This window comes from Panthera uncia, chromosome X (genome assembly GCF_023721935.1).
Source record: "Panthera uncia isolate 11264 chromosome X, Puncia_PCG_1.0, whole genome shotgun sequence".
NCBI lineage: Eukaryota > Metazoa > Chordata > Mammalia > Carnivora > Felidae > Panthera > Panthera uncia.
Window position 1 is genome coordinate 34613285 of NC_064817.1, and position 71357 is coordinate 34684641.

The 71357-nt window shown below is 43.1% G+C and overlaps 1 protein-coding gene and 2 non-coding genes across 7 annotated transcripts; 2 read left to right on the forward strand and 1 right to left on the reverse strand.

Moving 5' to 3' along the window:
* The first annotated feature begins 22177 nt into the window (after positions 1-22177).
* DDX3X (DEAD-box helicase 3 X-linked) lies at positions 22178-38912 on the forward strand. 5 transcript variants are annotated; one of them, XM_049643716.1, is made up of 17 exons: positions 22178-23073; positions 26173-26230; positions 28146-28193; positions 29962-30094; positions 31033-31191; positions 31270-31369; positions 31776-31911; positions 33159-33244; positions 33558-33656; positions 33766-33926; positions 34335-34479; positions 34558-34702; positions 34899-35080; positions 35167-35284; positions 35512-35665; positions 35969-36126; positions 36330-38912. In XM_049643716.1, the coding sequence occupies exons 1-17, from the start codon at positions 23029-23031 to the stop codon at positions 36407-36409; spliced, it is 2007 nt and encodes a 668-aa protein (XP_049499673.1). In that variant the 5' UTR covers positions 22178-23028; the 3' UTR covers positions 36410-38912. The 5 variants fall into 5 exon arrangements, with proteins under 5 accessions (XP_049499673.1, XP_049499674.1, XP_049499675.1 ...); XM_049643717.1 differs by having other exon boundaries at positions 35987-36126; XM_049643718.1 differs by having other exon boundaries at positions 35990-36126.
* A 7757-nt stretch (positions 38913-46669) lies between these two features.
* Positions 46670-46742, reverse strand: TRNAK-CUU (transfer RNA lysine (anticodon CUU)). Its single transcript has one exon. It is a non-coding gene; the product is annotated as a tRNA-Lys (tRNA).
* A 14223-nt stretch (positions 46743-60965) lies between these two features.
* TRNAK-UUU (transfer RNA lysine (anticodon UUU)) lies at positions 60966-61038 on the forward strand. The gene has a single exon. It is a non-coding gene; the product is annotated as a tRNA-Lys (tRNA).
* The last annotated feature ends 10319 nt before the right edge of the window (positions 61039-71357 follow it).

Sequence of the window (71357 nt, forward strand, 5' to 3'; positions counted from 1 at the left end):
TGGGGTAGGGGTAGAGAGAGAGGAGACACAGAATCTGAAGCAGGCTCCAGGCTCTGAGCTGTTAGCACAGGGCCTGACTTGGGGCTTGAACTCATGAACCATGAGATCACGAGCTGAGCCGAAGTCGGATACCCGAATGACTAAGCCACCCAGGCAGCCCTTTTAAGTTTTTTTTTTTTTAAGTTTTTTGTTTATTTTTGAGAGAGAGAGAGAGAGTCAGAGCATGGGCGGGGAAGGAGCAGACAGAGGGAGACACAGAATCTGAGGCAGGCTCCATGCTGTTAGCACAGACCCCTTCACAGGGCTCGAACCCACCAATCATGAGATCATGACCTGAGCTCAAGTCACACGTTTAACCAACTGGGCCACCCAGGTGCCCCTCGAAGTGGAATTTTTTGTGTGTTAGTTCATTTGTTTGTTTCTTTAAGTAATCTCTACACCCAACATGGGGTCTGAACTCACAACCCTGAGATCAAGAGTCTCATGCTCTGCCGACTGAGCCAGCCTGGCACCCCTACAAGTGGGAATTTTTGAATTAGGTATCAACACTCTTATTTCAGGAGTTTGATATAGATAAATTATTCTCCATAAAGGTTGGCTGTGATTTTATTCTTCTATAGCATCTTCTTGTGATCAACACTCATTGGGTGTTATCTTTCGGGGAGACTGGGAGGGGGATATTTACGATTTGATAGATGGAATAATTGCATCTCAGGCTTTACCGAGTCTCATGTGGAGGCTGGTCTGTGCTCTACCTGTGGGTTGCACAGTTAACATTGCCTGAGAATTTTCTCCAGATTTTGGCAACCGTCTGACAGGCGCTATTCAACAGAAGATGGCTGCTCTTTGCCTATTTAGAAGACCTGACACACAGTGACGGCTTAATTTCCAGGCAGTGATGGGAGTCCATGCAATTGAATGGCAGCAGTATAAATATTTCGTGGCTCTTTCAAAAGATTCCCTCTCACGCCCCAGCTTAAGTCAAAATTTCAATGTCCTGTGACATTTAAGAATTGTAGCTCATTCCAAAGCCTTGCCCTCCCCCCACACGCAGCATGCCCCAATTTTTTGGATAATTTGAGGGGAAAAATGAGCATGTCTGAATAAAAAACATTCGTTTAACTGACTGAGCCACCCAGGCACCCCCAAAAACATTCATAACTAATAAAATCTGCATAAAGGCATTTCTGGTTTTACATAATGGACATGTGGGGGATTCTAGAAAGTTGTAACTGAAATCCTACTTCTAATTTCTCTGGGATTAACTCAAGGTGATTCTTTTTTTTTTTTTAATTGTTTTTAATGTTTACTTTTGGGAGAGAGACAGAGTGTGAGTGCAGGTGGGGCAGAGAGAGAGGGAAACAGAATCTGAAACAGACTCCTGGCTCCAAGCTGTGAGCACAGAGCCCAACGTGGGGCTCAAACCCCCGAACTGTGAGATCATGACCTGAGCCCAAGTCAGATGCTTAACTGACTGAGCCACCCAGGCACCCCTAACGCAAGGTGATTTTCTTTGTAAAGGAAATAATAGCATCTCCATTTTTGCAAATCTTCATTTTTGTCTAGCTGGAGCACCGAAAGTCAGTCAGTTAGCTTACTGTGTGAAGACTAGCCTCATGTGTGAAGAACATTGTACTGGGAGCTGTGGGAGGGACCAGTTTGGGTCTTGGGTCTCAGTCCTGTCTCTTGGGGCTTTATTGAGGAGTGTCGCAGAGTCCCCGACAGGCTGGGTCTACTACTGTTCCTCCTTCCTGCTGGGGGCTCCATTACTGTCACAACTGTTCCCACTATATCCTCAGCCTTTGGATACCAGCAGCTGGAAGAGTACAGCTGAGGGAAAGCAGATACATGTAGAAAATGACCCCAGAGGTCACCAGCCCATACAGTAGCGTCCCCGAACTGGCCAGCAATGTTAACTGACAGTTTCTGTTGAAATTGAAAACTGTTCCTACAGGGAAATTCCTGCCCTTCTCTGGTTTACAGGAAGGCTAAAAGTTTTGACGGATGGAGATAGCATGGCATGGAAACAAGCAACTTGGTCCTGAACCAACACAGAACATTCCTTAAATCCCCCATCAACTTTGCTTTTCAGTATCTTAATGTAATGCAACCAAACCCAAGTTCATGATGTAATTCCGCGGAAGAAAAAAGCAAATGAGCAGGGATCCGATACAAATGGGACATGTCCACAAAATGCCATTTTGAAGTTTGCGGTTTGGCGATTGGAATGTTTTTTCCCAGGGAAAAACAGAGCAGTGCTTACAGTGGTTGTTAGATTCCTAGGCTAGACCTCAAAATTCTATATAATTCATACTATGGCTGAAATACCCGTCTTTTGCAATTAAGCATTAGTAGGAAACAATGTGATTTTGCAATAATATTTTTAAGACACGATGAAAAACAATTTTGGAACAGAAAATAAAACAGGTTTTGTTCATCTGAAGCACTAGTGCTTTAAAAAACAAAAACAAAACAAAACAAAAAACAGACTTTCCGGGGCCCCTGAGTGGTTCAATTGGTTAAGCATCACTGTTGGTTTTGGCTCAGATCATGATCTCGAGGTTCATGAGATCAAGCCCATATCGGGCATCACAGAGCCTGCTTCAGATTCTCCCTCTCCCTCTCTCTGCCCCTCCCCGCTTGTGGGCTCACTCTCTCTCTCTCTCTCTCTCTCAAAATAAATACATAAACTTAAAAAAAAAAAACCCACAGACTTTACTAGAAAGTAGGGAGAAGCCATTCACTTTGGGGAAGATTTTAACAGGTACTTCTGGGAACTCTCAAAGGGTTTAGGACTTGAAGTCACAGGTTCTTTTTGCCTAATTTTACTTCACAATTGATGGCTTTCCTTTTTTATTGAATACAATCATAGCACTAAAGCCACTCAGATTGAACATCAGCCATGACGGGGTGGGCTCTGGGCTTGAAAGTGAAATTAAAAGGGGGAGAGACTTTTTTTAAGTTTATTTATTTATTTTTGAGAGAGAGCGTGAGCAAGACATGGACAGAGAGAGAGAGGGAGAGAGAGAATCCCAGGCAGGCTCTGCACCATCCGTGCAGAGCTCAATGTGGGACTCGAACTCACAAACCACAAGATCCTGATCTGAGCCGAAGTCAGGTGCTTAACCCAGGTGCCCCAAAAGGGGTAGAGACTTTACTGAAGTGACTGTGTATAAGATGGAGAGAGGCTCTTGGAGATAAAGGTACAAGGTAAAAGAGGACGTAATTGAGAAAAGGTTGTCTGAGGTGGAATTCCTTTGCCTGGTGAGGTGACAGATGGCAGTGAGAGTAAAGAATTGTGAGGGTAGAGAAGGCTGGGGTCCACCAGTGTCCTGGGCCAGCAGAATGGCTCTGTCAGCTTCTGAGAACTTGGGCGCTATATCTGGAGTTTTGGGTATAGATGGAAGGCACCATGTGTATCCGGCCATTCATTTATGATACCTGCTGTTTGAAACTAAAAGCAGGCGGGGCGCCTGGGTGGCTCAGTCGGTTGGGCATCCGACTTCGGCTCAGGTCATGATCTCGCGGTGCATGAGTTCGAGCCCCGCGTCAGGCTCTGTGCTGACAGCTCAGAGCCTGTAGCCTGTTTCAGATTCTGTGTCTCCCTCTCTCTCTGACCCTCCTCCGTTCATGCTGTCTCTCCCTGTCTCAAAAATAAATAAACGTTAAAAAAAAATTAAAAAAAAAAAAAAAGAAACTAAAAGCAGGGTTCCTGGGTGGCTCAGTCGGTTGAGCATCTGACTCTTGGTTTCGGCTCAGGTCATGATTGGATGGTTCATGAGTTCAAGCCCCACGTTGCATTCTGCGCTGACACTGTGGAGCCTCCTTGGGATTCTCTCTCCCTCCCTCTCTGCCCCTCCCCACCAGTAAAATAAATAAAAACTTAAAAAAAAAAAACAAACCTAAGAGCACACCAGACTCTTGGAGCCCATTGCCAAAGGTGGTCTCCCTGGTGCACTGGTATTCATGCTCTTGGATCCTGGCTGCCCCTGGGACTTGCTTTTTGGTTAATAGAATGTGGTGGAATGACCCCGTGTGACTTCCGAAGCTAGGTCCTAGTAAGTCTCGTAGCTACCACCTGGGTCTCCTGGAACATGTGCTCTAGGGGAAGGAAGCCAGACTCGATGCTGGCTTTGAGAAGCCCAAGTACTCAGAGGCTGCTTCGTTGTAAGGAAGCCCACAGTTGCTTCACAGCCACGCCAACCCAGGTACAGACATGTGAATGAAGAAGGTTCAGGTGAGTGTAGCCTTATCACCATCTGACTGCAACCAAACTCAGAACCTCAAGGAAGAATGGCACATCTGAATCTGTTATCCCCCAGCACGGTGAGAAATAATAAATACATGGTTGTTTTCAGTCACTAAGTTTTGGGGTGTCTTTTACATAGCAGTATGTAACTGGGACCTGAATTAAGCCCAAAAACATGCTTGTCTATAAAGCACACCCACATTTCAGTTCCAAACTACCAATCTACTCCCATGAGGATGTGTTGACCCATTCTTCAACATGCTTAGCACAAGGGAACATCCAGGATCTCCCAGCATGTCAGCTATACTTCAATAATAATAATAATAATAATAATTTTACAGCATGCTCAGCTTTTAGACCTCAATTAATTTCTCCCTAGGTCTCACTCGTGGGCTGTTTGCTAGGTTAGACATCTAGTGATTACAATTAAGGAAAAGAAATGAACCTCTTGAATAAATAAAGGTAACAAACATTAGCTTTTTAAAAAAAATTTTTTTAATGTTTATTTATTTTTGAGACAGAGAGAGACACAGCATGAGCAGGGAAGGGGCACAGAGAGAGGGAGACACAGAATGTGAAGCAGGCTCCAGGCTCTGAGCTGTCAGCACAGAGCCCGACGCGGTGCTCGAACTCACGAACTGTGAGATCATGACCTGAGCCGAAGTCGGACGCTTAACCGACTGAGCCACCCAGGCGCCCCAACATTAGCTTTTTGTAGCATTCTGGTGGGGCAGCCTGGGTGGAAATCCAGAAGTATCTCAGGACCAATGGTCCACAGCTTACTGGAAAAGCAGCTTCCTGTGTCTACAATTTCACTGCTGTAAGTTGAAATCTCTTACACGTTTCTCTATGATCTCTGAGAACTGGGTCCTTTTGGAGACACAGAACAGTGCAGGCATTTTTTCAGAGACTGGCTTAAGGAATTGAGTAAAGAAAGACCATCTGGGCCCCCTGCCTGAGATTCACCACACTGTTGAAATGACTTTAATAGAGCAGTCACTTTCTGGGTTGTTGTTTATGATGAGGCTGGTAGACTCATCGTTGAACAATTATACAAATTAAGGCAATTGACACCACAGTCATCGAGCTGGCTTTGAGATTCCGGTTTCTCCAATGTCTTCCTCTCAGAAGAACAAAGCCTGTGGTCATGTTAGAGGAGCTGATGGGACACAAAGAATTTGTCTGACAGACGAATGTCCCCAAGGTAGATAATCAACAGGAGTCACTTTCCTCCCTCTACCTGGAATGCTGTCATGAAACAGACGGCACTGGGGGCGCTTGGGTGGCTCAGTCGGTTAAGCCTCCGACTTCGGCTCAGGTCATGATCTTGAGGTTCGTGAATTTGGGCCCCCCCACCTCGTTGGGCTCTGTGCTGACAGCTCAGAGCCTGGAGCCTCCCTGCTTCACATTCTGTGTCTCCCTCTCTCTCTGCTCCTCCCCCGCTCACACTCTGTCTCTCTCTGTCTCTCTCTCAAAAATAAACATTAAAAAAAAAAAAAAGAAAGAAAGAAACAGATGGCACTCAAAAATGTCTGCCTAATGAATGAATCTATGAGTTAGAAGTCCTGAAACTGAGTAGCCTGGAGTCAGGTAACCCACAGGGATACTATAAATAGTGACTGAAAACAGTTCCATTCATGTTGTAATTGAGTTACACCCTACCTAACTATACAGGGTATTCGTCCAGGCTGGAAACAGGCAAAAATACAGAGTGTCATCAAGGACATCTTCAGAAAAAAAAACCAAAATACCCAAAACCCTATGTTTCCAGACTTTAGGGATACCGTGTATATTAACATCAAATATTTCTGATCTTTTTACCAGGTTCATCTAGGAGGATATAACAAACCTTTTTTGTTTTGGAAGGCTTTGATCAGAACCCTGTGTGGCATAAACCCTATTGGCAAGGGGCCTCACACAGAGGAGGGACTCAGAAGTGACAAAGGTGCTTGTGAACTGAGCTGTGACAGTTGGTTTCTCTTGGGCTCCTGAAGGGCATCAACAGGACATAAGCGGGCAGCCAGAGAAGCCAGGAGACAACAGCAGTGGTTTACCTCACTCCAGTCCTTCCCTGGCCGTGCTGGGTTAGAGGACCAATGGCCCGTCCCTTGGAAGCAATAATGGTGACAGTGATGGTGGGGAAGGAAGAAGCAAAACAAAAAGGGGCCTGATCTCACTTCCAGAGCCACCAACTCTCAGGTCTTTCTTGAGAAATACTTCCTCTAAGGGGACTTGCCTTTCTTTTCTCTCTGCTTCCCCATCCAACTGGTATTGGGTCCCCTCAAAGTGGAGGATGTAGGAGAAATGGATCTTACTGTGTATTGAAACCTTATCCCCTGTGTGATGACATTAGGAGGCAGGGCCTTTGGGAGGTGAATTGGTCATGAGGGTGGAGCCCCCATGATGGGATTAGTGCCCTTATAAGAGGCCAGGGGTGCCTGGGTGGCTCAGCTGGTTGAGCATCTGGCTCTTGGTTTCTACTCAGGTCATGATTTTGGGGTTTCATGGGCTTGAGCCCCACATTGGACTCTGTGCTGGCAGCTCAGAGCCTGCTTAGGATTCTCTCTCTGCCTCTCTCTCTGCTCCTCCCCCACTCACACTGTCTCTATCTCTCTTAAAATAAATGAATACACTTAAAAAAAAGAAAAAGAAAAGAGAGACCCCAGACAGCTCCCTAGCCCCTTCTTCCCTGTGAGGACACTGCAAGATGATCATCCAGAAACCAGGGAGTGGGACCTCACCAGAACACGGAATCTGCCAGAGCCTTGATCTTGCACTTCCAGCTTCCAGAACCGTGAGAAATAAATTCATGTTGTTCATAAGCCACCAGTCTGTGGTATTTTGTTAGAGTGGCCAGAATAGACTAAGACTGTTCTCCAGTTGTCCCTGTGATGAGGTCAAGATATGATACAAGGACATTGTGATGGTCAATTAACTACCAAGTAAGGAGCCCTGCCTGCTATTAAAGTTAGGTTCATTGAAAAGCATAATTGTCCAATAAACCTTTGGGGGAAAGGACAAAAGGAAAGTTCAGCATGTACATTGCTCACTAATTTACATCTCTGGACACTCTATTAGTTTTCCAGGATCCTCCGAAAATACATCAGTCAACATCTGTCCGAAGAATTTACCAAAGAGGAAGGCGATAATGATTCCAATAACCAGGAGGGAAGGAATTGGTATTGGGCCTTTAAAACAAATCTGTCAGGGGCACCTGGGTGGCTCAGTCGGCTAAATGTCTGACTCTTGGTTTCGACTCAGGTCATGATCTCATGGTTTGTGAGTTCGAGCCCTGAGCTGGGCCCTGCAGTGTCAGCACGGAGCCTGCTTAAGATTCTCTCTCTCCTTCTCTCTCTGCCCCTCCCCTGCTCATGTTCTTTCTTTCTCAAAATAAATAACTAAAAACTTTAAAAAAAGAAAGAAAGCTGCTCCTGCTGTTACCACCACAAAACAATAACAAAAGAATTGCAACTTTAAAGGCACATTTGAAGGCTGTACATATATTTTAATTGCCTCGAGTTCTCCCAAATCATGATATAAGAAGCAGTATTTAAAAGAGAGGGCTCACATAAAGAAAAAACAAAGTTGCAAGTCAGAAATGCTGACTGATTTCTTTTTTTTTTTCTTTTTTTTTTTTTAATTTTTTTTTTCAACGTTTTTTATTTATTTTTGGGACAGAGAGAGACAGACAGAGCATGAACGGGGGACGGGCAGAGAGAGAGGGAGACACAGAATCTGAAACAGGCTCCAGGCTCCGAGCCATCAGCCCAGAGCCTGACGCGGGGCTCGAACTCACAGACCGCGAGATCGTGACCTGGCTGAAGTCGGACGCTTAACCGACTGCGCCACCCAGGCGCCCCCTGATTTCTTTTTTTAAAAACTTCTAATTTTGAAATATTATAGATTCACAGGAGTTGCATAACTAAAGTACACAATGAAAGTGAGGGAATGCACAATCCACAGACATTATTCAGATTTTACCCAGTTTACATTCACTCATTTGTGTGTATGTGTATGTGTGGATGCATGTATGTATGTGTATATGTGTGTATGTGTGTGTGTAGCTCCATGCAATGCTATTACACATGTAACTTTGTGTAAACCACCATTGCTGAGACCCTAAGCTCTCCCATCTCCACAATGCCCTTTCCAATTATTCCCTTATAGCCATACACACACCCTTTCCCTCCCCCTGGCAATAGTAAGCTGCTCTCCACCTCCAGAATTATGTTATTTTGTGAATGGCATACAAATGAAACCATGTAGTATTATCCTTTTGAGACTGGCTTAAAAAAAAAAAGCATTTATTTATTTTTTAGTAATCTGTACACCCAGCGTGGGGCTCAAACTCACGACCCCAATATCAAGAGTTGTGTGCTCTACTGACTGAGCCAGCCAGGCACCCCTGGTGTCTCTTCTTATAAGGGCATCAATCCCATCATGAGGACCCCGCCCTCATAACCTCATCTAAACCTAGTGACCTCCCAAACGCCTCATCTCCAAATGCCATCACATTGGGGTTTAGGGCTTCAACACATGAACTTTGTTGGGGGGGGGGTCACAAATGTTCAGTGCATAACAATTGTTCGTTCCTTTTTATTGTTTTTTTTTTAGCTGTACTTTTTTTTTATTAAAAAAAATTTTTTTAAGTAATCTCTACACCCAACGTGGGGCTTGAACTCACAACCCTGAGATCAACAGTCACATGCTCTACTGATTGAGCCAGCCAGTATGCCCCTCATTTGTTTTTATTGTTGAGTCTTATTCTATGGTATGGATGTACCATAGCTTAGCTAGAACACTGAAGGACATTTTGGATAGCTTTCAGTCTTTGGGTATTACAAATAAAGCTGCTATGAACATTTGTGTAGAAGTTTACATGTGAAAATAAATTTTCATTTCTCTGGGATAAACGCCTGAGTGCAAGTGTTGGGTCATATGGTAAATTAATTTTTAGGTTTTTTTTTTTTTAACTTTATTTACGAGAGAGAGAGAGAGAGAGAGAGAGAGATAACACACGCAAAGGGGAGAGGGGTAGAGAGAGAGGGAGAGAGAGAATCTTAAGCAGGCTCTATGCTCAGTGCCAAGCCCTATGCGGGCCCTAATCCCATGACTACGAGATCACGACCTGAGCCAATATCAAGAGTTAGTCATGGGGCACCTGGGTGGCTTAGTCGCTTAAACGGCCGGCTTTGGATTCTGTGTCTCCCTCTCTCTCCTTACCTCCCTCCTCTGCTTGTGCTCTATCTCTCAAAAATAAGTAAACATTGGGGCGCCTGGGTGGTCAGTCGGTTGAGCATACGGCTTCGGCTCAGGTCATGATCTCCCAGTCTGTGAGTTCGAGCCCTGCGTCGGGCTCTGTGCTGACAGCTCAGAGCCTGGAGCCTGCTTCCGATTCTGTGTCCCCCCTCTCTCTGCCCCTTCCCCACTCATGCTCTGTCTCTCTCTGTCTCAGAAATAAATAAACATTAAAAAAATTAAAAAAAATAAGTAAACATTAAAAAAATGATTTTCTTAAAAAAAAAGAGAGTTAGTCACCTAACTGACTAAACCATGCAGGCACCCCTCATTGTGTGTGTGTGTGTGTTTTTAAAACAATTTGTTTAAAAAAATTTTTTTTAAAGTTTTGAGAGAGACAGCATGAGCTTTAGTTAGGGAGAGGTAGAGAAGGAGAGAGAAGGAATCCCACGCTGATAACGTGGAGCCTGATGTGGGGCTTGAACACATGAATCGTGAGATACTGACCTGAACTAAATCAAGAGTTGGACACTTAACTGACTGAGCCACCCAGGTGCCCCCCACCCCTGCATTGTGATTTTAATTTGTATCTCTCTAATGACTGATGATATTGACCATCTTTTCATGTATTTGTTGGCCATCCTCTTCAATGAACTATCTATTGATATCTTTTGCCCATTTTCTAATTGGATTGTTTCCATTGAGTTTTGAAAGTTCTTTATATATTCTAGACACAAGTCCTTTGTTAGATGTGTGATTTGCAAATATTTTATGTCAGTCTTTAACTTGCCTTTTCATCCTTTTAACAGGGTCTTTGGGAGTACAAAGTTTTAAATTTTGATGTGGTTTTAATTACTCATTTATTTTAAATGTTTAATTTTGAAAGACAGAGTGAGAGAGAGAGAGAGAGAGCACATGGGCATGCATAAGCAAAAGAGGGGGAGAGAGAGAGGGGGACAGAGGATCCAAAGCAGGCTCTGCGCTCACAGCAGAGAGCCCAATGTGGGGCTCGAATCCATGAACTGTGAGTTTGTGACCTGAGCTGAAGTTGGACGCTCAACCAACTGAGCCACCCAGGCATCCTGATGTGGTTTTATTTTTTACTTATATTTTTTATTTGAGAGAGAGAGAGAGAGAGAGAGAGAGAGAATGCAAGTGGGGGGACAGGGCAGAGGGGGAGAGAGACAGAGAGAGACAGAGAGAGACACACACAGAGAGAGAATCTCAAGCAGACTCCATGCACAGTGCAAAGTCTGACTCGGAGCTTGATCCCTTAACCCTGGGACCATGATCTGAGATGAAATCAAGAGTCGGACATGCAACTGGCTGAGCCACCCAGGCAGCCCTGGTGTGGTTTTATTTTAAAGTTAAAAAAAATAATAGTAGTGATCTCCTAGCCTGCCCTGTATTCCATGCCAAATAAGGGCAAATACATATTTCACCCATTCATCTGTCCATCCAATGTTTACTGAGCACCTACTATGTTCCAGGTTTAATACCAGGTACTAGTGATCTGAAAAGGAGTAAAATATGGTTGCCCCCAGGGGCTCACAGTTTTGTGGGGAGAGGGACATGGAGCACAGGCCTTCCATCAGAGTGTGGCAAGGGATGAAAAACAGGCCATGGGAGCACAAGACAGGGCACCAGCAAGGCTGCTCCTTGCTTGTCTCCTTCACGCAGCTTATGAGGAACTGTCAGTTATGGACCACTTGAAGTCCTAGCATTATTCTAGCTCTATACAGGTCATAGTGTATCATGTAAAAACATTTCCATCCATTCTTTTCATCAAAATGACCGCTGGTTCATTTTCTAGAATATTCTTTCCATATCCCCAAATAACCAGTACCAAAACTGAGGACCCTGTGAGATTAACAGACAATTCACCCCTGAATGTGATCATTTTTCAAAAATAAAGTAACAACTGTTAGTTCAACAAGTGGTCTTCAGTGTGAAGTACACGCATCAAGGAAAGGTGTAGCTGGGCCTGTTGCATAACAGTCCTTGGTCCTAATATAGCAACGTTCATCTGAGAAGCTTAAAAGACTTGACTCACATGACAAGCTGCCTCATTTTGCACTGACTCTTCGAAGAAGACAAGATGAGATTTATTACACAGTGGCCTATGTTCCAAATAGAGTATGATGTTCTCTACCCAGGTAAGTAGAAAAATATGTCCTTTGACACATTCAGGAGGAACCTAGAGATACTTTGGTGAGAAGAAAAGAATGAACCCTTGGTTTAGGCCACAGTTCTGCTCCAAGAATTTTTAAAAGTGTAAGGCCTGATCTTGCTTATATAGGACTGATCAAATCATTACTATCACAAATAATTGAGGCTCAAAACCTGAGTGGTTTTGTGTTCATGCCTAATCAATGTCAGTTCTCACTGGGTGATGTCCCCCCCCCCTTACATTCTCTTTCTATTTTTTTTTTTTTAGAATGAGAGACAGAGAGCGCGCGTGCATGCACTCAAGTGCACAAATTGGAGAGGGGTAGAGAGAGGGAGAGAGAGAATCCCAGGCAGACTCCGCACTGTCAGTGAGACACCCGACGTGGGGGTTGATGTATGAACCCACACGATCATGGCCCGAGCTGAAGTCAGATGCCTAACTGACTAAGCTACCCAGGCACCCTTCTCCTTCCTTCTTGTTTCTACTGCAGTTTGGTCCAGAGACACTTTGACATCCAGCTATCCAGTCTCAGTTTCTTTCTGCCCCAAATCATCCTGTACATAACTGTGATAGATTAAATGTATCCCCCCACCACCAAATTCATATATTGAAGCCCATCTCCCAAGTGATGGTATTTGGAGGAGGTGACTAGGTCCTAAGGGTGGCACTCTCATGAGTAGGATTAGTGCCCTTATAAAAGAGGCCCAGATAACAGTCTTGCCCCTTCCACCATGTGAGGACAGAGCAAGAAGGTGTCATCTAGGAACCAGAAAGTGGGCTCTCACTAGACACCAAATCTGCCAGCATCTTGTTCTTGGCTTTCCAGCCTCCCAACACTGTGAGAAATAAATGCCTGTTGTTTATAAGGTATCCGGTATTTTAATATAGTAGTCCAAGCTAAGACAGCAACAAGGACAGACTTCCATCAAAATCGTGGAGAGGCATTTCCTCTTGTCACTCCCCTGCTAAGAAATCTTTATGGGGCGCCTGGGTGGCTCAGTCGGTTGAGCATCCGACCTCGGCTCAGGTCATAATCTCACGGTCCGTGAGTTCGAGCCCCGCATCGGGCTCTGTGCTGACAGCTCAGAGCCTGGAGCCTGTTTCAGATTCTGTGTCTCCCTCTCTCTGACCCTCCCCCGTTCATGCTCTGTCTCTCTCTGTTTCAAAAATAAGTAAACATTAAAAAAAATTTTTTTAATAAAAAAAAAAAAGAAATCTTTAGTTGCTGCTCAATGCTTACAAATAAAGCCCAAATGCTTTATTCTCCATAATCTGTCCCAATCGACCTTTTCAACCTACCTTTTAATCTCCTGCTATTTTTCTAAACACACATTTAAACACCATGGTCAACAGATGGGCAGCCCCATGACATCCAGGACTGGTGCCTTGCTCATCCACCACTGTATCTCTGCATTGTGGGTTTTCCTGAGTGAATAAATGAACCAGCCTTTCCAGCCACCATTTCCCAAACTCACTGCTTCCAAAAGCTCCTTGGCCATTCCTACTCCCTAGGCCCCATATACCCACATACTAGGTGTCTTCTCCCTCATTCCCACCGCCAGAAACCACGTTTCCCTTCCTCTCTGATTATCTGAATCTTATCCGTGTCTCCAGGTTTGGCTCAAGTTCCAAATTTAAAGGCTTCCAGAACTTTCTAGCCCACCATATCTTCCTCCTTAGAAGAGCTACTGCACTTTTGGTACCACTCATGCATTTACTCCACATTTACTAAGATGGAACAGAACACGGGCCCTGCAGTAGAGGAGCTCACACTCTCATAGTCTAGATTTACTACATATTGCCTCATATTGGATTAATGATCCTTCTGTGTGTATGTCTTGTCTCCCAGTTCTGTGAGGGCAGAGGCCATTTTTTTTAAACTTTATTTATTTTTGAGAGAGAGAGAGACAGAATGAGCAGTGAAATGGCAGAGAGAGAGGAAGAGGGAGAATCCCAAACAGGCTCTGCGCTGTCAGCATGGAGCCTGATGTGGGGATCGATCTCACAAACCATGAGATCATGACCTGAGCCAAACACTTAACCAATGGAGCCACCTAGGTGCTCTGGCAGAGGCCATGTTTTAAACTGATTTGTCCCCCCCCCCCCCCCCATGCCTGGCCCTTAGCATGGTGTTGAATAAACATCTTTTTTTTTCTTTTTCCAATAAACATCTTCTGAATGACTAAACGAATGATTTGACTTGATATTTCCCCCCTCTGTGGTTTTCTTCCTCCACCCAGATAAAATAATGTCCTGTTACCCATTTGTGATACTTAGGGGATGGCTCTCATTACCCTTATTTTATCAATGAGGAGACTGAAACACAGAACGGTAAAGTAACTTCTTCTAGACTGCAAGTGAGTCATGGTTGCTTCATTCAAAATAGAGGCTGAACCGTTTTGGAACCAAAGACAGCTCTATTTCCATGGTGCCAGAATGTAGATCTCTCTTAGACACTGAGCGTCAGCTGTGCCCTATTACACACACATATAGACTTCCATCAAAATCACGGAGAGGAAGAGGTGTATGTTGGAAGTCATAGTTTGGTTTGTGCAGAATAATTAATATTATTCTATTCAAGATCAAGTTGTATGAAAGGTAATGTCTGATAGATTCCAACACATTCCAGAGAGGAAAGAGTGGGCGGCAGCTGGTGAGATGCAACATGTTTCTTTTCATAGAATAATTCTTGTGGAAGAAATGGCATTGCTGCCTTTTTCTATTTTCAGCACAAAGTAACACTTAACTAATCTAATTATTATTCAAGGGAAGGTGTGTAGCTGCAAACCTTCCTCTGCAAGTTTTGCAAAAGTAACATACAGTAGAGGATGGGAATGAGAAAGCGGCTGCAAAATTGAATTCACACAAAAGGTTTACAGTTTCAATTTGGAATATGGATAAAAGGATATTTACAATATATCTGTGGGGCACGAATACAGGAAAAGCAAACCCTCATGTACCCATCAACCTAGCTTAACAAACTAGAAGAGTACCAATGGTCCTGAAGCTTTCTAGCCACACTCAGTGGCTAGAAACAATAGGAATGAGCTGTCAGCAGTTAAAAAATCAGGACATTTCACGTAAAAACCTGGATATCCAGCTTCTTTTTTTTTTTTTTGTAAGTTTATTTATTTATTTTGAGAGAGACAGAGACAGTGCAAGTAGGGGAGGGACAGAGAGAGAGAGGGAGAGAGAGCATCCCGAGCAAGTTCTGTGCCATTAGCACAGAGCCCGATTGCAGGGTTCGAACTCACAAAGCTGTAAAATCATGACCTGAGCTGAAACCAAGAGTCAGACGCTTAATTGCCTGAACCACCCAGGCACCCCCATTCAGCTTCTCCTGAAAAACCTGCATTCCTGTAGGGACATAATGGATCGGGTCACTCCTCCAGTTCAGCACTTCCTTCATCCACATGACCCATCTGGCCCCAAGGCATCTGAGTTCATAATCCCTGGTATGTGTGTTTGCTTTCCGGGTTGGCTTTCTCTCCTTTGACACAATTCAAGACCTCCCTTTCCCTAGTTCTTCTGCCTCTGCTCCAGGGCATTTCTTTTCTGGGTAGGGCAGGACCTTTAAGCTGCGCTAGGCTCCTTGGAGATCCACAGATGAGAAGAGACTGTCTTAGCCTTTGCTGAATGCGAGCTGTGTACAATCGCATATTACGGAAGACAGACAACATTGGGAATGGGAAAAGGGTGTAAGAGCACAAAGCAGGCAGAAAGTATGTTGGTCAGGGTTCTCCAGAGAAATAGAACCACTAGATTTTAAGACATGGGCTCACATGACTGTGGGGCTGGCCAGTCTGAAATCTGCAGGGTAGATTTTGTGAGGAGGGAACACTGTGAACAAAGGATCAGAGGCAGGGTTAGTGCTGAGTATGTTCAAAGAATAATGAGCGGTGCAGTGGAGGAGCTAAAGCACGATAGTGCTGGGGGTGGTGACAGGGGGCAAGGTGGACGAGAGGGGTGGGGGAATGGTGGGGGACAGGAGAAAATGGGATCAGACCTTGAATGCAGTCAGCTGGGGGGAGGTGTCAAAGTGTTTTGAACAGGGAAGTGGCACAGTAGGACTGTTTTAAGAAAACCTTGGGCCGGGGCGCCAGGGTGGCTCTGTCGGTTAAGTGTCTGACTTGGGCTCAGGCCATCATCTCGCGAATTGTGAGTTTGAGCCCTGCGTCGGGCTCTCTGCTCTCAACACAGAGCCCGCTTCAGTTCCTCTGTCCTGCTCTCTCTTCCCCTCCCCCACTTGCGTGTGCTCTGTCTTTTTCTTCCCCTCCCCCACTTGCGTGTGCTCTGTCTTTTTCTTCCCCTCCCCCACTTGCGTGTGCTCTTTTTCTTTCAAAAATAAATAAACATTTAAAAACTTAAAAAAAAAAAAAAGAAGAAAATCTTGACCTGTATAAAGGGTTGGGCAGAGGGGAAAGAGTGAGGCAGGAAGGGCAGTGAGGAAGTTTCTGGGATAATCAAGAGCAGGCTTGAGCAAAGCTTGAACTATCAGGGAGAATTCTTATAAACGTGTATATTGTTTTTAAACTGACACGCGCGCGCGCGAGAAATTGCTCACTACTGATGTAAAAGTAAATAAAAGCCTGAACTAGGCAATGAGACAAGGAGACCAGTTTGAGAGGCATAAGGTGGGAAGGAGGAAGGGTCTGTTTATGGACAGCAGGTACGCTCAGAAGAGAAATGGAGTCCAAAATATCACTGGGGTTTTAAGTCTGCGTGGGAGAAATGATGATTCTACTATCTGAGATAAACACCAGAGGCACAAGTTGTTTGGGAGGTAATGGGGAATCCTGTTTAGACCTTGCGGAGTTTGAAGTGTAGGAGGGGCCTTGGCTTCATGGGCGTGGCTTGATCCCCAGCGGTGTCCACCCATTCCCCCCCCCCCGCCCCCCACCCCGCCTGTGAATGACAGCGTGTCCTTGGGCCCTCCGTCTGTATCCTGGGTTGGGGGCACGTACCTCCCTTCTAGGGCTGCTGTGAGGATTCGATGAGCTAACCACACATGTGAAGAATTTAGAACAATGCTTCTAAACAGGCACAGAAAAACAGACCGTTGAAAATGCAGCCCCATCTTCCCAGAAAAAGGAAAAGAGTTGCAAAGCACTTTCCCTGCTGGTCTCCACATTCCAGGAGGGCTCATCTGCCCTGTGTGGGTGGTGACACTCACAGACTGTAATTAAACTGAATTTCCATGACGAATCTTTCCTGCTTTTTGGTTCATAACCTTAGGATGGCCAACATGAAGGAAAACTTCGCAGAAAAGGGTCCGGGGTTCTGCCTAAGCACACAATTCTGCATTAATAGAGTACAGTGGGTTGGACAGTAGGATTCTGACTCCAATTACAATGTGTATTTTTTTTTTTTACACCATCAAAGAATCCCGTGACACAGCTGGGAGCCCTACATTCAGATCCTTTCTGACACTATCTACCTGGAAGACAGCGTCAGATCCCACAGTCCTACAAGATTGCCCCCTTCCCCCAGTTCGGATGCCATAAATCCAGATTATCACCTGTGCTTCTGACTAATCAGCTATAGATTGGAGGTTCCAACAACCCCCACCTTCGGTGTGATTAATTTGCTAGAGCGACTCACAGAACTCAGAGAAATATGTCACTTAATAGGTCACTGGTTTATTATCAAAGGATAACTCGGAACAGCCAGATGGAAGAAACACATAGGGCAAGGTAGGGGAGAAAGGGCAGGGAGCTCCATGCCCTTTCCAGGCCCTCCAATCCCCCCACATCTCCATATGCTCACAAACCGGGCTCTCCAAACCAGTCTTCTTGGGTGTTTATGCAGGCTTATGAAGTAGGCACGATTACATCACTGGCCATTGGGGATTGAATTTAACCTCCAGCTCCCCACCCCCTCTCACGTCAGTGGGGTGGGACTGAAACGTCCGAGCCGCCAACCAGCCCCCTTCCTTTGGCACTTTCCAGATGTCACCTCGTTAACATAACAAAAGCCCTTTATCGCTCACTCTCCTCACAGGAAATTCCAAGGGTTTTAGGAGCTCTGTGCCAGGAATGGGGGTCGAAGACCAAATATCTATTTTTTATTCTAAATCACAATATCGTTGACAGTCATAACCAGAGGTCTTTAAAGAAATAAAAATTCAAAAGTTGAAAAGGTCTAAAAACCTTTAAAAACGATTAAACCTAGTAGCAACCAAGGTCTGTAAGATAACGACAGCAATAATCGCCAAGTAGGAAGGTGTAGGGAAAAGAATTAATTCATGTTACGAAGCACAGAGTGTATAAGTCCAACACAGGACCGCTGTGAGATTATGGCCAAGTTCTGCATCACCCGCGCTCGAGAGAGAGAAACTGCTAAAAATGCCATCACCTGAGATGCAGTATGGAATCTTGAAGGCATGTGGCCCTTTTCGTTGTATTTCCCAGGGTCCCCCCCTTCTCTCTCAAGGCAAGGCAGTCTCACTGCCCTTGTTCCCTCTGGTTCAGAGCCTCTACCCACGACTTCCCTATTTATCCCTTGTATCGCCTAGTCGCTTTACATGAATGAAGGCAGAGGTACACTGGATTTTTCTGTTTGAAAATATTTTTAGCAATGTTAGTGGTAGAGAAGAATCCCTCCGATATAATTTTGTTTTTCATCTTAGCATCTTTGTGGGAGGAAAGCGGATTCCAGGCCAGATTTGCTATCTGGGGATAAATAATTGTCTGACACATGCCCAGTTTTGAATGTATCGGCTCTCACCCTTAGAGAATAAGGGTGTACAGCAATATCTCAAAGACTAAGACTCCTCTTTTCCCTTTAGAACTTTTATCAGCCTTCACAGTAACATTTTCCTAATCACAGTTGACCCCGACCAGTTGAAAATCCCTGTGTAACTCCGGACTCCCCCAAAACTTAACTACTAATAGCTTACTGTTGACCAGAAGCCTTTCTGATAGCATAAACAGTTGATTAACACATTTTATATGTTATATGTACGACATATTGTATTTTTACAATAAAGTAAGTTAGAGAAAAGAAAATGTTATTAAGAAAATCATAAGGAAGGGGCGTCTGGCTGGCTCAGTCGGTAGAGCATGCGACTCCTGATCTCGGGGTTGTGAGGTCAAGCCCCATGTTGGCCGTAGAGCTTACTTTAAAAAAAAATCACAAGGAAAAGAAAATACATTTACGGTATTGTAAAAAAAAAAAAAAAAAAGAATAAATAGACCGCGCAGTTCAATGGTTAACTGTACTGTAAACTACCTGGCTTTGGAAGCTGATCTGCTTTATTGGGAGCCCGAAACAAAAACTCAAAAAGGCTATTACACTTTAAAACATAAAAGGAGACTCAGTGGGCATTGCTTTTACCTCCACACCTGTAATTATCCTTCTGATTACAAGGGAGTTCCGCCCTCCTTGAACTTTATTCTACACTAAAGGGAGTATGGGTCAGTTAGACCCAGGAGACCTTTCCTCTGGACCTTGCAGGAAAATGACTGGTAATCATGAGGTTCACTAAAGGCTCTGAGGTTTCTATCTCTTAGAATCCCTTTTCCTACTGCTTTTCTTCAAGCTGCATAATAGTCTGATTATTTTTCTGCAAGGTTTTAAATTACTTGGGCACATTATTTGCATCACGACAATGTGATTTCGGTTTATCTCAGTCTCACAGAATAGTGATGAAATTTACTTAAAACCATTTGCGGAAGCAAAATAATGGTTTTAGACCCCTTAACTTGCCCAAGGCGGGCATTTGCACTATTTACTCATCATCACTATTGGGCTGTCCTGGGGTGTGACAAGTGCCCTCTCCTCCGTGGGCTCACACACAACCGCAGTACAACACGGTGAATGTAACAGTGGCTTGAGCAGTGGGTGCTTCGGGAGTCCTGTGCCAGAGCAACTCACTCTGCTGGGTGTGTGCTGGGGGGGGGGGCGGTGGTTTGAGACAATCGGGAGGAAGACAAGTGTATATGTACATGTATCTATCACGTACTAATCTCTTACTCCTTGCAAAGCACTTTCAGGCACTAGCCCTTGAATTCCAACTACCTTTTGAGACAGAAACGATTTTTTTAGTTTATTTATTTATTTATTTATTTATTTATTTATTTATTTATTTTAGTAATCATGGGCTCAAACCCATGACCCCAAGATCAAGAGTTGCACGCTGTTCCGGCTAAGCCGTCCAGGTGCTGCGAGACAGAAACTATTTTTCTTCTAACTTGACAGACAAGGAAACTGAGGTACTGAGATGTCAAGTAAGTGCCCCCAGTCACACAGTTTGTAAGCAGTAGAGCAGGAATCTGAACTGCTGGTTCCAGGATCCGCAGTTTCTAGGCTTTTGTCTGCTCACCTGCCTCAAAGGATTGGGGGGTGGGCGTGGTGCAAATCGTATATTTGCCTCAATTATGGGCCATCAACTTAACATTGTCTGGGAGTGTAAGGAAGTGAGAATGCAAAAAAAGTTTCCCTGGTTTCAGCTTTTCCTAACCCTTTTTAGGTCACTTCAAATGAAATTTGCAAATGACGGCTGGGTGGAGAAGATATGCAAATGACTGCTTAGTGGAAAAGTCCTTTGGAGTGCTATGAAAGTTGGCTCATTTAGCTACCTCAAGTGCGCACATCATTCTTTTTCAGAGTGAATGTGTTTGGAGACAAAGCTTTGTATGTTTCCCTGCTTCCTTTCCAATTTGATATTCCAGTGATAACATATCGATTAACAAAACACCCTGGTGGTTTGAACTGAGTATGCCTATGAGCAGGGGTTAATTGAAAATAGGAAACTGCTGTATATTTTAATTCTTTCTAAGTATTCCCATGGCAGTACCCTGTATGTTGGCTGTACTGAAAAGTAAAAGAAAGTCCAGGACCAGGGATATCAGTACATCCCATTGTTGCTAGATGCAGTTTGAACTGTCAGAACCATTACCTTTTGAATCCGTTTACCCTGGTCTATATGAAAAGGAAGCTGAAGCCAAACCAAACAGAAACACCTAATTCTCCGTGAGAATTCACGAATTTCAGGGCCAAAAGGGGACTTAATGATCACTAAGCTTAATGGTTCTCAAGGGGGCATTGTGGAAATCTGCATTTTTGGTTGTCACCATGACTAGCATGGCTACTGGCAGTTAGAGTCAGGGACCAGGCATGCTAGTTGTTCTACAATGCTGGTCAGTCCCCTACTGCAAAGAATCGAAAGTGAAAAACTAGTTCATCATGATTTAAAGCCTGGAACACTATTTTACATATAAACAAAAATATTTTTGCTCAGTTTTCGATACACCCCGAATTCTCTAGTATTGTAAATACCGTAACAATGGAGAAAAGATTGTATTGTTTTGTTTCAAACAGAGTTCATCATTTTGGAAAAGCAGGGCACCAACCGCAACGCTGCTCCTGGTACTTGAGTTGCGAAAACACTTTCAGTTTGCATTTGTGACTATGCTGGGCAGGTGTCTATCACGTTAGTGTCCTTGTGCGGGAGCATTGTTTACCATCGTTTTGTTTCTGTTCTACAGTGAGATAACGTTTTTTGAAATTGTGTGTTGTTAGGTTTAGGTTATATTAGATAAGATTTGTTATTTCGGCACGGTTAAGGGGGGGCGGTAACAAACAGTAGACATAAAAAGGAACTGAGTCTTTTACAGGGTTATGTAGTCCAGCTAACTCCTTATATAGATGAGGAAACGGAGACCCAAAGCAGTTAAGCAACTGGCCTCAGGACACAAGTGTTAATATTATCTCCCGATCTCGTCAGAATTTCAGTTTCAACTTTAAAAATTGGAAAGGGAGAGAAGTTATGTGGTAATGTATGTGACGAGCCCGAGCTATTTGAATTCTGGCAGAAGACCCTTTGAGGGATGGTGAAAAAACCGCGTATTATTTGTCAGTCCGAGGGTTAGAAGAGAGGGGAACAGCGTTTAAAAGAACCACGTATACGCGGCTTCTCACTTAAAGCCAGGGATCTACTAGTCAAGACATTTTCTTCTATTTAAGGGCCTGTGGCACTCAAGCAAGACTAGGGGTGGCTTGCTTCGGAGGGGGCTAAAGAAGGGGTTCCTCCTACGGCAGAAACCCATTTCCTCCCATTCCTCATCCACCGCAGTGGCCTGAGGGTCATCCCCACCCCAAGCCGATAACGCCTTAGCATTTCCTCCCGCAGGCCTTGACTGAGCCCAGCCACAGACAGTGCCCACTCCCTAGGAAAGCCGTTTGCAAGCCTCAGGGTCCCCTAGCTTTGGGGGAAGCAGCGCACTGGAGGCCACTGGCCCTGAGCCGCTGAACGCCCCGCGGGAGGAAACTAAGGGGTTAATGTAGCCGTTGTTCCCACGGACGGCCGGGGACTCGGGGTCCCGAGAGGGTACGCTAGCGACGGCTCAAGTTCAGCGCTTGATTGTCTCATTGTTTCCTCACCGCGGGTGGGGGGGGGGGTGGAGCGCGAGGAGCGCGCTCGCGTCGGGAGGGTGGATCAGAAGGGGCTATTGCGTTCCTAGGCGGCGCCCCTGCTGCCTAGGCAACCGCGCAGTTAAGTGTCCCGCCACCAGCACAGGTCCCCCAGATCCCGACCACAGCTCCGGTCACCATTCCGCCCTCCTTCCTCCTCCTCCTCCCCCTTTTCCGCTTCTTCCCTCCTCCTTTGCCCCTCTTTCCCCTTAGGTCCTCTCTCCCCCCTCCTCCCCCCGCACTCCGTGCACTCAATTCAGGCCAAGGTTTGCTCCACAAAATGGCCACCGAGAGCGACACCTGCGGCCACGTGACCCGCCGTCCTCCCGGCTTCGGGCTTTTTTTCGCCTAACTCCCGATTTCAAGGAGGCCGCCCATGGAAGAACGAGGGCTGACTACTTCGGAGAAATCTCCCGACATCACCAAGTCCAAGGACTGAGAGAAATGAGCGAGTGCGCAGTTGAAAGGAACAGCAAAAACTAGGGGCATAAGGAGATAAAAGGGAAAGAAACCTAGGTTAAATCTTAAGACCTCCTAGCAGGCGCAAAAGGGGACACGACGAGTTATCGCGAGATCTCAAGAACTCAAAGACTTAGTCTAGGGTATTAGCGGAGGACAGGAGAACTGAAGCTCAGGCGAACTAGGGCAGCATTTGGCGCTCTGAGCTCCAAGGTAGGACGAAGAGCCAGGGACGGGACTGCTGAGGAAATCACGCGAGGTTTGGACTAAACGAACGCGCAGTAGCTAGGCAGAAGTCACAGCAGCAGGAGGGGTTCGGGTGTGAGAGGGAGGGGCTACGTCTTACGTGCTGACGTAGGAGCCCTTCGAGTGGGTATATTAGATCGGTGGCCGCGCCGTGCGTTCCAGAGCCGCAGTTCTCCCGTGAGAGGGCCATCGCGGTGAACCAAACACACTCGCTTAGCAGCGGAAGACTCCGAGTTCTCGGTACTCTTCAGGGATGAGTCATGTGGCGGTGGAAAATGCGCTCGGGCTGGACCAGCAGGTGAGGTGCAAGGAGCCTACCGGGGTGGTTGCTGGACCTAACTTGGCTTATGGCGCAGCGCTAACTGGCACGCTTAGTTCCCATCTCCTGCATACTTCGGGCTGGCCAGTGTCAGTGATTTGGGGCTATGGAGGAACGGGGAGGTGGTAGGAATGCTGGTTATGGCTATCGCTCGGGCCGGGGCCCCGGCTTGGCCCGCGGTATTGTCCCCGGGCCGAGCACAATGGCGGCTTTTGTGTGTGCGTGCGCAGGCGGGCGGAGGGGGAGGGGGTGCGCGCGCTCTCGCGGAGACGCGCACGCGCGAACCTAGACTGGTTTGTGACCCATGGGTGGTGGGGGGGAGGTGAGTGGCGCGGCAGTGCGCGAATGGGGACCCTTTTGGCCTCGAGGGCTTTCGATTCTCTTTGCGCTCGCAGCGTGGATTCCTGTCCCAGAGACCCTGCGGCGTTCGTGTGTGTGTGTGTGTGTGTGTGCGTGCGCGTGTGTCCGCGCGCGGCAGCAGCGGTGTGTGTGCGCCCGTGTGAGCAGGAGGGACGCAGCCCTGGAATGTGGAAGGGGGCGGCGCGGGGGGTGGCCTTCTCTGGGGGTAATGGCGGCGGCCTTCTTTGTGTGGGGCTGGGTGGCTGGGCGGCGCTGCGGCCCACTAGCGGGAGAGAGCGGGTCCCGGGCCGGCGTGGGCCTGGAAAGAAGGATGGAATGGACATCTTGTTCCTCCCGGGCTTCCTTCCGCAGGCCTTTTTGCTCGAGCCCGGTTTCCGCAGGGGCCATCGCACGCTGGGTGCCGCGGCCGCTGAGGCCGCGTTTCCGGAGTGGAAAGTTTTGTGACGCAGAAGATTCGGGGAGGAGTGGGGGGAACGGGGGGGGGGAGTGGGTCTCTGCGTGCGCGGTAGCGCTGGGCTCTAGATAGAGATTGGACGCGGCGGGGAGACATCCGGGAGGTTAGAGACCTGGAGTGGCCCCTTTTCCTTACTTGCTCCACATAGTGAGTGGCGCTTTAGCCGAGGGCCGCGCGTTGTTTTGGGTGGTACCACGGGTTGTATGACTGTTCCCGTGTTAGTGACGTTTGATCCAGGAATCGGCCGCAGGAAAAATACCCGGAATGTAGCTTGGGGGAAATAAACAGTTTTGTTGTTGACTTGTTGCTGCCTGTGGAGTGAGATTGTGAAATAGGTTAGGGCTCTGGGTCTGTCATCTTAACCGGAATCCCCTCTTCTAAGGGTTTGGGGGTAGATTAACGGAGGATGGGCTTCGGTGGCAGGAAGTCTGGATCCTTCTGCAGTAGAGGCACCATGCTACAGATAAGCTTTTCGGTGGGATGTTTGGAGACCTTTAAGTAAACTTTTGCTTACCCCAAACTCCAGAACAATCCTGAAACGAAGTTTAGTGACACAAATTGATGGATTTTTAACGTAGTCGTGTGTAATATATTTTTGCAGATTTAACGATGTGTTTCTTGTTCCTTGTCAATAAATGGAGCGTTTTTTTCTTCCATTAATGAATTGTATTAAATCCTTCAAATTGCTGATACGTCATATGTTGAATGAAGCACATAGAAAATCTGTTGTCAACAGCACAGGCTATCCCCATTTTTAACATTTTGTATATAGGTGGTGCCAATTTAAAAAGATTATAGGCAGGAATGAGTCTTATTTAAATTTGTGATATAATTCAAAAAGTATGTAGACTCGTTAGAATTAAGCAGCAAGCAAATTGAAAACAAAATTGCAACAATGTATTCCTAACAGTTTACAGTATCCTGCTTTATGGTTCATGTTGCCAAGTGTAAAATTAATAACAAAACTTACACTGTAACAAGTGCAAAAAGAGTTTTTGTTCCTCTTGTGCTTTAAAGTATCAGTCTCTTGAATAACAGAAAGCATGGCCGTGTTTTTGCTAATGCAAATTTTGGAAGCGAGGTGCCTAAAAGTCTTGTACTTACTTTCTTTTTTTTATTAAGATTTAGCATCTCCTTCCAATTTTCAGTGACTCCATTGATGGTGCTTACAATTTGACAGTATCAATTTTGAGCTTTTAACAGAAGATTTATACTACTTTTGCAAACAGGTGGCATCAGTACTGTGTGATGTCTTTTGTGGCTTTCTTAAAAGTTTTTTGACAGGTGTAGTTTTTCCCCCGGATATTGCTTGCAAGTACTTCCTGGTCACTACAGAATGTGATGAACATAGCAGGGCTTTTTGTGGAATGTTGAGGCTTTGAGCTTCTAGTGTAAGGGGGTGAGTAGAAATCGAGATTAAAGACAGTGAAATGTGTCCTACTGTTTAAAAGCATTCAATGCCAGTTGTGCCATTTATGTCCAAAGTCTTCTGAGCTTAATCTCAATCTTAAAAATGGGAGAATAAATAGGTGGTACCTACTTCACAGAGGTTTTTTTTTTTTTTTTTTTTAAGTTTGTTTGTTTATTTTGAGAGAGAGTGTGGGAGGGGCAGAGAGGGGGAGAAAGAATCCCAAGCCAACTCGGCACTGTCACAGTGCACAGTCCGATGCAGGGCTTGAACCTTGAGATCATGACCATCCAGGTGCCCCCACAGAGTTGTTCATCAGAGTGCTACCCTAATTAAAAATACTTGTGCAATACTTAGGGATAAAAAACTAAGAAATGGTCAATTAAAATTTTGTTCTGTTTTTCAGGTGTGCTCTATAGGTTCAAAGTAATTCCAAGTAGAAAGTTGGTGGTATTAGGAACATTTATCAAATATGATGGGAGTAAAAATAAATCGTTTTCCTATTTGACATTTTAAAATAATTTTAATTTCTTGGAGCTTTTACTTTAGAAAATGTTACAGGGAAAATTCACTTTGAATTGAATCACTTAAATTTTGACCCAGTTTCTACTGGATAACACCAGCATGTTAGTGTGCTGCTTTCCATAGTATAAACAGTTTGTGCTATTTTCTGTTTGCTTAGAATTTTACAGTTTTCAAAACGCATTCTTCGTTAACACTCTTATTAAGAGTTTCACATCAGCTCCATGAAGCAGGCAGGGCAACTAGTGCTAGTCAATGCTACAGAGAAGGACTAGTTTTCTCTTCATAATATTTCAGCAAACAGGCAGCTAACCATTTAACTCTCTTCTCCTAGTTTGCTGGCCTAGACCTGAACTCTTCAGATAATCAGAGTGGAGGAAGTACAGCAAGCAGTAAGTAAATCATTTTATGGATTACTTGAATATTAGAGCTTTAATAACTTAATGTTCCATTGGACTTATTTTAAAGCTTGAGAGTTTCCCTTCCAGTTTTTACTGTGTAGAGTTACTATGTAGTCAGTGTTAAGTAAAATTATGTAGTGTACTTAGTGATCACTCTTAAAGCATTGTGGCCTTTGGGTAATAATAAAAGGGACTCATTTTCTGAATAAAAATAATCATTAAAAAGAACTTGATACAACACACATTACCTTTGGAAGAATTTGATTATGTCCATTATGAATCTTGACCCCGCTTAGAGGTAGTGGGCATGTGTTTATCCTTATTAGAGTGAATCTACCGAATTAAATTCAATAAAAGAAACATTCTTTTTTTTTTTAAGTTTATTTTGAGAGAGAAAAGCACAAGTGGGGGAGGGGCAGAGAGAGAGCTAGAATCAATCCCTAGCAGGCTCCTCACTGTCAGCACAGAGCCGGATGTGGGGCTCAACTCCCGAGCCGGAGTTGGACGCTTAACTGACTGAGCCCCAATAAAGGGAACATTCTTGTTCATCAGCTATAGCTAACCCTTTCCTGTGAGGAACATGAGACTTACTGATAGAACAAAGCTATACCGGATCTTGAAGTGGTGGTTAGGATTTTAAATGCTGAATTGTATCATTGTCTGGGAAAGAAGTTAGATATAAAAGTTTTATTTCATTTTATTTTTTCAGAGAGTTTTGTTTTGTTTGAAACTTGTTAGAGATTAGTATTAAGGTGTAGGGATTTATTATTTGGCAGTAGGCCTGCTTTGGGTCCCTTCAGGATCGATCTCTTCGTATTAACTCCCACCAAAAAAAGAGGGAGGGGGCAAATGGGTACAGGCTGTAGGGTCTGAAAGCGTTTTTTCATTGTGTTACGTGGTAAAGGATGTGACCTCATTTTTAGGGAAGAAAGGCCTCTTTGGGCACAAAGTTGCTTGGTATTTTTTAGATTTGACTTTGTCATGCTAAAGATCTGTTACGAGTTGATCATCCTAATAGAGATCTTTAATATTTAGTTCAACCCAAAAGTGGAAGAGACAGTTAAATTGCAGATTTATTAGTAATAAAGCAGGTTGACTTTCTTTTACTTGGTGGATATACATTATTTGCTTTTGCTTCTCATCCATTATCTAGGCTGTATTTCTTGCCTGCAGACTTCTGTAAGCAACAGCAGTTGACTGTAGACTCTGGCAAGCCCCAAATTAAAACTCTCAATTCCTTGAAATCATTTCCCCATCGCAACTTACCAGGTTAGAAACAAAAAAGCCTCTTAGTGGCTAATTGCAGGATTTATTACATAGCAGTTTTAGGTTGTTACAGTTATACTTTCCTTGTAACTATTGCTGACAGTTCTCAAATAGTAGCAGGCCTTTAAAAAAATTGTGTTGTATTAACCACTAGTAGCAAGTTATATTTGTGGATTTCAATGATTAGGTTCCAAGTCAAATTTTTATTTACCAAACTTTTTTCCTCCTCCCCTCCCCTTTTAAAGTTCTTAAAAGGCAATATCCCATTTAAAATAAAAGTAGACTCATCCCCCTCCCCCATTTCCAAGTAAGTCAGACTGGTAGGCTAGATATTAAATTTTTTTTCTAGGACCTTTTTTTACATTTTTTAAAAAAGCTTTATTTCTTTATTTAGAGAAAGTGTGAGGAGGGGAGGGGCAGAGAGAGAGAGACAATCCCAAACAGGCTCTGCACCATGAGTGCAGAGCCCGACACAAGGCTTGAACCCACGAACCATGAGGTCATGACCTCAGCGGAAACCAAGAGTTGGATACATAGCCAACTGAGCCACTCAGGTGCCCCCAGGACCGTTTTTTTAATAGTGCAAATTTTGGTAAAAAGCTTTAAGTTTTGGCATTTAATTTTATATTCTTTCTTTTAGAAGGACGCTATATTCCTCCTCACTTAAGGAACAGAGAAGCTACTAAAGGTAAGTCTTTTGAGCAACTTGGTAGACCTAATTCTTGTTGTTTAGAAGTCAGAGCCTAGGGAAAAATGAGGCACTTTGGGAAGTCTGTGAACATTGTGCTCTCCTGTGCCTCTGTCAGAATTGGTTCAAATTATTAGGACTTACTCTGAAAAAACTCCTCTAAAGTCACACAGTGGAAAATTCTCTATTTCCTATGTCAGATTCCTCTGGCCAAGGGCATGGTTTTGTACAGTTTACTAGTGTTGTACTTTGTAATCTGTAATCATTGATATCATGATTTCAATTTGAAAAAGGTGAGTGGGTGTCCTACTGTGTAAACCAAACTGCACAGTAATAACCCAGTTATTTCTGTTTTGCAGAGCTGTCAAAAGAAAGATGTGTTATTGCAGATTAGGTAACAGATTATAGCATTGGGCATGCTCCCAGTAAGTTGGGAGTGATTCTCTGGTTTCATCTCCTTGCCCTTAAGTGCTTCATTTGAAAAGTTTTGTCTAAAATGTATCACAACGCCTGGTCTTTTCTGGTTGTGTTTGTAATGTGATAACTAGTGGATACCTCATTATGGGACAATTGTTTGGGTGCTGTATATTCTGTGAAATAGGTGATCTGAGATTTGGAGGAAAAGTGAAGGTTTGGAAAACTATTTAAAGGTCAAGAAGAAGGAAGATAAAGAAGGCAGAATTGGAAGGGTGCAGAAGTCCACAGGAGCATGTGATTTGCTATCATTCCTCCATGTGCATATGCAGTCTATATATATTAGCTTCACTGTCCCTGGCAATACATGTATATAAAATCTGTATTATAATTTCGTAACTATCATATCATTTTTCTTAGTTACCTGCAGAGTTTGTCTTTATTGTCATGGGTTCTCATTCTAGTGTTCTAGCTGAAACTGGCCCCCATGTATATTTAGTGCTTTTCCCTCTTCATTGCAGTGACAGATCAAAGGGAAGGGGCAGTATCACAGACCTTTCAGAACTGAAAGGGCTGTTAGAAATCTAATTCGACTCTATTGCTTGCTGAGGTGTTGATCACCTGGCTGGCGGCTAATGGTAGAGGCTTAAGGCTGAAGGAAAGTAACTTAACTTTTAAACGTTTAATCTGTTTAATTTATTCGTCTTTAAACCCTCTACCTCTTGGGCTAATTTACACCTTTCTCATTCCCTCTTACTGAATGTTTATAGTTTGTACCCTAGGAATCTGTCCACACTAACAGCGTAGGGATGAAGATTTTCCTCGTATTCCTGATTCTTGTCTGTATTTCATGCGAATGGAGCATTGTACTACTTTTTACTATTGAAATTGGAAAATAATGTATTAAATCAGGTAATCTGACACCTTTAGGAATGTCTTAAATATCACCTCTGAGAAACACTGAAACAATAACTGTTTCCCAGTAAACTTGTTCATGCCTATAAAACGAATGGATTTAATTGTGGTGGTCATATAACTATACCATAATCATTGTTTATAGGCAAAGCTATTGACCTTTTTAGAGGTGGTATTCATTTAGAACATTTTTAGACTGTTAAGTTGCTTGGTTTAGTGCACAGTATTTTCCAGTGGAGAAAATCTAAAAAATTCTGTGTGCCATTGTAAACCAGCTCTAAATCTTGGTTCTCTTCTAGTACCATGATAGGAATATTTCCATTGTCCTTTTAGTTCACAGAGATAAGATAAAATTAGTGGAGGGCTTCAAATTCAGAAACCTAGGTATTGTAAATTTCTATTTAATACAATAAAATGGGTTTGCTTTTTTTTATTGAAGGATTCTACGATAAAGACAGTTCAGGGTGGAGTTCTAGTAAAGATAAGGATGCATACAGCAGTTTTGGATCTCGTAGTGATTCACGAGGGAAGTCTAGTTTCTTTAGTGATCGTGGAAGTGGATCAAGGGGAAGGTATGTGATTTTTATTGATCTTTTCACCTTGTGTATATGAAATTTAGGAATTGGTCTTTATTTTGGTAAATGCTTGTTCTTGTACTCTTAACTATGAAGCATGATGCTTTTTTTCCCCCCTTAACAGACCCCCTTTTTGGATGTGTTAATAAGCATTATATCTGTGTAATCGTGTTTTCTTAGCTGTAAGAGGTCTTAGAACTAAATTGAATTTGTTCCATAGAAATTAGAGGAGAATAAGAACATGCCCCTGGACATAATGAAATCAGTTATTTTTGTAATTAATCTAGCTTTATTTATATTTAAAGCAGTAAGTTTATTTAGTGAATGGCCTAATTTGGTTGAGATTTTTGTGGGTATTCTTTATGACAATTTTAAACACCTTATATCTTTGATTACACAAGTGGTGAACTGACCTCATGCGCCTAATAGCTGTGGTTAGTCCTGTGTGTCCTGATTTTTTGCAAACAGGCCTAAAACTAAAAACATCTTAATTCAGGTAAGGATTATTTTCTACCGTTTATCCACAGTCTGTCACACAGGTGAATTGATTGTCCTTTTAAATGACATCCTAGTTGTAACTGGGACAATTGATATTTGGAGTGCTATTTTTCCTACCACTAAAATGTATTTGGATGAGAACTTTAAATGAAAGTACAAGTTATGTGCTGATACCAAATATTTAAGACTTGGTTCCTAATTTCAGCGTGTATGAGGCCTGTGTAGGCTGTATAATTTTATAGAAATCAAGGATACTTCCTTTAGAAAGTAAAGCTATGTAAATGGTACATTTGATGTGATTAATTAGAGGACCTTATTTGTCAAATAAAAGTGAGCCGTGATGAGTCATTCAGCTTCTCTCCAGGTACGGTTCTAGAGTAGTGACAGTAATCTGATAATGGTTAAATGATTCTTGATTAGTTTCTTATGCTGTTCAGGTTTGATGATCGTGGACGGAGTGACTATGACGGCATTGGCAGCCGTGGTGACAGAAGTGGCTTTGGCAAATTTGAACGTGGTGGAAATAGTCGCTGGTGTGACAAATCAGATGAAGATGATTGGTCAAAACCACTCCCACCAAGTGAACGCTTGGAACAGTAAGTTTTTGAAACGTATGTTAATTGTGATAAAGCCTCATTAGCTAATATAACAAACTTAACCAATCTTGATTTCAGGGAACTCTTTTCTGGAGGAAACACTGGGATTAACTTTGAGAAATATGATGACATTCCAGTTGAGGCAACAGGCAACAACTGTCCTCCACACATTGAAAGTGTAAGTATTTTTGCTTGACTTTTTAATTTTTAAGAAGTGTAAATCTTCTCACAGCACATCAAAATAAGGTGGGCTTTCAAAAAGCAAATATAGATCATACCTACTTGAATAATTCTTTAGTTACATTAAAAACCTGCCTGATTGATTTGTGGAATGTTAAGTGTCACCATTACTAATAATTAGAAATAGAAAATGCGTCAAATGTAGGAGGACCCCAGACTTCTTCAGTGTAGATTAAGCCTGGAGGACTGGTTTTCTTCAAAATATAATGTAGTTTTATTTAAAGCAGCTATAAAGTACAAATCAGGTGTTAGGGTTTTTCCTCCCTGTTATTGTATTAGTGTAAAACAAAAATGGCTCCAGGATAGCATTTCTAGCAATTTAACCCCATTGAATTTCTTGACAGTTCAGTGATGTTGAGATGGGAGAAATTATTATGGGAAACATTGAGCTTACTCGTTATACTCGCCCAACTCCAGTACAAAAGCATGCTATTCCTATTATCAAAGAGAAAAGAGACTTGATGGCTTGTGCCCAAACAGGTAAGTCTACTTAATAAAAGTAAAAAGTTATAAAGAATAACTTAATTGGGATTACCCTTGTACAACTAGTACCAAAAAAACCACATGGGATATCTAAGTTTCATGGGGAAGTTTGAGTCCTAGACATAGCCTAACTGGTATATTTTGATACAGGTATGGAGTAGTTGGCTGGTATTTCTTGTCTTACAGACCTTTGGATTTTGTTATCTTTAGTGTTCCCATTAGGGCATCTTGGGGAGGCCTATAGAAAGCCCTCAGCCTGTTAACTGTTGCAACAGGGTTAGATTATTGTCATTGCAATGGTGGGAAATTAGCACTATAACATTTTTTTTTTAAGTTTATTTATTAATTTAGAGAGGGAGAGGACACGAACAGGGGAGGGTTGGAGAGAGAGGGAGAGAGAGAATCCTAAGCAGGCTCCTCACTGTCAGTGCAGAGCTCGATGTGGGGCTCGAACTCCCAAATCGTGAGATCAGTAAGAATTGTAAGATCAGAATAGTCTGTGATCCATAGGAATGTGGCCAAGGGAAAGAAAGGTACCTTCATGGTAAAGAAGCACTTCCCACCTTTTGGGAATGGGGATGGTTTATAGCCTCTAAATTGAGCACAAGTTTTGCTGTGTCTGTAAGTTTGACCAATTTGAAGGAGGGTGGCAACTGCCCCCCCCATTAAAAATAAATATAATTATCTGATATCTTTGCTTCCTTATGGAAGAGTGAAAATTTCATCCTTTGTACACCAGAATATATACAGTATGTCTATATATATGTGTTACAAATTGAAATTGACATCATTTTTGAGGGAAAATTTCTGTTCTTTTTACAAACGCAAATAAGTGAACACTACATTGTTATTGATCAGAGTTTGGTATACTTTCTCTGTAAGGAAGCAAAATAAACATTTTTGGTTTTTATGGGCCACGTAGTCTCTGTTGCCAATCTACTCGTTTCTGCTGTCATAGTGTGAAAGCACCTGTAGATCCCGTGTAAATTATTGGGCGTGGTTGTATTCCAATAAAGCTTTATTTACAAAGATACATAGGACCTTAGTTTGCTGACTTCTGTTACAGATGGGTCAAAGAAGTCATTTCTTGGTATTTTTAACTTAGCTGTTAGTTTTTAGAAAATTTATTGGGGTATAAAGTAAAACCACTAATTAGTAATAGGGCAGTTAAAAAACCGTCCTCTACCAATATTTATTCAAAAATAATAAGCAGTCCTTCTCTGAATATGCTTTCTCTTAAACAGGGTCTGGAAAAACTGCAGCATTTCTTTTGCCCATCTTGAGTCAGATTTATTCAGATGGTCCAGGCGAAGCTTTGAGGGCCATGAAGGTAAATATTTGTTATGTGGGACATTTATACTTTTAAGTAAGTTTTATGGCCAACTTGGGGCTTAACCTCACTACCCTGAAATCAAGAGCTGTATACTGTACTGACTGAACCTGCCAGGCTCCCCGAAATGTACCATTATTGTAGAACTTTGTAGATAGCTGTTGAGAACTTTCTAAATGGCACATCTACTTATTCCAAATTATTTAATGAAAAACAGTTTTCAAGTGTAATCTGTAAACTACAGAAGGGAATTATGTCGTAATGGACCTTTAAAAGAGGATGTTAAGAGTTGAACTTTTAAATTATTTTTTAGGAAAATGGAAGGTATGGGCGTCGCAAACAGTACCCAATCTCCTTGGTATTAGCACCAACCAGAGAATTGGCAGTACAGATCTATGAGGAAGCTAGAAAAGTAAGTACACATTTCAGGGATTTTTAGCTTTCTCGTTGATTCTATTGAACTGTTTTAGGACTATGAAAAAGTGTTGGCCTTGAAATTGTAAAAATTTCTTTGCTTGTAGTTTTCATACCGATCTAGAGTTCGACCTTGCGTGGTTTATGGTGGTGCTGATATTGGTCAGCAGATTCGAGACTTAGAGCGTGGATGCCACTTGTTAGTAGCTACTCCAGGACGTCTAGTAGATATGATGGAAAGAGGAAAGATTGGATTGGACTTCTGCAAGTATGTTCATTTTTAAATGCATAAAATGTAATATTTTTTAAATTACTGGCCATTCATTTTGTAGTACTTACCAGCATTGTTTAAATTTTAAGATCCAGAAGTGATTCATTTTAGCCCTCTTTTATGAGATGCTGATTGTAGTTTTAATGTTGATAAATTGGTGACCTTTTAGTAGAGGCTGAGAATGATTGGACTGGGACGGAGTCAGAAGTAGTAAGAGCTAGTTTTGCTGTGTGCTTGTGAATGATTTGTTTCGTGGCACAAGTCCTGTGCTTTGTCTCGTGTACGTGTGTTAAATCTGCAGTGTGAGGAATTTAACCATCAGTGAATATATGATTGTATATAGAAAACAGCTGTACTAAAACTATCTTTTCTTCTCAAATTCTAAACTGAATATTTTTATGACAGATACTTGGTGTTAGATGAAGCTGATCGGATGTTGGATATGGGGTTTGAACCTCAGATACGTAGAATAGTTGAACAAGATACTATGCCTCCAAAGGGAGTTCGTCACACTATGATGTTTAGTGCTACTTTCCCTAAGGAAATACAGGTACTGTGTGATGCTGCAAGTTTTATTTACTGAGGAATTTGTTGGTCTCAGTAGATGATGATAATTTTTTCTTTTCAGATGCTTGCTCGTGATTTCTTGGATGAGTATATCTTTTTGGCTGTAGGAAGAGTTGGCTCTACCTCTGAGAACATCACACAGAAAGTTGTTTGGGTGGAAGAGTCTGACAAACGGTCCTTTTTGCTTGATCTTCTGAATGCAACAGGTAAAATTACGAATAATTTTAGTGTCACTCTGGCTCAGGTAATGGGAATCCATTTGGATCACCTTTATTGCTTTTCCTCCCCATTTAAAACATCCCATTAAAAGTATATTTATTTGTCTCTGTTTAGATGTTGACTAAATGTTAAGAGAACTAAGTCCCTGTTAAAGACAAATATCTGGTAATTTTTCACAATTAGGCAAGGATTCGCTGACATTAGTGTTTGTGGAGACCAAAAAGGGTGCAGATTCTCTGGAGGATTTCTTGTACCATGAAGGGTATGCTTGTACCAGCATCCACGGAGACCGATCTCAGAGAGACCGAGAAGAGGCTCTTCACCAGTTCCGCTCAGGAAAAAGCCCAATTCTAGTGGCTACAGCCGTATGTATAATACAAGCGTATTTTCAAGTTGCCGCTGTTCAACTTTGGCTTCAAGTGTGCCATGTGTAACAAAAGTTATTTTCTAGGTAGCAGCAAGAGGACTGGACATTTCAAATGTGAAACATGTTATCAATTTTGACTTGCCAAGTGATATTGAGGAGTACGTACATCGCATTGGCCGTACAGGACGTGTAGGAAACCTTGGTAAGTGTTCAGATTGATGGTCTGGTGGTTTTTTCAGTGGGATGTAGCAAAGAACTTTTCAGGATCTTAATTTGAGAACTCTGTTACTAAGGAATGCTGTTAAAATCTATCTTAGCAATAGAAGTGACTTGTGGTCTTTTCAGTGTTCTACTTTTCTATGTAGGAAAGTAAGAATACTGTGCTCTTATGGAAGACTTTAATTTACGTACTTTTTGGGACTGGTTTAGGCCTCGCCACCTCATTCTTTAATGAGAGGAACATAAATATTACCAAGGATTTGTTGGATCTTCTTGTTGAAGCTAAACAAGAAGTGCCGTCTTGGTTAGAAAACATGGCTTACGAACACCACTACAAGGGTAGCAGTCGTGGACGGTCTAAGAGGTGAGGCATACGGGTGGCATATAAAGAATGGGGTGGGTGCTGTGTCCAAAGTTAACTTTTCAAGTACTTAGTGGAACAGGCTTTATTTTCTTCGGTTGCCTGGATCATTTGGGGAAGGGGTGTTAGAAGGGGTTGTCACAAAGTTAACGCCAGCCGTTTACGGGCTACAGTCTTTAAGATCGCATTAGGGAAAACAGGGCTGGATGGGGAATCATTTGAATCGAAAATCAGAAATTGACCATCGGGAGGTTTTAACAAGAACTGGCTTGTCTGGTGGGATCTCCTCTTCCTTCGAACCACCAGCACATTCTGTCGTTGCAGTAGTAGATTCAGCGGAGGCTTCGGTGCCCGAGACTATCGACAAAGCAGCGGGGCCAGCAGTTCCAGCTTCAGCAGCAGCCGCGCCAGCAGCAGCCGCAGCGGAGGAGGCGGCCACGGCAGCAGCAGAGGGTTTGGTGGAGGTGATGTTCATTTTTCACCTCCTGTCTTTGGGGAGGGCTTCTTGTAGTCCTCTTTTTTCAAAGCATAGTTAAAAACACTGGAGAAGTTTGGCCCCCATAGATTGCTTTTCATAATTTGATGTCAAAGTACTTAAGGAGGGGAATGGTTGTATTTAACAGTGGATGACTTAATTAATTTCTCTCTTTTTCACATCTCTCATTAGGTGGCTACGGAGGCTTTTACAACAGTGATGGATACGGAGGAAATTATAACTCCCAGGGGGTTGACTGGTGGGGTAACTGAACCTGCTTTACAGCAGGTCACCCTGCCAAACAAGCTAATATGGAAACCACATGTAACTTAGCCAGACTATACCTTGTGTAGCTTCAAGAACTCGCAGTACATTACCAGCTGTGATTCTCCACTGAAATTTTTTTTTTAAGGGAGCTCAAGGTCACATGAAAAGATGAAAGGAACAATCAGCAGCCCTGTTCAGAAGGTGGTTCGAAGACTTCATTGCTGTAGTTTGGATTAACTCCCCTCCCGCCAACCCCCATCCCAAACTGCATTTATAATTTTGTGACTGAGGATCATTTGTTTGTTAATGTACTGTGCCTTTAACTTTAGACAACTTTTTATTTTGATGTCCTGTTGGCTCAGTAATGCTCAAGATATCAATTGTTTTGACAAAATAAATTTACTGAACTTGGGCTAAAATCAAACCTTGGCACACAGGTGTGATACAACTTAACAGGAATCATCGATTCATCCATAAATATTATAAGGAAAAAACTTAAGCGGTAGCCTGCATTAGGGCTTTCTGATACTTGCAGATTGGGGGAAAATAAACAACAAACGTCTTGAAGCATATTAACGGAATTAGTTTCTAATGTGGCAAACTGTATTAAGTTAAAGTTCTGATTTGCTCACTCTATCCTGGATAGGTATTTAGAACCTGATAGTCTTTAAACAAGCCATTCCAGTCATGATGAGGTGATGTATGAATACATGCATACATTCAAAGCACTGTTTTCAAAGTTAATGCAAGTAAATACAGCAATTCCTCTTTCAATGTTTAGGCAGATCATTAATTATGAGCTAGCCAAATGTGGGCATATTATTACAGGGAAAGTTTAAAGGTCTGATAACTTGAAATAGGTTTTTAGGAGAATTCATCTACTTAGACTTTTTAAATGCCTGCCATAAATGAAATTGAAATGGTAGAATGGCTGACCACAGCAATGACCAGCCCTCATTGGGGCCCTGGGTGATTTTTGGTCTAATAACGCATGCTAGTGTTGATGTTTTTTGGTCAAGAGGGTATGAACAGGAAGAATTAATGCAGCAGGCTTTATTTTAAATGCCGATTCACATTACTCTGTTCAAGCTGCGTTGAGATGTTAAACTGGCTTACTATAGACTTTGTAAAAATGGCTCCAGAAGAGTAACAAACTGAAATCTTTGAGATCACACAGGTTGGAAATATGTACATAACTGCACAAGGTGTCAATTCTGCTATACAGTGCAGTTGTAGTCAGTTTTAGTTGCATAGGTTTCCATTGTATTTATAGTCTGTTTATGCTAAATCTGGCCAAAGATGAGCATTGTCCACCACTAAAATGCCTCTGCCACTCTGAATTCTGTGCTAATTTTGTGGCCAGAATGCGGTGATCAAAACGCTCAATCTTTTTACAGTGGCATAGGAAGACGGCAAAAATTTCCTAAAGTGCAATAGATTTTCAAGTGTATTGTGCCTTGTTCTAAAACTTTTATTAAGTAGGTGCACTTGACAGTATTGAGGTCATTTGTTATGGTGCTATTTCAATTAGTCTAGGTTTAGGCCCTTGTACATTTTGCCCATAACTTTTTACAAAGTACTTCTTTTATTGCACATTCAGAGAATTTTATATATATGTCTTGTGTGCGTGTCCTTAAACTTCCAATCTTATTTTGTCTCTTGGAGATTGTTGAACGCAGCTTGTCTAGGAAGGGGATGGGACTAGATTCTAAAATTTATTTGGGACCACGGGAATAATAGTTGGGAAGAAAACTATTTGCACACGACAGATTTCTAGATACTTTTTGCTGCTAGTTTTATGTAATATTTATTGAACATTTTGACAAATATTTATTTTTGTAAGCCTAAAAGTGATTCTTTGAAAGTTTAAAGAAACTTGACCAAAAGACAGTACAAAAACACTGGCACTTGAATGTTGAATGTCACCGTATGCGTGAAATTATATATTTCGGGGTAGTGTGAGCTTTTAATGTTAAGTCATATTAAACTCTTAAGTCAAATTAAGCAGACCCGGCATTGGCAGTGTAGCCATAACTTTCTGATGTTAGTAAAAACAAAATTGGCGACTTGAAATTAAATCATGCCAAGGTTTTGATACACTTGTCTTAAGATATTAATGAAACACTTCAAAACACTGATAAGAAGTGTCCAGATTCTCAGATGTTTGTTGCGTGAGTTTTGTTTAGTTGTGTGTATTTTTTTTTTTTTCAGTGAATGTCTGGCACATTGCTATCCTCAAACATGTGGTTATCTTTGTTGTATTGGCATATTCAGTGACTTGTACATTCAGCGATAGCATTTGAGCAAGTTTTATCAGCAAGCAATGTTTTCAGTTAATAAGGTTTCAAAAATCACATAAGAATGGATTTAAACTTGCTGAATGTAAAGATTGAACCTCAAGTCACTGTAGCTTTAGTAATTGCTTATTGTATTAGTTTAGATGCTAGCACTGCATGTGCTGTGCATATTCTGATTTTATTAAAATAAAAAGTTGAACTGCACAGTCTCCTTTGTTGTTGTCAATTGTGGTTTATTATAGGTGAAAATAAAGTTGTGCTCTTGCCTGAAGAATTGTAAGGTGTAATTTTTTTGGTTTTGCTGTCGAGTGCTAATTTTGAGATGCCTCTTGGGAGACAGAATGACTGATGCCATAAGGATTTGTAATAAAAGGTGAAGGTGAAAAAAAAGATTGCTCTAATGGAAATCTAGGACGTCCTTACGTGGACGTATTGCATTGTATTGCAAATCAGTTTGTACTTCAACTCAATATGGGTGGGAATCTTTTGTTCTTGGAAGCACTTGATTTGAAGGACATTTAGACGGTGGAAGAATGTTGGGTAAAAGTCAAATGGACTAGTAATCTAAGTGATGGTGAATGCTAAGGGATCCAAAATATTTGGTGGTGGGGGGTGGGGTGGGGTGCCTGGCTGGCTCAGTTGGTAGAGCATGCGACTCAGGCTCAGGGTTGGGAGTTCAGGCCTCACGTAGGGAGTGGAGCCTACTTTTTAAAAGTATTTGGGGTTATGATGATAGAGATGTCTGGCATGGCTACCCCCTTACCCCCTTCAGTTTCTTTGCTGGCATCCATTACTGCTGCGGGCAGCTGCTACCAATTAACGGTATGTGAACCAGAACTGAATAGGCACTTTGTAAGCAATTAGGTTGAACCATATGAAAGGACTCCTGTTTTTGGGGTCAAACATGGTCAAATGTTGGTAGGTGGCTATGATTAAACCTAAGGAAAGTACTTGATACAGCTTTTTTGAGTTCTTTGCGGTATGATGAACAATTTTTTTTCTTTTTTCTTTTTGGTATTGTAAAGAAATACTTGATTCTGGATCGGTATCATTGTTCAGAGTTAGTCATCTCAAAGTAGCAAGCCTAAATTTATAGGGCAGAATTTTGAAGCCTAATATGCCATATTAGTTTTGGAGAATGGAAAGAGGGAAGGGAAGTAGGAGTTTAGACAAAAGTGTGGAAAGAGGGGCACCTGGGTGGCTGTCGGTTGACTGTCTTAGGCTCAGATCATGATCTCTCATTTCATGAGTTCAAGCCCCACATCAGGCTTGCTGCTCTAAGTGCGGGGCCCGCTTCAGATCCTCTTTTTCTGCCGCTCCCCCACTTGCACTCTCAAAAGTGTGGAAAGAGGTTATGTTAGGACAGCTAGATGGAAAAGTTAATGGAGTGAAATTGGATTCTAAGGATGGTTCAAAGTCACTGATAAAAGAGGGGTGCGGGCACCTGTGTGGCTCAGTTAAGTGTCCAGCTTCGGCTCAGGTTGTGATCTCATGGTTTGTGAGTTCCAGCCCTGCGTCGGGCTCTGTGCTGACAGCCCAGAGCCTGGGGCCTGCTTCAGATTCTGTGTCTCCCTATATGCCTTCTCCCACTCACACTCTGTCTCTTTCAAAAATAAACACACACACAAAAAAGTGAACACAAGCTATCTGGGGGAACTAATTCTTAATTGAGATTATTTCTAGTCTAGCAGTATTAAGATTATAGTAGTCAGGTTTATTTGCATACTATGTTAATTTTTGTAGTTTTTTTTTTAAAATTTTTGTAGTTTAAGCGATTTGTTTAAATATATACTTAAATGCTATTGTCACTGTCTGCCTCCCCCACTCATTAATGTTTGGTTTCGGTAATGGTTTGCTCTAACCATCTCTTAGCTGAATTTCAACACCACATAATTTTTTTCAAAAATGACTTCTAGGAACCATGTTTGAAAATTGTTCAGTGTCTGCTTGAACCTATATAATTGTTTTTTTTCTATGACGGGTGGCTTGTTTCCCTTGCCCCTATGCTCCTAAGTGACCTAGTTAGACCGATCACAGACTTACTCTTTGAAGTAACTAAGATATCTGGGTGTTGACACTCGTCTTACCTGCCTTCCCACTGAAAAGCAGAAATTCCATTCACTGCATTTTAGGAATATCTCAGGCTTTTTTCTCTTCTCACTGAACACGATTCCGGATATGTTGAAACCTGCTTTGCTTCGTATCTTGCCCTCATTTCAGTTGATCTATTTTTCAGCATGTTTAGTCTGTTTCCAATGTGGTTTCCTGTATAGTGACTGTTCTCCATTTCTTTCCTCATTTTCGTTGTTGATTCCCACCTCCCCCTTGGGAAAAACTTGACCGAGTTTTCTTCAGGATAATTTTGAAATAGGATTATTTTGACACAGGACACTATGTTTAATTATAGTGTGGAAGAGTAGATCATGACCTGGAAACATGTTTATTGTGGGAGAAAACACCATAAAACAGATAAGCACATTAAGAGGAGGAGATGTCTCAAAACAGGTGTTGAACATAGAATTACATGACTCAGCAATTTCACTCCTAGGAGAATTCTACCCAGGAAAAACGAAAACAAGCCGACAACTTACTATTTGCATGCGAATGTTCATAGCATTCACAATAACCCAAGAGTGGAAACCACCCAAATGCCAATCAGCTGGTGGAGGGACAAACAAAATGTGTATACATGGAATGGAATGCTGTTTGGCAATAAAAAGAAGGAAGTACTGACGCTATCTCTATCCTCTGGGGACATGACCATATCCCTAATTTCCTTTCCCCTCTTCAAAGGATCATTAGGTGGGCCTGTTAGTGCTGTGATACATGTCTGTATTCTGACTTAAGGTTTTCTGTGGATGTGTGTCCAGTTTCAGTCCTGATTTTATTGTGTTAGCAGGTATAGTCATGGTTTATAATTTGAGGGTTCCTGTTTTCCTTGTTGCACCAAAGATGACATTTTGCCTTTTTTTTTTTTAATAGGCTCCATTCCCAACATGAGACTTGAACTCATGACCCTGAGATCAAGAATTGTGTGCTCTATTGACTGGGCTGGCCAGGCACCCCGACATTTAACTTTTTTTTTTAATGTTTATTTATTCTTGAGACAGACAGAGCATGAACAGGGGAGGGGCAGAGAGAGAGGGAGACACAGAATCTGAAACAGGCTCCAGGCTCTGAGCTGCCAGCACAGAGCCCGATGCGGGGCTCGAGCCCACGAACAATGAGATCATGACCTGAGCCAAAGTCGGACCCAGGCGCTCCCTTTTTCACTCTTAATTCTACTCCATACTCACTTAAATTTTCAACAGACCATCTCATTTACCTGACATCAGTGGATTAGTTGAATGCAGAATGGTCTCTGAACCTCCATTCCGGACCCAGTCACCTGATAGGATCTAGTGGGTTATCTGGTAGACATTTGGAGTGCCAAGGTTGATTTAGGGCTCATTGAAAAACCGGTTGGGGTCTGCTGAGTGTTGGGGAATGTAGCTATGAATTCAAACGTACTCCTTGCCCTCTTGGAACCTAGTTTTTCTTTTGTGGCTCCCCAACTTGATGTTGCAACAGAAGAATCTGGGAAATGATTCTATGGCGACTCTCCTAATAGAATCCATCCCTGGGGTTCACTCAGCAATCTGTTTTGCATTTGCTTTTGTTCCTAATTTCCCCAGGCAATTTTGATGCAGCAAGCTTAGGTACGGACTCAGCTGTTCTCTACTTTCTATTATCTGTTCCAAAACTTCCAGTTACCATGATGGTGTTTCAGGTACTTCATAGCAGAAGCATCTCTATATTCCAAATTACAATAGTTACTGCAATCAAGCTAATGATGGTCTATTAAGTTGGTCCTTTGGTGTGGTACTAGTCTACCTTTGCAGCTTTTAACTTATTTCCCATACCTTATACTGTAGCTGAATATGATGCTATTGTGCAGACACATCCTGCAGTCTGCCTTTGCCTTGGTTTTTGTGCACCCTGTTCCTTCTAACTAGAATTGGGGCTGAAAGTTTAATTTTATAGATAGTACTCAGAATACTGAGCTGCCATTTACAATTATTAACAATGTAGAGAAAATAATTGCTCTAATGGGTTGAGGAAGGAGTAGGTTTCAACTGGCATGGGCAGAATGAGCTCAACTATTTGGAAAATATGTAGAAAACTAGAAGGAAATCTGCAAAAATAGTGACAGTTCTTGTTTCTGGTTGAAATGAAATGATTTTCTGCTGCTTCATAATTTCCTGTACTGAGCAAATTTTGTACAATTATATTTTCTAACAAAACGTAAGTTTTTAATTGTTTTAGTCTGAGATGATTATAAATTCACAGGAAGTTGTGAAATAGTACAGAGAGATCATGTGTACCTTTCACGCAGTTTCCCCTGTTAGTAACATCTGGCATAACTAGTACATCAAAACCAGGAAATTGACATTGGTACAATCCACAGACCTCATCCAGACTTCACCAGTTTTGTGTGTGCCGTGTGTGTGTGTGTGTGTGTGTGTGTGTGTGTGTGTGTTTCTATGCAGTTTTACTACATGTTGATTTCTATAGCAACTTCCAAAGAACTGTTCTATCACCACAGTCTCCCTCATGTTACCTCTTTATAGTCACACCTGCCCCCCACCCCTTCCTGCTTCTCCACCCTGTCACTAACCCCTGGCAACCGCTCATCTGTTTTCCATTTCTAAAATGTCATTTCAAAATTGTTAACATAAATGGAACTGTGCAGTATGTGACCTTTTGAGATTGGCTTGTTGTCACTCAGCAGAATGTCCTTGAGAGCTGTCCAAGTTGTTGCAAATAGTTTGTTTCTTTACTGCTGAGTGGTATGGATGTTCCATAGTTTTGTTTATTCAGTCGTTGAAGGATAGTTGGCTTATTTCCAGTTTTTGACCATTACAAATCAAGGTTGCTATGAACATTCATGTACAGATTTTTGTGTGGACATAAGTTTTCATTTTTCTGGCATAAATGCAATTGTTGGATCACATGGTAAGTATATGTTTACTTTAAGAACCTGCTAACCCATTTTCCTGAGTGGCTATACCATTTTACATTCCCACCAGCGATGCACAAGAGGTCCAGTTTCTGTGCATCCTCACCAGCGTTTGGTATTGTCATATTTTTATTTTGGCTGTTCTAATTGGTGCACGGTGGCATCTCATTGTGGTCTTAATCTGCATTTCCCTATGGGCTAGTGATGTTGAACTTCTTTTCATGTACTTATATGCCATCTTTATATTCTCTTTGGTAAAATAAATGTTTGTGTCTGTGACCCCTTGTAAAATAATTGATTATTTTTTACTGCTGAGGTTTCTTTTAAGTTATTGAAGTAAAGTTGACATACAATGTTACATTAGTTTCGGGGATTTGACAATTCTGGACATTCACAGTGCTCACCACAGTAAGTGTAGTTACCCTTTGTCACCATACAAAGTTATTACAACATTACAACAGTATTCCCTAATGCTGTTACTTTTCATCCCTATGATTTATTTATTTTATAACTCTAAGTTTGTACCTCTTAATCCCCTTCACCTATTTCCTTCATTCCCCCCAACTCCCTCCCCTCTGGCAACCAGTAGATCTCTGTATTTAGGAGTCTGTTTCTGTTCGTTTGTTTGCTTTGTACTGCTGAGTTTTGAGAGTTTTCTGTATATTCTAGGTACAAGTCCTTTATCAGATGTATGATTTGCAAATATCTTTTCCCGGTCTGTAGCTTGTCTATTTATCTTCTTTTTATTATTATTTTATTTTAATTCCAATGTAATTAACATGCAGCATTATTTTAATGTCAGGTGTACAATATAACGATTCAACACTTGCAGTGCTCATCAAGGTAAGTGTACTCTTGGGATGTCTGGCTGGCTCAGTCAGAAAAACATGTGACTCTTGATCTCAGGGTCATGAGTTCGAGCCCCATGTTGGTTGCAGAAATTACTTAAAAAAAAAAAAAAGGTAAGTGTACTCTTAATCCCCATCACCTATTTCACCCATCCCTCTTCCCACCTCCTCCCTGTTAATCCTCATTTGGTTTGTCTTTCTTTTTTTCCCCTTTGTTTGTTTTGCTTCTTATATTCCACATAGGAGTGAAGTCATATGGTATTTGTCTTTATCTGACTGGCTTATTTGACTTAGCATAATACACTCTGGTTCCATCCATGTTGTTGCAAATGGCAAGATTTCATTCTTTTTTATGGCTGAATAATATTCCTTTGTATATACCACTTCTTTATCCACTCATCTATTAATGGACACTCAGCTTATTTTTGTTCTTAACTGGGTCTTTTGCAGAGCAAACATTTAAATTTTTTAAAAGTTTTTATTTATTTTGATAGAGAGCATAAGGGGGGAGGAGCAGAGAGAAGGAGAGAGAATCCCAAGCAGGCTCTGTGCTGAGCCCAACGAGGGGCTTCAACTCATGAACCATGAAATCATGACCTGAGCTGAGATCAAGAGTCAGATTCTTGGGGCGCCTAGGTGGCTCAGTCAGTTGGGCATCTGACTTCGGCTCAGGTCATGATCTCATGGTTCGAGAGTTCGAACCCTGCATTGGGCTCTGTGCTGATAGCTCAGAGCCTGGAGCCTGCTTCAGATTCTGTGTCTCCTTTTCTCTCTGCCCCTCCCCCATTCGCACTCTATCGCTGTCTCTCTCAAAAATAAACATTAAAAAATATATTAAAAAAGGGGCACCTGGGTGGCGCAGTCGGTTAAGCGTCCGACTTCAGCCAGGTCACGATCTCGCGGTCTGTGAGTTCGAGCCCTGCGTCAGGCTCTGGGCTGATGGCTCGGAGCCTGGAGCCTGTTTCCGATTCTGTGTCTCCCTCTCTCTCTGCCCCTCCCCCGTTCATGCTCTGTCTCTCTCTGTCCCAAAAATAAATAAAAAACGTTGAAAAAAAATTAAAAAAAAATATATTAAAAAAAAAGAGTCAGACTCAACTTACTGAGTCACCCAGGCACACCCATTTTTAATTTTTTAAAAACATTTTAAATTTTGGGGTGCCTGAGTGGCTCAGTTGGTTAAGCGTCCAACTTTGGTTCAGGTCATGACTCACAGCTTTTGAGTTTGAGCACCGTGTCAGGCTTTCTGCTGTCAGCACAGAGCCTGCTTTATATCCTCTGTCCCCCACTCTCTCTGCTCCTCCCCCACTTGCACTCTGTCTCTCTCTCAAAACAAAACAAAAAATTCATTAATTAAAAAAAAATTTTTAAGTTTGATGCAATCCAATCACCAATGTTTCCTTTTGTGGATTGTGATTTTGGTGTCATGTCTAAGGATACTTCGCTTAGCCTTGGTCCTAAAGATTTTCTATTTTTCCTAATAATTTTATAATTTTACATTGAAATCTATGATCCACTTTGCGTCCGTTTTTAAGGTGTGAGGTTTAGGTTAAGGTTCCCTTTTTAATCGATGGATGTCCAGTTGCTCTAGCACCATTTTGTTGAAAAGACTCTCCTTCCCTTGTTGAAATGCCTTTGCAACTTTGTCAAAACTCAGTTGACCATCCTTGTGTGGGTCTCTTTTGGGTTCTCTTCTATTTCATTGATCTATGTGTCTATCCCTCCACCAATACCATACTGTTTCCATTACTTCTAGCTATATAGTAAGTCTTAAAATTTGGTAGAGTGATTCCTCCCACTTTATTCTTTTTCAAATTTGTTTTAGTTATTCTAGTTCCTTTGTCATTTCACATAAATTTTAGAATAAGCTTTTTTTAAAAAATTATTTGATGTTTGATTTATATTTCAGAGAGAAACAGTGCATGAGGAAAGGAGGGGTAGAGAGACAGAGACAGAATCTGAAGCAGTCTCCAGGCTCTAATCTGTCAGCACAGAGCCCAATGTGGGACCTGAACTCACGAACTGTGAGGTCATGACCTGAGCCAAAGTCAGACGCTTAACTGACTGAGCCACCCAGGTGCCCTCTTTTCTTTCCTTTTTTTTTTTTTTTTTGAGTAATCTCTATGCCCAACGTGGGGCTTGAACTCACAACCCCGAGATCAAGAGTCACATGCTCTACCAACTGAGCCAGCCAAGCGCCCCTAGAATAAGATTTTCTTTACAAAAAATCTGGCTGGGGTTTTGATGGTAATTGTGCTGAACCTCTAGATCAATTTGGGAGAGAATTGACGTCTTTACTATTTTGAGTCTAAAACATATGTATATATTTATAAATCTTTAAGTTTATTTTTATTTTGAGAGAGACAGAGAGAATGTGAATGGGGGAGGGGCAGAGAACAAGAGAGAATTCCAAGCAGACTCCATGCTGTCAGCACAGAGCCCGATGTAGGGCTCGAACTCACAAACTGTGAGATCATGACCTGAGCTGAAATTGAATCGGACACTTAGCCAACAGAGCCACCCAGGCACCCCGAGTCTAAAACATATTTTTAAGTTGTGAACTCAGAATATCCAGCCAACAGGAAAAATCATCTGCCACTTCCTACACGGAGCACTCCTAATTATTCATCCTAGGATTAAGCTCCTTGTGTGGAGCATGTCCATGGAGCAGGTGCCTCCGTGAAGGAAGGCATTTTGTGAAGGAAGTTCATGTAGGAATATATGAAGGAGCCCATCTGCTACTCATGATAGCCTAGGTATTTCAGAGCAACCCTTCTGCTGAAGACAACCCTAAAAATGCATGTAAATTTAATGCAGGCATTCCCCTTCTGATCCAGTAAGCACCTTCTGGAAAGTTTCCTGTTAGGAACGGAGACAGAGGCTTCCCAAAAGTCAAGTCAGTAACGATGCAGAAAATACAATATTCAGTTAATCTCAAACTTGAAGAAACCTTACACCTTTTTGGTTTCATCTTCTTAAAACTCATCATTTTGAGAGTACTTGGGAGTCTTACTTGAATATTAATTCTCGGCATGCGTTGAACTTAATTACCATAATGTCCCAGAATTTTAATAACAAAATTTTAATGTCAGTTTTCATCAGGGGAACGATGTCCTTGGATTGTACTGTGGTGACTTCCTGTAGAACTTCTTTAATTGGCATACACTCAGGCAAAGCCTTCTTTTTCACAGGAGGCACAGAAGCTACCGTGTGCAATTTGCAAGTCTGTTTATTCTGTGGATTTCTTTTTCTTTTTTTTAATGTTTTTTCATTTTTGAGAGAGAGCGTGTGTGCGCGAGTGGGGGAAGGGCAGAGAGAGAGAGTATCTGAAGCAGGCTCTGCACTGTCAGCATGGAGCTGGACGTGGGGCTCGACCCCATGAACTTCGAGACATAACCTGAGCGGAAATTAAGAGTCAGAGGCTTAACCGACTGGGCCACCCAGGCATCCCTGTTCGGTGGATTTCTAAGAGATCTGCAATGCTAACAGTATTTCTTGTAATAGGACCTGGGGAATAAATTTATTTTGGGTATCAGTGTCATAAATAGGCTTTGTTTCTAAGAAACATGTTTTTCTCTTGTGAGCAACAAAAATTATACAAGTTTTCACTTCGGCCTACTCCTAGAAATGAAGTCTGTGGCATTTATTAACCATACCCCGGTTGAATCTTAGCCTACTCATTTGTCTCTTCCAACTTTTTTCATTTTCTTCCACGGGCATCTGAAACTTGCCTCCAAATTTTGGAGGGAAATAAGGTATAAATATATAAAGTGAAACTTAATGCTATTTTTTGTCTGTTTCAGTTTCTTATCATAGGAAGGAATATCTTGATATGGGAATTGAGACTTAACAATGATAATAAAAAATAAAGTATGTGTCGATTCAATTTTGGCAGGGTAGCAATCTAGGTAATCCTATTTATTTCCTGCTTTGGAGTCGGGTGGAGTACAGCTCTTGGGTTTCATCTAATTCTCTAGGGAAGTTGGGTTTATATTCCTATCTGTGGCTTTCCAAAAACTAGCTTATCAAGACTGGATGACCCCTATGATTGTGTTCTCTACTGGGAGAGAGCTGACAGCTAATGAGTTTTGTTGTGTGGACGCAGCTGTATAGGCTTATATGTTTTAGTGATCAAGCAGTCAAAGCAAAGGTGTTTTTTAAAGACATTTAGTAACAGAAGGTAAGGATGTATTTGGTAACAGCTCTGTTGAAAACCCTAAGCAAAGAGAGGAACTGGTGTCACCCATGGTCAAATTAGTATTTTGTCTTTCTTTTTTAAAACATTTTTAACATTTGGGATGCCTGGGTGGCTCAGTCAGTTGAGCCTCCGACTTTGGCTCAGGTCATGATCTCACGGTCCGTGAGTTTGAGCCCCGAATCGGGCTCCGTGCTGCCGGCTCAGAGCCTGGAGCCTGCTTCGGATTCTGTGTCTCTCTCTCTCTGCCCCTCCCCCAGTCATGCTCTGTCTCTCTCTGTCTCAGAAATAAACATTAAAAAAAAATTAAAAAAATTTGTTTTAATGTTTATTTATTTATTTATTTTTTTAAATTTTTTTTTCAACGTTTTTAATTTATTTTTGGGACAGAGAGAGACAGAGCATGAACGGGGGAGGGGCAGAGAGAGAGGGAGACACAGAATCGGAAACAGGCTCCGAGCCATCAGCCCAGAGCCTGACGCGGGGCTCGAACTCACGGACCGCGAGATCGTGACCTGGCTGAAGTCGGAAGCTTAACCGACTGCGCCACCCAGGCGCCCCAATGTTTATTTATTTTTGACAGAGGGTGAGAGAGAGAGAGAGAGAACATGAATGGGGGAGGGGAAGAGAACAAGATAAAGAGAGAGAGTCCCAAGCAGGCTTCTCACTGTCAGCACAGAGCCCAACACAGGGCTTGAACTCATGAGCCCTGGAATCATGACCTGAGCCAAAATCGGATGCTTAATCAATTGAGCCACCCAGGCACCCTGGTACTTTGTCTTCTCTTAGATGTTTTCCATTCTCTCCCAGTAGAGGAAGTATGGAGTGTTCCTGTTTAGGGCCTGACCTCCTAGCTATGCCTTTCTCAACCACTTAGGGCTGTGGTGGCCTCTCACCTATGAATGCATTATCTGTATTTCCCTTTCTCCTGGATCATTCCCTTCACATCATCCACCTGAAAGCCTCATCTTTTTTTTTCCTTTTTTAAAAAACATTTATTTATTTATTTTTGAGAGACAGAGAGAAACAGAGCACAAGATGGGGAGGGGCAGAGAGAGGGGGAGGCACAGAATCCGAAACAGGCTCCAGGCTCTGAGCTGTCAGCACAGAGCTGGACGTGGGGCTCGAACCCACGAGATCATGACCTGAGCTGAAGTCGGACACTTAACCGACTGAGCCACCCAGACGCCAGTTAGACCGATCACAGGCTTACTCTTTGAAGTAACTAAAATATCTGAAGGACTGACTACATATTAAAGATATTAAAACATATTACAAAGCCTCAATTATTAAAACTCTCAAAAATAATAAAATAAACATGTCTCTCTCTAGCTTGTGACTCCGTTTTCCTCTAGCCGTCCCCCTGCAAAACCTCATTGTTGGCCACATTGGAGACTGTTAGCTATCCTCTCAATGCGCCCAGCTACATGACACTACCCAGCCTCCCTTGCAGTTAGAGGTGGTCATGTGACCCAGATTTTGCCAAAAATGGCATGAGTGAATGATGTGTGCCCCTTTTGCACTGACACATGAAAACAGCTGGCTCAGTCAGTAGAGCATGTGACTTTTTTTTTTAAGTTTATTTATTTTGAGAGAGAAAGAGAGCACAAGCAGGGGAGGGGCAGAGAGAGAGAGGGAGACAGAGAATCCCAAGAAGGCTCCATGCTGTCAGTGCAGAGCCTGACGTGGGGCTTGAGCCCACAAACTGTGAGATCATGACCTGAGCCGAAACCAAGAGATGGACCCTTAACCTACTGAGCCATCAAGCTGCCCCTAGCATGTGACTCTTGTTCTCAGGGTTGTGAGTTCGAGCCCCACATAGGACACAGAGCTTACTTAGAAAAAAATAGATAGCACACCATATTGTTCCATACCTCTTTTCTACTAAACAATATATAATGGGAAATTTTGCATGTCAATACACAGAATCCATTCTTTTTTACAGTTGTGTAACCAGAATATTCTATTGTGTGGCTACACCATAATTATGCAACCATCCTATTGATGAACATACAGGTTGTTTTCCATCATTTGCTATTTCCAACAATACTGCATTGAATGATGAATTTTGTACACAGAAGTATATTCATTAAGAAAAAAAAAGTATATCCATTGAAATTTGGGTACATGTGGTCAAGTTTCCTACAGGAGTTGTATCAATTTGCACTGCCACCAGCAACATACAAGAATGCTTCTTTTTCCATAGTTTTGTGTATGAGCGCGTTGGCAAACTTATATTTTGGCTAATGTAATTGATACTGTTTTTTTAGCTGGATAGTTTTAATTTATAGTTCTCTTCTGAGTGAGCTCAAACACCCTCCCATATGTTAAAGGGCTATTTGTATTTCTTTTTCTGTTAACTATTCACAATGATTTTGGCCGTTTTTTCTTTTGTGTTATTGGTCTATTTCTTTTTTTTTTTAATGTTTATTTTTTAGAGAGAGAGAGAGAGAGACAGAGCACAAGCAGGGGGAGGGGCACAAAGAGAGAGAGAGAATTCCCAAGCAGGCTCTGTGCTGTCAGAGCAGAGCCTGACTCGGGGCTCAGTGTCACGAAACGTGATACAATGTCCTGAGCTGAAATCAAGAGTCAGTCACTCAACCGACTGAGTCACCCAGATGCCCCCCCCATTTGTTTTTAATTAAGTAATCTCTACGCCCAACCTGGGGTTCAAACTCATGACCCCGAGATCAACAGTCACATGCTTTACTGACTGAGCCAGCCAGGTGGTCCTGAGAGTTGTTTTTGTTTTTTTAAATGTGTACTTTATTTCATCTTTTCTTTTAGGGCTTCCGAATATTAAGCCATATTTCTTTTCTTACTCCAACATGTCATAAAAGAATTCTCCTGTGTTTCCTTCTTATAATTATATTTCTACCTTTATGGTTTTATTTTCACATTTTTTTAATTAATTTGAAGTTTATCTTGATATATGATAATGGTGTGTGGATCCAACATTTTTTTTCTATATGACCCAACACCATCTATTGAAACATCTATCTTTTCTACACTGCATTTGTTAGCATAAGCCTGAAGTGTTGTAATGAGGAGGCTCTGAAATACAACAGCTTAAGATAGAAATGACTTCTCTTACCTACCATTTCAGAATTCATATTCTCAGGTCAGTGGGTGACTTTTGCTCTCAATCATTCAGGATTGAGGTTCCTTCCAGTTTACTTCTCAACTTCAAGGAAGTAGTTCTCAAAATGTGGTCTCTAGACCAGCAGCATCAGCACCGCCTGGGAATTGGTTAGAAATAGAAATTCTTAAGTATCACCCCAGACCTGTTGTATCCAAAACTCTGCAGATGGAGTTCAGCCATTTATGTGTGTGTGTGTATTTAATGTTTTATTTATTTTTGAGAGAGAGACAGAGTACAAGCAGGGGAGGGGCAGAGAGAGAGGGAGACACAGAATCTGAGGCAGGCTCCAGGCTCTGAGCTGTCAGCACGGAGCCCGATGGGGGACCTGAGCTCAGGAACGGAGAGATCATGATCTGAGCTGAAGTCGGATGCTTAACTGACTGAGTCACCCAGGTGTCCCTAGCCATTTGTGTTTTAACAAGCTCTCTGGGGGTTCTGATGTCTGCTAACATTTGGGAACCGCTGATTTAGGACATTGTCCTCATCTGTGTGGTTCAAATAAACCTGATTTGCAGACAGAAAAAAAAAAAAGAGGTTGGAGGAGGCACTCCAGCTGTTTTTCATGTGTCAGTACAGAAGGGGCACACATCACTCATGCCATTTTTGGCAAAATATGGGTCACATGACCACCTCTAACTGCAAAGGAGGCTGGGTAGTGTCATGTAGCTGGGCACATTGAGAGGATAGCTAAGAGTCTCCAATGCGGCCAACAGTGATCAGATGCAAAACTCCCATTATACAAATATGGTTACTTCTGGAATTTCTACTATGTTAACACTGGCTTTTTTTTTTTAATGTTTATTTTATTATTTTTGAGAGAGAGCATGCACGCTCATGAGCGGGGAAGGGCAGAGAGAGGGAGACATAGGATCTGAAGCAGGCTCTGTGCCCATTGCAGAGAGCCTGATGCAGGGCTCAAACTCATGACCTGTGGGATTGCGACCTGAGCCAAAGTTGGACACTTAACCGAGCCACCCAGGTGCCCCAACACTGGCTTTTTTGAGTCATATGCTAGGACCACATAGTTTTAATAATTGAGGCTTTGTAATATGTTTTAGTATCTTTAATATGTAGTCAGTCCTCCAGTGCTCTTTTTTTTAAGAGTTTTGTTTTGCTCTTCTTGCTTTTTTTTTCTTTTTTTGAAGATCTTATGAAAAAAAAGATTTTATTTTTAAGTAATCTCTACATTCACCATGGGGCTCAAAGCCTCAAGCCTGAGATCAAGTTGCGTACTCCACTGACTGAGCCAGCCAGGCACCCTTTGCTTGCTTATTTTTTAGAAACAGCATTCACAGGGGCGGCTGGGTGGCTCAGTTGGTTATGCATCTGATTTTGGCTCAGGTCATGATCTCATGGTTCATGGGTTTGAGCTTCACATCCGGCTCTGCACTGACAATGTGGAGCCTGCTTGGGATTCTCTTTCTCCCTCTCTCTCTGCCCCCCCACCCCAATACATAAATAAACAAAAAAAATCCCCCACCATTTATAGTCATTTTTTCTAGTTCTAGAAATTTTTCAGGTTGTTTTGGAATGGTGTTAATTTATAAACTAATTTAGGGATCATTGACATTTAAGATGACTCTGTTCAAGTTGTCTTTTTGTAACCCGTAGTGTTTTTAATGTTTTCTTTATATACATCTTGCACATTTCATATGAAGTTTATTTCTGTGTATTTTGTATTATTTGTTGCTATTATAAGTGAGGTATCTTCTTCCATTGTATTTTCTAGTTGGTAATTGTATATAGGAAAGCTGTTGGTTTCTGTAAATTTTACCTTTTGCTACCTTATTGAATTATATCATTTGTAGTAGTTTCTTGGTTGATTCTCTTGCTTTTCCAGGTATATGATTATGTCATGTACAAATAATAATAGTTCTACTTCCTCCTTTCCAGTTATTAGACCTGTAATTGGGGGAGGGCAACACTAGCTAGGTTATGTTTCTTTTATTTATTTATTTATTTATTTAAATTGCAGAAATGGTACAATTTATTAAAGATATACTAGGTACTGAAATCATTCAAATAATATATAAAGTAATTCTAATTCTTCCTTAAAACTATCCTATCAGACCTCTGATTTGTTTCTCTTGTCCAATCACATCAGTTGGTATCTCCATTATAATGCTAAAATAATAACTGTGAATTCTTCCGGTGTTTGCCGTTAAGCGTGATGATGGAATAATGTTAAGGGTATTAGTCCATTTGTATTTTGAATTTTTTGAAATGTTTTATTTATCTTTTGAGGCCGAGAGACCACAAGAGGAGGAAGGGCAGAGAGAGAGGGAGACAAAGAATCTGAATCAGGCTCCAGGTTCTGAGCTGTCAGCATAGAGCCCGCCGTGGGTCTCAAACCCACAAACTGTGAGATCATAATCTGAGCTGAAGTCTGATGCTCAACCCGCTGAGCCACCCAGGCGCCCCCGTATTTTGAATTTTGAGTTTTGATCAGCCTCTGCAGAAATGATTATATGTATTTTCCCCCCAGATTTATTAATATACATACATATTTTCACAGATTTTATAGTATTCAAAGGATGGGATACTCTTCATCATCTGAATTAAAGAACTGAATAGTAGCGGATACCAATAGATACTTGTACCTTCCCCCTTTTCCCTGACCTCTCCAGGGCCCTTCCCCCATTTCCTTAAGTGGCTTGATTTTTCACCTACTCATTCAGGCCAAAGGCTTAGAAGTCATTCCTTTTTTCTCTTTCTCTCGTACCTTCATCAGCACCTCTCATAAGTTCTACTTCCAAACCTGACCACTTCACCATCACCACTGCTAAAATCCCAGTCCAAGTTAACCTCCTTTCTTTCCCGAACGGCTGTAACTGGCTTGTTCGCTGGTCTCCCGGCCTCCGTTATGGCTTAGAAGATTCTACCTGATTGGGTTCCTCCCCTCATCCACTGCGTGTTCCTCTCATACCAACTTCCTTTCACTTCCTTAGCCACGCCACGTTCATCCTTCCTTCTAGAACTTCCCTTCTTCTCATGGCTGACTCCTGCTCATTCAGGTCTCAGCCTCTTCAGAGGTCCTGACATTCTTAGCTAGCTACTCTAATTAAAGTACCAAGGAAGGAAAAAGCTGTGTAACCTCTGACAGGGCCCTGAGCCAGTGCCTTGTCTACAAAAGGCGGGGCAGGAGCTGCGGAGGCTGATGACTCTTCTTTTTTTATATATAATTTATTTTTTAAGTTTATTTATTTTTTGAGCAACAGAGGGAGAGCACACGCAGGGAGGGGCCAAGAGAGAATTTCAAGCAGGCTCCGCGATGTCATGCAGAGCCCAATTCTGAGCTCGAACCCATGAGCTGTGAGATCACGACCTGAGCTAAATCATGAGTAGGACGCTTAACCGACCAAGTCACCCAGGCGCTCCTGAAATCAGTTTCTTGGTTTAAAATTCTAACTGCCTATTTTACTGTTAAAAAAAAAAAAGATCTCCCTCTCTCTCTCACACACACACACACACGTTCACACACACACATACACACTCCTCTCAGGAATATGGAGAGCATCTGGCTGTGGTGACACTGTGTTATCTTAGTGCCACTATGATGGAGGTGAGCCCATTACACAGAAAGATCAAGAACCAGTGGCTCAACAATAAGTACCACCACTCTTGAGTTTAAGTTTTCTCTGCGAGCCTGACATTGCTCTCTCTAGTTCTTGCAAGCACCCTGATGTTAAGGAATTATGGTGGTTTTCTTTAAGTGTGATAATGGTAGTGCAGTTACTTTTTTTGAGGAGGATTCTTTGTGTGTGTGTGTGTGTGTGTGTGTGTGTGTTTATAGTTTATTTATTTTGAGAGAGGGAGAGAGGAAGTGTGCTCATGTGTGCATGAGTGTAAGCAGGGGAGGGGCAGGAGAGAGGGAGAGAGAGAGAATCCCAAGCAGGCCCCCCCCCCACTCTTAGCACAGAGCCCGATGTGGGGCTTGATCTTATGAGCTCTGAGATCATGACCTGAGCTGAAATGAAGAGTTGGATGCTTAACCAACTGAGCCACCCAGTCGCCCCTTGAGGGGGATTCTTACCTTTGAGAGACACATATTTACCAACAAAATGAAGTGATGTCTGGAATTTGCTTCAAAATAATCGAGGGGCAGAAGTGGGTCAGAGTATAGATGAAACAAGGTTGTCCATGAGTTGACATTTGTTGAAGCTGGATGGTGGGTAAGTCTTTTTAAAAAGATTCCCTCAGGATTGGGGCACCTGGCTGGCTCAGTCGGTCGAGATTTGACTCTTGTTTCATCTAGACTCGGGTTGTGATCTCATGGTTTGTGGGTTCAAGCCCTCCATTGGGCTCTACTGACGGTGTGGAGCCTGCTTGGGGATTTTCTCTCTCCCTCTATCTCTCTCTGCCCTCCCCTGCTTGAGTGTGCATGCACTCTCTCTCTCTCTCTCTCTCTCAAAAATAAACTTAAAAAAAAATTCCTTTAGGAGAAATTCCCAGGACTGGGGTTATGGGTCAAAGAATGGGATCATTTATGAGTTTTACATTGGATTATGGCATTGATTCCTCTCCACACTGCTAGTGGTGGGTGATCGCCGTGTGTGTCCAAACTCCAGTGTATGGATCCTGAAGCACATTCCCCTTCTCCCAATGTAAACTATTTGAAAAACAGGCAAAGGACACACTTGTTTCAGCCCGCTGTGTGGGCTAAAGGAGCACTGCAGAAGGCTGATATTAGCAGAATGTGGACTTTGCGGCTCAAAACGATGCTTGGGACCAGCCCCGGTCCCTTCGGCAACACCCCAAAACACTACCTCCAGTTGACCCTAATCCCAGGTGTTCCTTGGAACCACTCACTTCTCCTTTTTTTTTTTTTTAATTTTTTTTTAACGTTTATTTATTTTTGAGACAGAGAGAGACAGAGCATGAACGGGGAAGGGGCAGAAAGAGAGGGAGACACAGAATCAGAAGCAGGCTCCAGGCTCTGAGCCATCAGCCCAGAGCCCTACGCAGGGCTCGAACTGACGGACTGCGAGATCGTGACCTGAGCTGAAGTCAGACGCTTAACCGACTGAGCCACCCAGGCGCCCCCACTCACTTCTCCTTAAAACCCCATTGCTGTTGCCCCGGTTGGGGTTCTCCACGCATCTATGCCTCTCCCTTGAATTGCTGCAACAGTTTCAGAGCTGGTCCACCCGGTCTTATTCTCACCCCCAAATCCACTCACCACCCAGAGGTCAGCATAATCTTTCTAAAGGGCCAGTTGGGGGACGTATGGGTGGCTCAGTCAGTTGGGCATCCGACTATTGATTTCAGCTCAGGTCACGATCCCAGGGTCGTGGGATCAAGCCCTTTGTCAGGCTCCATGCTGAGTGAGGAGCCTGCTTGGGATTCTGTCTCTCCCTCTGCCCCTCCACCACTCGTGTGCACACTCTCTAAAATAATAAATAAATAAATAAACAAATAAGTGGCAAATCGATCATGTTATTCTCCCGCTTAGACAAATTCTGCAGTGCTGGTTTTTTGTTTTTTGTTTTTTGTTTTTAAATAATTTTTTTGCAGTGCTGGTTTATAAAACTACATAGGGGCACCTGGGTGGCTCAGTTGGTTAAGTGACTGACTTTGCTCAGGTCATGATCTCACAGTTCGTGGGTTCAAACCCCGTGTCAGGCTCTGTGCTGACAGCTCGGAGCCTGGAGCCTGCTTCCGATTCTGTGTCTCCCTCTCTCTCTGCCCCTCCCCCGCTCATGCTCTGTCTGTCTCCCTCAAAAATAAACATTTAACAAAAAATACAAAAAATACATACAAGTGCCTATCCTATGCTCGTATAATTTCATAAATAGTTATAACATAAATACCCATCTAACCATCTCCAGATCAAGAACAGAGCTTTGCCGGCCTCCCAGAGGCCCATCACATCTTCCTTTCTAATCTCAGCCCCTCTTCTTAGAGGTAACCACTATGCCTTCCTTGCTGTATAGCTTTATCACATAGACATGCCGTCTTAAATGCTAGTTTTGCCTGTTTTGAGCTTTCTTTGCTGTATAATATTCCATTTCATGAAGAGCACGATGTAGTTAATCCATTCATTCTCTCACCGCTGGACATTTGGATCATTTTCTACTATTTTGCTATTGAGAACAATTGAAGAGCGAGCTTTGGGATTAGAGAATTTTTGGGAAAAAAATGCAAAAGTAGAGAAGGTGTGGTATAGCGAATCCCCATGGAGCTACATGCAGCTTCAATTATTGTCAACACTGCAATGCAAGTGTTTTTAACGCAACATCAGAATCTCTGGGGGTGCCTTTGCTAAACGAACGGGTTTCAGCTCAATCCCTGCAGATCCCACGCTGCATTTAGTTATGTCACTATTCCCTAAACTGTGGACCTAATCTCAGTGTCACCAGTGCTTTCACAAATGTCCTCTTTCTCTTTCAGGATCCAACCCAGGATTCCACATTGCATGTAGCTATTACGTCTCCTAGTGTCTTCCAGTCTCTGATAGCTCTTCAGTCTTTTCTTGACACTCGTGAAGTGTCTTAGTCATGTGCTTTGTAGAGTAACTTTTGACTTGAGTTTGTCTGATGTTTTCTCATGATTAGACTGAGGTTATGTGGGGCACCTGGCTGGCTCAGTTGGTGGAGCGTGCAACTCTTTTTTTTTTTTTTTTAATTTTTTTTTTTAACGTTTATTTATTTTTGAGACAGAGAGAGACAGAGCATGAATGGGGGAGGGTCAGAGAGAGGGAGACACAGAATCAGAAACAGGCTCCAGGCTCTGAGCGGTCAGCACAGAGCCCGATGTGGGGCTCGAACCCACGGACCGCGAGATCGTGACCTGAGCCGAAGTCGGCCGCTTAACCGACTGAGCCACCTAGGTGCCCCCGGAGCGTGCAACTCTTGATCTCAGGGTTGTGGGTTCGAGTCCCACATTGGGTGTAGAGACTACTTAAAAATAAGATCTTAGAAAAATTGAGGTTATGCATTTTGGGTAAGAATACCACAGAAATGATGTGCTCCTCTTGTCTCATCATGGGGTTACAGGATGTCAAGGTGTCTTAATACTGGCAATGTTAATCCTGCTCATTGGTTAAGGTGGTTTCTGCTGCGTTTCTTCACTGTAAAATTACTATGTCCCCCGTTATTATTTTTTTTTAAGATTTTATTTTTAAGTAAGCTCTACACCCAATGTGGGGCTTGAACTCACAACCCTGAGATCAAGTATCACACGTTCTACCAACTGAACCAACCAGATGCACCCCACCCCATTGTTATTAACAAGTATTTTGGAGGGGCGCCTGGGTGGCTCAGTCCGTTAAGCATCTGACTTCGGCTCAGGTCATGATCTCACGATTCATGAGTTCAAGCCCTATGTTGAGCTCTGTGCTGACAGTTCAGAGCCTGGAGCCTGTTTCGGATTCTGTGTCTTCCTTTCTCTCTGCCCCTCCCTTGCTCATGCTCTGCCTCTCTCTCTCTCTCAAAAATAAATAAATATTAAAAAAATATTTTGGAGAAGATACTTTGAGACTATGTGTCTATCCTGTTTTTCTTCAAATTTTGCTCACTGATTTTAGCATCTGTCAGTAGATCTTGCCTTGGACAATTATTACTGTGTTGTTTATATTTCGTTCCTTCTATATTTATTAATCGGAATTCTTCTGTAAGAAAGTGCTGTCCCTTCTCCCTTTTTAATTAATTTATTTAGTTATCAATATTAGTATGGACTTCTGGATATTCATTTTATTCTATGGGTTATAATGCAATACTGTCATTATTTATTTTGTTTGAGTTATTCTAGCTTTGGCTATTGGGAGTGCCCTCAGGTTGGCTGCTGTGTCCTTTCAACATGTTTTTATCCTTTTGTGAGCAATTCCTTACTTTCTTTATGTAGAATTTTGGGGGAGACTTTTTATTGAAGGTACTATTGACAAAGGTGTTGGCAGGATTGGGGGAATTCACAAGGGACGTTGAGGCACCCAGGAACTATCAACAGCAGGAAGCCATTAACACCCATAGGTCCAAAGGGGTAGGTCGAGGAAATTATGTCACTGGAGGCTAGCGAGCACTGGTGCCATGAAAAGGGGCCGCTTGACAGGAGCTGTGGCCATGGAAGGTTCCAGCCACTGCCAGAACCACCGTGGAGCAGCAAGCAAGAGAAATAGACTCAAACTTGTTTTTCTTCCCAACTCTCAGTCTGCTGCCTGTCTTTCTGATTGGCTGAACTCACCTGAAGGCCAAAGAGGCAAAGCGGTCTGGTTGAAGTCTGTTAAAGGTCACTTTCAGGGGCATAGAGAAACAAAGAATGGATTTGGGGGCAAATGGAGAATGACCTTCAAAAGCTAACACTTCCTCCAAGAATCCTTTCTCGACCCCAAGTCTGGCTAGGTGCCCACAGACTCCTCCCAGAGCAGTGTCATGCCATATGGCTCTTCTGTTGTGGGTCTCTCTCCTAGAGAGTCAGCCTCATGACAAGAAGGGCTACATCTCATTCACCCTATTACTCCTGCTCAGGGATGGCCCACCCACAGGAAGTGCTCAATGTGTCGTGAGAAGAGATGAGATCAAGGCAATGAAGGCCGGAGCTGGAATAGTCACAGGGACTGTCTATTCCCGAATCTGGCCACCCTTCGGTCCTTCGGGGGCTGAACACACCATACAGTCTTCACACCCCTGTGCCTTTTATATGCTGTTCCCTCTCCTTGGAATACCAACCGTGACAAGTGGTAAGTGAAATTAGATGGGCAAAATGTTCATAATGGTTGAAGCTGGGCAATGAGAATAGAGGGGCTCATTATGCTGGTCTCTCTATAGCTTTTGTATGCTTGAGAGTTCCCATAAAATAGGTTTCAAAACACTATTTATGGAGCACACACTGCGTGCCAGACCCTTTGCTAGCAGACACTGGGGATGCAGTGGTGAAGCAGCTAGACAGATGATAGACATAGGAAGAAACAGCCTCTCCTCTCACTGGAAAGCTCCCCACTGCCCCTTGCCCTATGCATGTTAACCCCCCCAGGGTGATGGTATATGGAGAATGGGGTCTTTGAAGTGTAATTAGGTTTAGATGAGGTCATGCCAGTGTGGCCCTCATGATGGGATTAGTGTCCGTATAAGAGGAGACACCAGAGGGGCACTTGGTTGGCTCAGTTGATAGAGCATGTGACTTTTGATCTCAGGGTCGTGAGTTCAAGCCCCACATTGGGCATACTTACATATAGCTTACTTAGAAAAAAAAAAAACAGGGGTGCCCAGGTGGCTCAGTCGGTTAAGCGTCTGACTTTGGCTCAGGTCACAATCTCACGGTTCATGAGTTCCAGCCCCATGTTGGGCTCTGTGCTGACAGCTGAGAGCCTGGAGCCTGCTTCGGATTCTCTGCCTCCTTCTCTCTCCACCCCTCCCCTGCTCACACTCTTTCTCTCTCTCTCTCAAAAATAAGTAAACATTAAAAAAATACAGGGACGCCTGTGTGGTTCAGTTGGTTGAGCATCCCACTTTTGATTTCGACTCAGGTCATGATCTCACTCTTTGTGAGTTTGAGCCCTGTGTCAGGTTTTGTGCCGACAGCGAGGATCCTGCTTGGGTTTCTCTCTTTTCCTGTCTCTGCCCATCCTCGGCTCCCACATGCTCTTTCTCTCAAAATAAATTAAAAATAAATAAATAAACAAATAAATTAATTAAAAAATACAAAATAAAAACTCGACTATGCACGAGAGTTTTAAAAAAAGAAAACAGAAGAGACACCAGAGATCTCCCTCTCTCTTGCCGTCATGTAAGGACACTGGGAGAAGGCTGCAAGCCAGGACAAGAGCCGTTACCAGAACCTGACCATGATGGCACCCTGATCTCCAATTTCCAGCCTCCAAGAACTGTGAGAACATTTCTGTTGTTAAAGCCAGCCCGTCTATGGTATTTTGTAATGGCAACCCTAGCTGACTGTTACTTCCTTTGGGGTAACAACTTCCCCTGCCACCTAAGTGCGAGGGGTATAGTTCATCACCGTTGGCTTCAGAGCTGCTGAAGGCGTGAGATCCATGGGAAAGGCTCCAGATTTAGGGGTCTGGGGGTGAAGATGTATGAGCTCCTTTAGAGCTTTGTATGTATCTACCAAAATTGAACAGATGCGTTCTCTGATCCAGCACTTCCGTTCCTGGGTATATGCCCAACCGAGATGCAAATATACATTTACCCAAAGGCATAAATGGTCACGGCAGCGTTCTTTGTACTAACCCGAAGCTGGAAACTGCCCAAGTGCCTGCCACTGACAGGGAACAGAGAAATAGATGGTGTATTCAGACAGTGGAATAGTGTACAACAACGAGAATGAATGAACAAGCTATTGATACAACAGGGCTGAACCTCATAATGTTGAGCGGGGGGAAAAAAATCAAAAACCATGAGTCCATACTGTATGATTCCATTTATAAGAAGTTCAAAAACCGGCAAAATGAATCCATGGTATTAGAAGTCAGGATAGTGGTTGTGCTTCGCTAAAAGTTTTTAAATCCACAGTAACAAATGGTTTCTAGGGTATGACGATGGCAGAGGGATGGTTGAGAGACCTTCGGCAGCCTTCTCAGGAACCCCTGTCTTGAGCTTGCATCATTAGTCAATGAGTTGACTTCCTGGAAAATGAGGCTCTTGTCCCCCCCCTTTCCACACAGCCAGGCAGGGGGCCTGGGGTGGCCAAGTGGGAAGCGCCGCTTAGCTCCGGTTATTTTCCAGAGTCATCTCCCAACCATCAACATTCTGGACAGAGCTCTGGAGTCTGAGGTGCACGGATGCTAGTGCCAGGCTAGAAACTGCCCCTGGGGAGGGAGGGGCTCCTAACCCGTCAAACTGGGTGGGCAGGATGCCTCGTGAGGAACAGCTACCTCTAATCCACCTGTGCTTCAAAGGAGCGGGGCCTGGAGCGAGGCCTGGAACGGGGCTGAAGACGAAGTTTCTGGAAGGTCAGTGTGGAAGATCTTGAGTCCAATTCTCACTGTCCCTCAATCCCAGCCTGGGGCTGGGTGAAGTCTGAGGGCTGACCCTAAGCACGCTAGAGCCAACAGAAGGTGCACCATGATCTTTCCTGTGGATTTCTTTCTCCAGTTCAAAGCCCTTTCTCAAATAGGCTGTATCCCCAGGACACGGCCGTGGGGACACAGGCCAGACAGCTGTGTGGCTTCTGTTCTTCAAGGGTAGCCCAGTAGGCTCAAACGGGGGGCGAGGACACCCTTGCTCATGGCTCCTCAGAGTTCTGGGAAGTTTCTCAGTCTTCTTATGAAAATACTCTTGACTCTTCCAGTCAGGAACAGAGCTCCCCCTGCCCCCACTGCTGGGACTGGAGCTCCACTGTCTGAAAGCAGAGGACTGCAAGCAGGCACGGGGCAGAAGCTTGCCTGGTTTTCCCTCAGGGCAGAGCCCCCTCTAGCCACATTCTCACTGGCTTTCTGGGAAGGAGGTGACCAAAGATTCCGCTGGGCTTCTTCATTTATGACTGAGATCTGGATGATGAGGTGACACGAGAAGCATACAAAGCTTTGATAAAATTTTGTGGCTGCTGAGGAATCCATTCATTTTTTTTTCTTTCTAAAAAAATTTTTTTAATGTTTATATTTGAGAGAGAGAGACAGAGCTTGAGCAGGGGAAGGGCAGAGAGACAGAGACAGAATTCCAAGCAGGCTCCAGGCTCCGAGCTGTCAGCACAGAGCCCGACGCGGGGCTCGAACCCCCAAACTGTGAGATCATGACCTGAGCTAAAGTCGGACACTTAACTGACTGAGCCACTCAGGCGCCCTGTTCATTTTTCTATTAACGTGTGCACACACACACACACACACAGACCTTAATATTCCAAAGTCACAAATGAACTTACACTATCTGCCTATCCCCCAGCCAAGGAATACAATTCCAGGAAGCGGGAGAAGGGAGGCCTGCCGTAGGATGGGAACAGCTATTTATCCTCTGTGACTATTTCCACATAGACCCATTTCGGGGATTTGCTGTTCTTTACGTGCAGAAAGGAAACAACCCCCCAGTTCGGCCCAGGGACAAAGACAAGCTGGGTCTCTCTTCTGACCTACCGCGCGGCAAGGCAAGAAAACCAACAGCCTCATGTTGCTCAAGGAACTAAGGTTTCACTCTGTTCAAAACATACACACACACACACACAAACACACACTAAACCCCATCTTCCTTCTCCTGGGGACCCAGCTTTTGAGTAACAGCTCTCAGCCTCTGCCCACACAAATAGCTTCATCTGGATTTGCAACAAGATTCTGGACGTTGGGCTTTGATGTGAATTCTAACCCTTTTATTTCTCCGCATGTCCTTTTGATGTCGTAAAAGTGTGTGTGTGGGGGGGTGGGGAGTACTAGAATCACTGCTGGACAGGAAGTTATGTAGGCAAAAAAAAAAAAAAAAAAAAAAAGGATGAAGCTTTGCTCTGAGTACAGATGTAGCCACGCCTAAGTCTGAAAGGTCCTTCCAGAGAGAAAAGGAAATGAACAGCAGAAGTCACATGTCACATGCCACACAAGCCTCAGTGAGGTCTGGATGAAGTGGAAACTTCCTGTTTATTTTAGTCCATTAAAGCCACGGGGGCAGGGATTTAAACCATGGCGGTTGCACTCGGAAAGAATCAGAACTGCTGTATCAGTCCAGAAAACTGTGGCGTTGCCTCTCTGGCCACCGAAGCCCTCCTGTTCCCACCCGAGGACAAGACAGAGATAATACCACAACAATGCATAGGAGTTACCCAGAACTTGCACCAGATGCTTTCAATGAGCTAATTTTAACCTCCTGGCATCCTTCTGGGGGTGGGGATGAGAAGCAGACACAATCCTCAGTTTTTCAACACATCACAGCCATCCTGGGGAGGTTAAATGGCCCTATCACGGTCAAACAGCAGCTCAAAGGCTGAGTCAGGGCCTGGCTTGGTCTCAGCCCTCCCTCCACCTCAGATACTTCCTCCTAAATGTCTCTCTCTAAGCACTCAGTTTCTTGGGCCCAGAGTTTCAGCACCGGGGCTGCCATGATTGTTTCCTTGGCAATGCTCACACTGGCAGGCATGCCATTCCCCCCATCCCCACCCTGGGGCTCTCTGTGAAAGGTGATCCAACCCCGGGCCACCCGACACCTCAGAGGAATCCTGGGGAGTTCTCAGGATGGTAAACAAGGAGGGCTTCCAGAGCTTAGCACAGCGTGTTCAAACTCTGTCATACCTGTGCAACAATGGCAAAAATCCATGGGCCAAGGATGTGGAGAAACTGGCACCCTCACTCACCGCTGGTGGCACTGTTAAATGGTGCGGCTGTGGTAGAAAACAGCTTAGCAGAGTCTCAAAAGATTAAGCACAGAGGTACCCTAGAACCAGCAATTCCACTTCCGGGTACCTACCCAAGGGAAGTGAGAACATACGGTCACATAAAAACTGGTACACAAGTGTTCGCAGAGGCATTTGTGTAATAGCCTCAGAGTGGAACCGACCCAAATGTCCACTAACTGATGAAGGGATAAGCCAAATGTGGTCAATCTGGGGGCGCCTGGGTGGCTCAGTCAGTTAAATGTCTGACTTTTTTTTTTTTAATGTTTATTTTTGAGAGAGAAAGACAGGGCATGAGTGGGGAAGGGGCAGAGAGAGAGCGAGGGAGGCACAGAATCTAAATGAGCTCCAGGCTCTGAGCTGTCAGCAGAGAGCCCGATGCAGGGCTCGAACTCGGAAACGGCGAGATCATGACCTGAGCTGAAGTTGGTCGCTCAACCAACTGAACCACCCAGGTGCCCCTAAACGTCTGACTCTTGATGTCGGTTCAGGTCATGATCTCACAGTTCGTGGGTTCGAACCCCGTGTTGGGCTCTCCGCTGACAGTGTGGAGCCTGCTTGGGATTCTCTCTCCCTAGCTCTCTGCCTCTCCCCCACTCGCGCTGTCTCTGTCTATCTCAAAATAAAGAAATAAACTTAAAAAATGTAGTCTATCTGTACAATGAAATATTATTCAGCAATTAAAAGGAAAGAAGGATTGGCACCTGCTACAACATGGATGAACCTTGAAAACATGATGCTGAGTGAAGAAGCCAGACACAAAGGACCACATATTGTTTTTTGTTTTTTTTAAAAAAAAATTTTTTTTCAACGTTTTTTATTTATTTTTGGGACAGAGAGAGACAGAGCATGAAGAGGGGAGGGGCAGAGAGAGAGGGAGACACAGAATCGGAAACAGGCTCCAGGCTCCGAGCCATCAGCCCAGAGCCTGACGCGGGGCTCGAACTCACGGACCGCGAGATCGTGACCTGGCTGAAGTCGGATGCTTAACCGACTGCGCCACCCAGGCGCCCCTGTTTTTTGTTTTTAATTTTGTCAATGTTTATTTATTTTGAGAGAGAAAGAGACAGAGTGTGAGCAGGGAAGGGCAGAGAGAGGGAGAGAGAGGGAGACACAGAATCCGAAGCAGGCTCCAGGCTCTGAGCACAGAGCCCGACGTGGGGTTCGAACCCAAGAACTGTGAGATCACGACCTGAGCTAAAGTCAGACGCTTAACCAACTGAGCCACCCAGGCGCCCCAAAGGACCACATATTGTATGATTCCATTTATATGCAATGTCCAGAATAAGCAAATCCACAGAGACAGAAAGTAAATTAGTGGTTGCCAGAGGCTGGAGGAAGCGGGGGGATGGGGAGGGACTGCTAATGGGTTTGGAATTTCCTTTTGGGGTGATGAAAATGTTCTAAAATTAGATAGTGGGTTGCAAAACTCTGTGAATATTCTACAAACCACTGACTTGTATGCTGTAAAAGGGTGAATTTTATCCTACATAAATTGTACCTCAGTTAAGCTATTACCAAAAAAAAAAAAAAAAAAATTGCCTGGGCCCACCCTCAGAGATTCCGGTTTAGCAAGTATGAGATGAAACCTGGGCACCTGCCATTTCAATTTCTTTTCTTTTCTTTCTTTTAAGTTTATTTATTTTGAGAGAGAAAAAGACAGCACAAGTGGGGGAGGAACAGAAAGAGAGAGAGAGAGAGAGAGAGAGAGAGAATCTCAAGCAGGCTCTGCAGATGCAGGGCTCGAACTCATGATTCGTGAGATCATGACTTGAGCAGAAATTAAGAGTTGGACGCTTAACTGACTGAGCCACCCAGGCGCCCCAGTACCTGCCTTTTCTTTTCTTTTCTTCTTTTATATGTAATTTATTGTCAAATTGGTTTCCATACAACACCCAGTGCTCATCCCAACAGGTGCCCTCCTCAATGCCCATCAGCCACTTTCCCCTCCCTCCCACTCCCCCATCAACCCTCAGTTTATTCTCAGTATTTAAGAGTCTCTTATGGTTTGCCTCCTTCCCTCTCTGTAACTTTTTTTTCCCTTGCCCCTCCCCTTTGGTCTTCTGTTAAGTTTTTCAGGATCCACATAAGAGTGAAAACATATGGCATCTGTCTTTCTCTGTATGACTTATTTCACTTAGCATAATACTCTCCAGGTCCATCCACGTTGCTACTACAAAAGGCCGTAGTTCATTCTTTCTCATTGCCAAGTAGTATTCCATTGTGTATACAGATCACAATTTCTTTATCTATTCTTCAGTTGATGGACATTTAGGCTCTTTCCATAATTTGGCTATTGTTGAAAGTGCTGCTATAAATATTGGGGTACAAGTGCCCCTATGCATCAGCATTCCTGTATCCCTTGGGTAAATTCCTAGCAGTGCTATTGCTGGGTCATAGGGTAGGTCTATTTTTAATTTTTTGAGGAACCTCCACACTGTTTTCCAGAGTGGCTGCAACAGTTTGCATTCCCACCAACAGTACAAGAGGGTTCCCGTTTCTCCACATCCTCTCCAGCATCTATAGTCTCCTGATTTGTTCATTTTAGCCACTCTGACCGGCGTGAGGTCGTATCTGAGTGTGGTTTTGATTTGTATTTATTTCCCTGATGAGGAACGACGTTGAGCATCTTTTCATGTGCCTGTTGGCCATCTGGATGTCTTCTTTAGAGAAGTGTCTACTCATGCCTTCTGCCCATTTCTTCACTGGATTATTTGTTTTTTGGGTGTGGAGTTTGGTGAGTTCTTTATAGATTTTGGATATTAGCCCTTTATCCGATATGTCATTTGCAAGTATCTTTTCCCATTCCGTCAGTTGCCTTTTAGTTTTGTTGATTGTTTCCTTTGCAGTGCATAAGCTTTTTATCTTGATGAGGTCCCAATAGTTCATTTTGCCTTTAATCCCTTTGCCTTTGGAGATGTGTCGAGTAAGAAATTGCTGCGGCTGAGGTCAGAGAGGTTTTTTCCTGCTTTTTCCTTTAGGGTTTTGATGGTTTCCCATCTCACATTCAGATCCTTCATCCATTTTGAGTTTATTTTTGTGAGTGGTGTAAGAAAGTGGTCTAATTTCATTCTTCTGCATGATGCTGTCGAGTTCTCCCAGCACCATTTGTTAAAGAGACTGTCTTTTTTCCATTGGACATTCTTTCCTGTTTTGTCAAAGATTAGTTCTGCCTTTTTCTAAAGTACCCTAAATGTCAGGGAGGGAGTGGCTTGCAAAGAATTGTATGAAATCACTCATGTTCCCAAAGAGCAAGCTCACAGTCACACTGGGGCAACACAGGAGTCTCTTAGGGGACAATTCAGTGTCAAACTATGTGATCCTAGAGGGGAGGACATAAGAAGGTCAGGAGAGAGAGGATGGTTTGGGTCAAGGTGACCTGGGAGGGGTGGGCAAGATTTACAAAGGACAGAGGGCCAAATTCCAGGCAGGACTGGCAAAGGTCCGGAGGTGGTGGCAATGAGCTTGGCATGGTTTGGGGTCTGTTAGAACTGACCTGGAAGGTGAAATTGTGGGTTTGGGGAAGGACAGGCTTGGAGGAGTGGGCTGGGGTCCTCCCTGAGTGCCAGCCAGGAAGCACTGAGGTGGGAGATGTGGAGCCAAAGATGATTATAACGACGCAAAGAAAGCAGAGTTTTAGGAGGAATAATCTGGCATTTATGTAAAAATGTATTGAAGGCAAGGACTGGCAGTAAGAGGCCGATTGAAAAGCTGGGGCAGGGGGCGCCTGGGTGGTTTATTGATCTCCGCTCCTACTCTTGATCTCTGCTCAGGTCATGATGTCACAGTTTGTGGGTTCGAGGCCCATGTCAGGCTTTGCCCTGACAGTGCAGAGCCTGCTTGGGGTTCTCTCTCTCTGCCCCTCCCTTGGTCGCACACACTCTCTCTCTCAAAATAAATAAACTAAAATGAGAGAGAAAGAGAGGGAGAGGGAGAGAGAGAGATTCCTGGGGCAGGAATTGAGAAATAAAATAGTGAGGGTCTGTGCCAGGGGCTTGACAGTGTCTTAGAGAGGACTATAAGTTTTTTTTTTAAATTTTTTTTTTAATGTTTTATTTATTTTTGAGACAGAGAGAGACAGAGCATGAGCAAGGGAGGGGCAGAGAGAGAGGGAGACACAGAATCCGAATTAGGCTCCGGGCTCCGAGCCTGTCGGCACAGAGCCCGACGTGGGGCTCGAACCCACGAACTGTGAGATCATGACCTGAGCCGAAGTCGGACGCTTAACCGACTGAGTCACCCAGGCGCCCCTTGGAGAGGACTTTAAAAAGGAAATTGGCATGAGATTGGCTAATGGAGAATGGGGGAAAGAGTAGAATCAGAGAGAAGCCTACATTGTGCACACAGAAGGAAGAAACATGGCTGCTTCCCGAGTCAGACCATGACCTGGTTTCAATCCTGGCTCTCCCACAATTGGCTCTGTGACATGGGGCAAGTCACATGACCTCTCTGTGCTTTACTCTTCTAAGGGTAAAATTCAAATAACAATAGTAATGACCCCATAGGTTGTCCTGATGAGTAACTGAGAAAATCCATATGAAACAGAGGGGACACTTTGAAGAATTCAAGTGGACTTTTCCCTCTTGAGTTTCTATTTTGGCCACCTTCTCCTTGGAAAGTCTGAGGAGCCATTTGCTTGGCAGAGGAAAAGGTTTTTCCAAATTTCTTGACTGAATTAAAAATTAATCCTGAGTAAAAACAGACAAGTAGGGCTACATTAAACTAAGAAGTTTCTGCACAACAAAGGAAACTCTCAGCAAAATGAAAAGGCACCCTACTGAGTGGGAGAAAATATTTGAAAATCATATATCTGAATAAGGGCTAGGATCCAAAATAAACAAAGAATTCATACACCTCAATAGCAAAAAAAATCCCCAAACAATCCAACAAAGAATGGGCAGAGGATCTGAATAGACATTTTTCCAGGGGCGACTGGGTGGCTCAGTCAGTTAAGTGTCTGACTTTGGCTCAGGTCATGATGTCATGGTTTGTGGGTTCGAGCTCATTTCGGGCTCCAAACTGACAGTGTGGGGCCTGCTTGGAATTCTCTCTTTCCTTCTCTCTCTGCTCTTCCCCGACTCACACTTTCTCTTTCTCTCTCAAAATTAAATGAGCTTAAAAAAAAAAAGACATTTTTCCAAAGAAGGCATATAGATGGCCAACAGGTACATGAAAAGGTGCTCAGTGTCACTCATCGTCAGGGAAATACAAATCAAAATCACAATGGGATATCCTCACTCCTGTTCTAATGACTATTATCAAAAAGACAAGAAACAAGTGTTGGCGAGGATGTGGAGAAAAAGGAACCCTTGTGCACTGTTGGGAATGTAAATTAGTGCAGCCACTGTGGAAAACAGCGTGGAGGTTCCTCAGAAAATTAAAAACAGAACTACCTTATAATCCAGCAATCCCCTGTCTGGGTATTTACCTGAAAAAAACAAAAACACCAATTTGAAAAGATACATGCACCTCTGTGTTTATTGCAGCATTATTTATAATAGCCAAGATGTGGAAGCAGCCCAAGTGTCCACCAACGGATAAAGGGACAAAGAAAATGTGGCATACATATATGTAGGGGGATAACAGTGAGCCACAAAAAAGAATGAAATCTTGCCATGTGGGACAGCAACGTGGAAGGATTGAGGGCATTAGGCTAGCTGAGAGAAGTCAGAGAAAGACAAGTACCATACGATCTCACATGTGGAATCTAAAAAAACAAAACAGAAAAAAACCGAGCTCATAGATACAGAGAACAGAGTAATGTTTGCCAGAGGTGGGGGTTGGGAGGTGGGTGAAATGGTACAAACTTTCAGTTATAAAATAAATAAATCATGGGGATGTAATGTACAGCATGGTGACTATAGTTAATAATACGGTCTTCCATATTTTTTAAGATTTTTATTTTATTTTTTTAAAGTTTATTTATTTTGAGAAAGAGCGAGAAAGAGAGAGAGAGAGAGCGAGTGAACATGAGCAGGGAAGGGGCAGAGTGAGAGGGAGAGAGAGAGAATCCCAAGCAGGCTCCTTGCTGTCGGCGCAGAGCCCGATGTGGGGCTCGAACTCATGAACTGTGACATCACGACCTGAGCCAAAATCAAGAGTCAGACACTTAACTGACTGAGCCACCCGTGCACCCCAGATTTTATTTTATTTTTTAAATAATCTCTACACCCAATATGGGGCTCGAACTCACAACCTTGAGATCAAAAGTTACATGC

Bases quoted from the DNA above. Each gene is read 5' to 3' on its own strand.
- DDX3X (XM_049643716.1), top strand. From the start codon at position 23,029: ATGAGTCATGTGGCGGTGGAAAATGCGCTCGGGCTGGACCAGCAG. The intron at 23,074-26,172 runs GTGAGGTGCAAG...CTCTTCTCCTAG, and splicing joins CGCTCGGGCTGGACCAGCAG to TTTGCTGGCCTAGACCTGAA. The intron at 31,912-33,158 runs GTAAGTCTACTT...TCTCTTAAACAG, and splicing joins GATGGCTTGTGCCCAAACAG to GGTCTGGAAAAACTGCAGCA.